The sequence below is a fragment of the Ruditapes philippinarum genome, unplaced genomic scaffold, assembly GCF_026571515.1.
Source record: "Ruditapes philippinarum isolate M1 unplaced genomic scaffold, ASM2657151v2 ctg640_1_1_1_1, whole genome shotgun sequence".
NCBI lineage: Eukaryota > Metazoa > Mollusca > Bivalvia > Venerida > Veneridae > Ruditapes > Ruditapes philippinarum.
This window is the reverse complement of record NW_026864289.1, coordinates 118,271-190,359: the sequence shown is the minus strand read 5'-3', so window position 1 is coordinate 190,359 and position 72,089 is coordinate 118,271. Positions and strand designations below refer to the sequence as shown.

Genomic DNA, 72,089 nt, shown 5'->3' with positions numbered 1-72,089 from the left:
TGTTATCTTCATAACTACTGAAGAGTTTGTGCCTTTTTGGGGACATTTTTATGCATTCATAATAATAAAGCAGTGATTTACTTGATAAAACATCTTAATAACAAGCCTTTGTACCTTTTCGGTCAATTTTATGTATTCATAGGTAATTAGCATTATTATAATCAATAAAACACCCTTGTGACAATTTTTGAATAGTCGAGCCAATACTGTCCCTCCGACAGTTCTTGTTGTATAGTAACACTTGTGCTAGTGATACACCATTAATCACGTATTTTAGTGCTATAGTTTCTTTATGAGAATATGAAATGTCACTGCTTTGTCTATAAGAAAATGAAAGGCTACGTAGGAATTTATTACGGAGCCCCTAAGGTGACATTAAAGTATTAATTCGTAATAACAAAATATTTATTCGATAATACGAAATATTAATTTGTAAAAACGAAATGTTATTTCGTAAAAACGAAATATTATTGCGTAAGAACGAAATAATAATTCATAAATACAAAATGATATTTATATTTTTTGAGGGTTTTCAATGTTTTTAGAAATATTTATAAAGAAGGCTTTGAAACTAAGTTCCTGATTAGGTATAAGGCATGTTAACACAATATAAATAGTGTTTGTTTTCTCCTTAAGTCTTCTACCTTAACGCGAAGGTATAACAGTTGTTTTTTTAATTTACTTCCTGGGCTTCAAATCCAGACAGGGATATTTTTTCTGTTTTGTTTTGTCGTTTTTATTGAGTTTTGAAATACGAGGGAAGTTCGATATATATTGCCTATTTCTATCTGGGGACTTCAAATTTCAAATCAGCTCATGCCCTCATGCCCTCGAAGTACTCCCCGTGGCTAGAAATATAAAGATTTAGCCGATGTATCCAGTTCTTGAAGGCGTCACGGTACGTTGATTTGGGCACAGTAATAAGGTCCTGATGAATGGCATATCCAAGTGCCTGTTGCATTGGCCTTTTTTAATAATAGACTTGCCATTGCTTCACCGGAGAGAAACTGACCAAGTATTGCACCTAGACATTTGACATTAGAAGTTGACTGTATTTCAGTCCCTTTACAACTGACATGAAAAGATGAACTTGTTTTTAACCTATGTTTAGAACCAAATAATATTGTCTCTGTTTTGCCTAAGTGAATGGAAAGTTTATTGTCAATTAACCATTGACTGACAGAATGTAGTTTTTTCAATAGATGACCTTTTTTACCTGCAACAAGAATAGCAGAATCATCTGCATAAAGAAGAAGTTTATTTTTAACAACAGCCTGCATATCATTTACATAAATTAAAAATATATAAGTATAAATGTTGTATTTAGTTTCTCCGTCATGCAAATGTTTTTTTTTTTAAGAACAATGCATCTATTTAACTTACTAGTACATGTTATCATTATATTGTAGCAAATCAACCAATAAAAGCAAAACTGGAACTCTGAAATAATGCAAGGAGGAGCACCTAAGGTCTTCCTCCACTAGTAAAACGGAAACGTCGCCATATGACCTATACTGTGTCAAACAAACAAACAAACAAACAAACAATTTAAGTGGTTTCTTCTGATTAAGAAAGCATTTCCACATCGGTTGCTTATTCGTTATTGTAAATGGTTTCTTGTCATCAGCACACTTGGTTTATTTTTTATATATACATTGTAGGCTGTCCAACCATGATATTTTCTTATAAATTACTGCCTTAGCAGGTGATTCGTTGATTAACACATAAATGAGTATTACTGGCGCAAACACCACTTCAACGAAAGGGAATTCTTTGCTTGTGGTATGCCTTTTCCACTATAGGCACTAGTCCATGCATATTTTTCATATTATTTGAAAATGAGCACTACTCAAGAAGTTTATATACGTAGAATGCTACAAATAGGCGTTATGAATGAGACATTGAGGTTTCATATGCATGCGAGTAAAAGGTAACATTAAGGTAGATACATACAAGTCTAATTGATCTTAAAATTTATACACTTGTATTTATATTACCTGTACCTAAATCACGTGTCATTTTACATAAACTGAGATTTTTGTACAAAATTTGATGTAACATTTAAAAAAGGGCTAAGAATAGAATTATTAGATCTGATCTGGTTAATTCCCTAATTTATTCATTAAACTATAAAAAGTACCATTCCTCAGTGGTCAATTATATTACTAGAAATCTATTCATATGAAAAACATATAAAATGTTGTTAACTCAGAACTGCAGACTCCGAAAATATCTTATATATGAACATTTAAGAGTTTATTGTTTATTGTTATGTTTACAAGTAGTTTTATTTTCTTCTGTGATTTACTTTAATTTTATATTATGAAGAAAATGATGATATTGTAAAATATGAAGGTATAAATGGTTCTTAACGAGTAATAAGCTATATGTGATAAAATACTTTATAAAATAAAAAAACATGAGGAAATGGTTCTGTAATCACATATTGATAGAAAGAGTTGTCGCCACCCGTATATTGTTAGCAAACAGAATAAAATTTTCCGAAACAAAATATTATGCTGAGGAATTCGTCGCATATAAGTGAGATAAATTCTAAAATAATTTTTGTCTGGTTAATTAGGTTTATACTCGTATGTACGGATTGTCTTATTTTTTAAAAAAAGAAAGATATTTTACGCACTAACATTTACAATTTATGAAAATCAGTCACGTGACCAAGTTAACTGTCATGCTATGTAAGAGCTGTTCTAAATGTACTCTGAATATTTTTTTTATTTATAGATGCATAATAGGAAATAAGTTTGTAGCATTTTACATTACGGATATTTATCATGTTTTTTATTGATAGAAAAAAATTTCCCGCACTTTCGCTTCCGTGGACAAAACCGTTTGGGGGTGAAAGGGGATTTTAAACCTGAATGCGAAGGGGCAATTTTTATTTCAAGTCTTGGAAAAAAACCCGGATTCCGGTTTAGTTTTATGGGGTCCGTTTTCCCCCTTTTTTCCGGGCCCCGGGGGGGGTTGGGTTTTTAACAAAAGGGGTTTAAAAAAAGGGGTATTTGGGCTGAAGTGTGCCCAGCGTTTGTCAGTCAAGACAGTCATATAGGTGCACTGTTATAAAAGCTAAATGCTGATATAAAGTAACACACATGTGCCTTCTGATCGTGGTCTGCAATATTTGTAATATTTTTTTTTCATGCAGTATATAGTCTGAACATTTCCCGTAAAAACGGTGAATGGTTTTGTCCAAATTAAAGGTATATAGTGTAGACAAATATTATAAGTAACTGTAGACAAATTTCACTTCTCTATTCTCTTTTACAAACATGAATACCAGTATTATCATCTTATAAACAACAATTTTCAAAACATAATTTCAGTCCAGTTATCGACAAGGAGATACAACTTTTCACATTTTAAAATTTATCTTGCAAAGTAAATAACGGAAAAAAATACAATAGTATTTTGTGATTATCAACAACACTTTTGATAGGTTGAGGGATGGGAGTGGGGAGAGTTATTTCTTTATTGTCATCAGCTGGTGTCTGATTGCCATGGTTTCAACGCTTTTAATTTATAACAGGCACTAAAGAATCACTGTCCGCGGCTCGTCATCTTCTGTTCTTAACATTAAGTCTGGTGTTGCTCAAGGTTCTATTCTCGGACCTCAACATTATCTTATCAATATCAACGACATCGTAATTGACATCGACTCCAATAGTCGAAGGTTAACACCTGATATTGCAAGCAACATTATAAACCTTGATTTATAAAAGATATGTAAATGATTTGGAAAATGGCTAGTTTTGTTCCATCTCTCAAAAACAACTTGTTTGGGGATTTCCCATAAAATAATCAAGACAAAACATTTCCTTTTACTTATGCAAAACCTGGTCATCTAAGAATTTTTTTCTTACAAACCCTTAGGTGTAGTTATATCAGTCGACTTATCATGCTCAAACCATCTTCAGCTAGCTTACGGAACGTTAGTGGTTCTACTCAAGTGCCCAATCGTGCCTGAATAATGCACGAAAAATCATCTGAGGTCTTCCTCCACCAGTAAAACTGGAACGTCGCCATATGACCTATACTGTGTCGGTGTGACGTAAACCCAAACAAACAAACAAACAAAACAAAAAAAAAAACCATCTCATCATCATAACCATCATAAAAACAAAGCTTGGACAAGGATCATCATACTACGAAACCTAACATTCATTCTCGACAGTGATTCAATAGAAACATTATATTTAAGAAATAAAATATCCCAAACAGTGATTTTATCGCTCAATAACATCACTGTTTGGAGTTCGGAAGGGAGGAATTATATCACGAGGGCGTAGCCTGAGTGATATAATGATGAGCATCCGAACGACAAATAGTGATGTTTGAAAGCGATAAAATCACAGATTTGGATATATTGTTTCGATTCAAACACGACATCATCAAATAATTGCTGCCGTACTTGATATTAAGCTTAATTGGGCCTGATTTGTTTCCGTATTTTTTTTGAGCGCGTCACATTTTTAGTGGTTACGTCAAGTGTATAATGATTATGTCACATGTCTACATATATATAGAACATCAAACAGTGATTTTATTGCATAGCAAGTAACACACACTTTCGGTTGTTTCTTTGCTCAATAGGGAAAATGCGGGTCGTGTTAGAATGGACATTTACACGCCCATTGTAAGAATATGCCGATATACTTTTTGATAATTGTTCAGTTGGTGACAAGCAGGAATTGGATAGGCTACGATGAAAAAACGAGCCAGGCGAGTCACCTGTTGAACTAATGGAATAACACAACACTTGTTTCTCTTGAAAAGCTCTATGATGACCTAGGAATCGAACCTATGTCAACATGACGTTGCAATCCCAAACTAGTCTTTATTGATAAAATAAGTAATCGTTTTTGTCACCCTTCCCTTCACTCTATACTCCCAACACGACAAAATGAACGATACATCATTCTATCATTCTTTCTAGTATGCAATCTTGGAATACACTGCCGCAAAACACCAAATCATCAGACACAGACCTGTACAACAATTTATGCGACTTCTTTCTTTCTAATGCCATTTTCTTTTAAACTTGTCACTTGTATCAGAGTCAAATTAAGTTTCACGTTTATCCTTCTCATATCTGATTCACACAAAACTTTTATTTTCATACGATTGCTTTTATAAGTGTGTGCTTTCAGTCAATAATATTCCTGTTTACTGTACAATTTCAGTGTTTTGATGACATTTGTATCAGACGAGATTGATATACATTTGATGGGGTAATGCTTAAACACTAAACATTATATCAGAATAGCTCTACATAGCAGTTACTTAGAGGTCAATAAATTAAGCTGTACAGTACAGTACACATATTGTACACACAAGTTATCTTAGTATAGATCTATGTGTTATAAAGTTTAAACTCATTACAAGAGAACACTTGATATGTAAAACTTTTATTATTACGTAAATTAATATTACACAAACAAAATTTTAAAAAGCAAAAATCAATTTTGATGTGTTGACATTATGTTTAGATCTAGTTTTTCTAAATTATTGAATTTAAAAATGAACATTTTCATCAACAAAACGATAAATCTTATTAGAGATAAAGATATTAGTCTGATATAAAGATATAAACAGAATTTTAATAAAATGGTCATACAATCATACATACATGTGAGTACATTCATTTTAAAATTGAAATTTAATCGGCCCACTGAACATAAGTACGTGCACAAACTGAAACTATGACGTCATATTTTACGTCATTAAAAACATCTAGCTGTAAAAGTGAAAGTAGGTTTTTAGCACGAATAGCTAGATTTTATGTAAGAACTGAAGCGTATTTTGCACTAACAAAGTCTTATTTAAATAAAAAAAAATCAAATACGACAAATACATACTGAGAAAATGAAAATAAAACTTGCTTCTTGATTCTATTCTACTTTGTATACACACAAGGGAAGCAACTGTACAGAAGAAATCTGCTTAAGACAGGAATTTCTACGAAACAAATATGTTTATATCAAAGTAGATCTAATTAAAAAAATGCTCTACTATTAGACCTATCAAGTGTATAAAAGACACTAATACACGTCAAAGACGAGCCAAAAAGGGATAATCGGCCCTGTAATGAATAATGTCCTTGGGCTGAAGTCCTCGGGGCCATTATTAACTTAGCGGGCCGATTATCACATTCCGGTCCTACTCTGTCGTGTATTAATCTCTTATTATATAGTGTTACGTCTCCTTCATAAATACTTATTTTGATATTTTATAACTGCTTTCCGGATTTTTGTTTTATCGCTTTGAGCCGGTTCATCTATCTGATTTTCTTCCGTCCTTGGTTTACAGTAGAAACGGACGATAACTTCCTCGAATGTCTTGGGTAAGAGGTAAGATACCTAAATATATAAAATAAACAGCATTGCATGTGATAACGAAATATTATACAGTTCGCATTAAAAGTGGACATATGACAAGGGAAAACAAGTTAAATGTTGATGCTGCATATCAAAGATGCCAGTAATTGGTAATGTGCAAAATCAGCCCTGACTATTGTTCATTATAACAATTGATTATCCGAAGCACTAATCAATTTTCTTCATATTCATGGTATGTGCTTGTTGTTTAATAATTAAGTTGCATATTTTTGTGAAAAAGTAGAACCTATTGCATAAATTCACAAAGTAATGTCATGTCTGAAATTCTGTAATGTTCGTCTGTTGCGACAAAGATTGAAAGGTCTGGTGGAAGCAAAATAAATTGAATAAGAAGTAAAAATTAAATGATTTGTAAACTTAAAATAAATTCAAGACATAGATAGAGATTAATAGAATCTATCATTGGGTTAGATAAAGGACAAGGGAATCCCAACCCGAGGGTGATCTGTTCAATCGGGAACGAGCCTTGGCGAGTTCTCCATGGAACCGATTGCCAGAAGGTTGGGATTTCCATTGTCCTCTATCTTACCCAATGATTGACTATTTTTTATGTCTGTAACATTAAATAATAATTAAGAATAAATTGTAAAATATAATCAATTCTTTGTTACGTATTGTTTACTTATTTATAAAAGATTAAACTACTTGAGTAAACACAAGATTGCATATTTGCTTTAAATTTAGAACCGTTAAATGTAATAAAAAATCTAGGCAAAAGAGAACATTCGTCACAGAATCCTTCCAAATAACCTTTTGCAAATATGTGTGATACATTTTAAAACAAACTTATTTTGTCACTCAGTTAATCTGTTTAAAAATTAAATGTTAATTCTTTTTCATGAATAAGCAAACATTTTGCCTGTTTTGCAAAAAGTATTTCCCTTGCAACCGTAGCGCCAAAAAATCTCCGTTGCATATTTCAGTCCCTGTCCAAATTTTGTTCCCGTTATTAGAATATAGAATAACTCATTGACACGGTATTCAATAGGTAAATAAAATTAGATAATAAAAAAAGAATATGATATTCAAACATGGCACTATCACTTCAGTTAAACGTTTATTTAAATTCCTTAAAGCTCGGTGGGTGACATGTTGTAAAAGCTATTTTTATTAAAAAAATAAATTTCGAAAACATTGTGATTTTGTTAAAAAAATGCACAAGAGCAAGACTAAAATCTCCCTCATTGCTGAATAGACGAACGAAAGCGGCGTCAAACAATTTTATACCAACATCGTTTAACCTTCAACACGCTTAACACTTAAAATGGACTTGTCCATCTTTCTATCTGTTCATCAATTTTAGGCAAAATTTAAAAATAAGACTGACTGAATGGCGACCAGTGCAGACAATGATCAGACAGCACGTGTATGTCAGCTAATCTTGGTCTGCACTGGTTGCGTCATCACCAGCAGGATAAGGTTATAAATTTCTCTATATGTTTATTGTTAGAAAACTACTTGGACATTCAAATTGAAATTAATATATTTTTTTATCAAAATCAGTCAGTTATTTACACTTATAATGAGTCATTTATAAGTAATCACTCAGAAAGAAATGTTATTTTTGTGTACTTGAGTTTATTATTTGCCTCGTTTCTTAAAAAATAAGAATTCTACAAGTCCATTCTTCTGTCGATGCAGCATAAGAATATGAATGATTGAATTGAGTACATACTTGTTTCCGCTCAAACTGTATTCCTTTATTCGGCTCATCCTTAGTGTAAAATTGTATTTTTTCCAAAGGATCCTGCTCTTTCATTCCGTAGTCTAATCTTACAACCTTCAATTATTCACAAAAGTGCACAATTTTGTTGTTGAATATTTGCCGAAATCAATGAAAAAATGCCATACAATACACGAATGTTGCATACTCGGTCCGATTGCGGTTGTTTACTATGAACAATTGCAACATCATTCAAAACTTCAAACATCAGCGCTTTAGCAGTATTCAATTTTAGATAATAAATGTTCCCGTAGGGGAAGAAATATCTAACACTATTAAAATGAAATTGGGAGCAATTGTTACAGCTATTCAAAAGCACAAAAGACATTATAAAGATATCTTGCAGAGCCAAGTAAGGTTTTCGTCAATTTAAAGCTTATTAAATCATTTATAATGAATTAACACGAATAAAATCACCAAAGCAACAAAGAATATAAACATTTTACGGCTGAAAGCCTGCCTAAAAGATGTACCTTTTTAATGAAATTATATTCATGTATCACTTTATTCAGTAAAGGCTTCTGAGGATGTTTCAAATTTCCAAATTATACCAATACGTGTTAAATGTTGAATACTGCTTAAGCAGGTGCTAGGTTGGCGGTAACTTGCACTTTCCATTACCGTCCATAAACAGGCTCAATCAAACCGAGCCTGCAACATTTTCAATTTTGTCGATTTGAGCGTCTTTAGGGATTCTTTATTTCTCTCTATTCAGTTAATGCGATTTCTTTTCCAAGCACAGCCATAGTGTCATTATGCTCATATTTTTGCTGTCCAGTTTAGCGGAAGAAATAACTTTGAGTTATTATTTTAAAAGATTGTTTTTTATAATCCTGATCAAGATTTTAATGATAAATGTTTAGGATAGAAAATAAGAAAAAGGTTTTCCCACTCTTTATAAAAATCAAACGCTACCACTGCATTCTGAACGATATTTATATAAATTAAGATATATAACTGAAGACAATAAAGACCAAACATGAAGTTATTACATGAAGTTATTTTAAGTTTTACGTGGTCATTCACCATTTTAATTTAAATGGGCATATTGTCACGTACGCTTTGATGATGTCGACCAAACAAGATTTTGTTTATAAAAAATTTTTGAGTAATGAAGGTTTCACTCACATCATATTCTATCAGGTCTTTAACAGAGTCATTATCTGGTCGTAGAAACTTGTCTATGCGTTTCTTAACCTTGTTTAAATCATACTTCTTTGTCTAAATAATGAATAAAAATTATACATCTTAACGTCTTAATTAAAATAAATAATGAATAAGATTGACAATTGTTCATTGTCAAAGATGATTATTTTAGACACAACTTTAATGATGATTAAGCATTATATATAAAATCATGCATTTTATTTTCTTCAGATAATTTTCTTAAATACAAATTTAAATCTATTTATGCATAATAGAGAGTAGGCTTTCAGAATAAACTATATTTCTTTAATTAATAAACTAGGATAAAAAATATTGATAACTACGTTGTTTACCGGAATGTGCAATTCTGTAACAAACTTGTAAAGATTCCTCTTGTAAATGTTGTCGAGTATTTTCTTAGCCTTAGTAGGATCCCCGCTTCCAGGCTTTTTGAATGGTGTAACACTTAATAGAGGATTTAAAATGGTAAGGATCATGTCATCTGTCAAAAGTGTAAACGCTTTCGTGTCGTCAACTGCATCTGAAATGCTACAAATTCGCTACATTCACTATGTTCTAAATTAGAGTGAAGATTTATACTAGTTAGCTAAATATCGATGTTTTTGTTCGTATGAAATTTGTCAAAAATGTACCATATCTTGATATTGTATCACTAAACTGTCTTTGCTAGTCTTTTGGGAACAAAGTATATCACAGATATTCGAATTCTAAATTTGTTCGTGATTCCGTCAAAATTGAAAATCAGTAGAATCTTGTAATCTTTCATTAAATATATCCTTAAACTTTATATTTTACCTCTTTCCAGCAATTTCAATTTTGTCATTTGCATCCTTAAGGGCGTCATAAATCCTAAAAATTAAATGCAATTTTGCATTATATAATCCTGAAAATTAAATGTAATTTTGACTTATATTACTAATTTATAACACTGACTTCGCAAATCTCGCTTAACATAACGATGTTTACACCATAGCTGTATAAATAGGGACACTATTATGCATTGATTGAATATTTTGTGGTTATTTTCCTTCCACAAATTCATGAAGTATTAACATTTTCATTACATCTATATGTTATTAATTTCTACCCCGATGTCTTAAATAATTCATTTTTATTTAGCGCAACAAAATCGTTTTGTTTTTATATCTTCAATCATAAGATAATTGTCGTATATTTTATAGGGGAAGAAAAGGAAAAAAACTAACATGAATACAACAAATAGATGAACTTTGTGTAGCAATTCTTCAAAAAAGGTAGACATGAAAATGATATATATTGCTAAAGTAGACATTTACCTTTCCTTGACTTAAATGTATAAAGCAAAAAACCAGTAAATATCTTATGTTATAGATTTTGTAGTTCACTTGAATTTGAGAAGTTACATTAAATCATGTTAAACACATTAACTGAAACACACTTCTAATGTAACACTTTTCAAGAATTCATTCTTACGCTAAAAATGGTTTTATCATTTTCTAATATCATTTATCCATGACAGATGAGCAGTTCAACATGTGGAATAACATGTATAAAGATAACCCTTATATCCAAAGAACATAAAAAAGGCAGGTAATGCTATAGAAATGTCTTTCAGTGTTTTAACATATGTAATCATGTATACGAACATCATGCCGATAGCAGAGTGTGTCTTATGTTGATATGCCTGTCTGTATAGAGTCATCCTGGTGTAAAACATGCTGATCAAACCATGTGCTTCCTTCAAAGATAAAATTAAGTTTGCTATGTAAAAAACATATACATCCTTATCATTATCTGTCATTGTTTGCTTATTGACCGTTCAAGAAAGAAACAATTACGTGACCTGTTGAGACACATAATAAATGCTTTCTGATAAACATGAGTAAAATAAAAATTTCATAAGATTGCTTTTTATCCAGAAGGCATTTTATTTGTTGATGATGAGAGAGTTTGTCCATTTCATCATCTTGACTTGAATGTATGTGTATCAGAAGACTTTTGTTCTACACTCGCGAAATCTATAAGTAATCTGTATCACTGTGATCTTATTAGTGTTAAACATAACAAATTTTAGAGAGTATATATTTATTTACTTATCAATTCAATTTATCTCGGCTTACAATGCAATCACACAATATTAACCCTTTTCCTTTAACAAATCTTTTTCTTATTTTTCATTTATCATAAGTTTAGGCGATTGAATCTAAGGACTTATCATCAGTTGCTGTTTTTGCGCTAATTAAGTACAAACAAAACAAAATTATCACCTTTTCCCTGTAACATATTTGTTTCCTCTCTAAACCGTCGCATTTCAAAACCCGTGCAGTAGCGAAACATCTATTGTAGTCGAAATTTATCTTTAGTCCCAACATGTAGCTATCACGTGCTAGATAGTCCCACCTATCTACATCAATTCCGTTTCTTCCGTTAGCTACAATCTAATAATTCAAAACAATTTCATTTCTGCTTTTTATTAATGGTCTTCCTTTAATAAGTCATTTAAAATGATGCAAAAATACAAATATAGATATTGTGAAATATAATCATTTTCTATAGTAAATCGGCTGTTACATTTCCCCCATTTATATTTCAATTCCCTGACAATCCGAGTCTTTTTTACAAATAAATTTCAATGTAATGACATATCCATTTGGATTTTACTATGGGGACAATACTTTAGATGCTTATTCTATTTGTGGTCGATAACCATTGGTTCTGATAAAATACAAAACTTTATATATTCTGAATCATTTGATTTGGTCTTAGGGTTTAGACATTGATTGTTTATAGCTATTGCATAACTATGTGTCCGCCAGTAACATTAACAATAACAAAATATTAAAATCACATATCATCCCATATATATGAAAAGATATACATTACCTCATACATATAGCTTTTGTTTTCCTCTCTACCCTTGTATGGCCACGACTGAAACATATTTTCTTTAAAATAACATGAACAGCAAAAGCTGACATATGTTATTAATTTTGAAGCTGTTATAAATCATTATGCAACATAAGATTATATATTATTCACACAATCGTGAAAGAGTTCCATGAAACCACAATAAAAATAGTACTCATTCTCAGATATTTTCTAAATAAGAACTTTATTTGCAAACATAGAGACGAGTACAAATACAAATTTAAGATGCGTTTCATATATTTAACCGAAATATTCAAGCATCTTCATGGTGTTTTTGTTCAATAGATCTTAACAGGAATAAGCATGAATTTCAAAGAACAGAATTTATATACGCCTTGTTGCTCCAATTGTCTGGGTACATCGATCATTTCTTTGATAAATGTAAAATCATCTTCTGTGAACTCTCTTAAGCCTTGTATGTTACATTCTCCTAAAATCCTCTGAATATCCTCTTTAAGTACGGTACTCTCCAACATATCATCAAACATTTTTCTTGCCATGGCTTGATGCTGTTAAATGGAACATATTTTTTTTCTGTTTGTTACTTGATGCTTGGGGATATTTTGGGGATTTTATCTCGTATTATGATAATTATTTACATTCATGACTTTTTAATTTTTAAGACCAAATGCTTAAATTAAAATAATATTACGAAAATATAGCAATTAAAACACACATCAAATAGTAGCTATTGAAGAAAACAGTATTCTTCCACATAACAATAATGAGCATATCAGATATGATTATGGTTTTGTTGTGGTGATTAAAAATATTGTTAATAAGTGTTTCTAAAAATGGAAGCAGGCATTTATCCCACTTGGCACCATTGTTGTGGTGTTGAAAATTAAAAGCCTTATGTTTTTTTATAAATAGAATTAGTTACTTATTACCTAATGTTTTTAGTTTGCTTAGGAGTACTTTTTAATGGGATAAATTTAATTGTTAGTATGACACCACCCTTTGAATGCAAAGGGAAATAAAACACAAATTTGAATAAATTTAAATTAACCAAATTTTTAATGAACTTAGTTTTTATTTACACTTAACTAAAAGTTACTTAAAACAAAACAAGTTGAAAAAATGTACTTTAATATGAACTGTTTGTAATTAACCAAAAATATGATGATTAAAATTAACTAGTAAATAAAAGATTTAAACCAGTTGAAAGTTGTTTAAACTGTTATAAATGAAATATGAAAAGTAACCGTAATGATTTTGTGCTGTTGAATAGTAGCAAGCCTTGTTTTAATATGTATTAACAAAAATAAAGATTTAATAATTTCAGATGGCTGCCACTTAAACAAAGAAAAGATATTAATTAATTTTAATTAATTTTGTGAAAAGAACTTACAAAAATTACTTACAAATTAATTAAAATATTTTAGAGAATTTAGATAATTTTTAAGATTTATTTAAATGCCAAAGTGCCTAAAATAAATTAAATAATTAATTAATTAACCTTAGAGAGCTTTAAGAGATGTTACATTTCCAAAAAAATAGCAGCAGAATGTCAATTTTTATTATAATTATTATTTTTAATGCGTTTTATTAAGGTAGCCGCCGGAAAATCCATATGGGCGACCGTACACTCAAGTCGGACCATCCTAGAGTGTCCCGCCGAGATTTTTTCGTCGATTTTTTCCCAGCTTATTTTGGTGGAAAGACCCCAGTTGCCCCTCCGGGCATTATTTCAGACACGAGCGGGCACCCGGGTAGAACCACCGACCTTCCGTAAGCCAGCTGGATGGTTCCTCACATGAAAGATTTCGACCCAAGTGAAGATCGAACCTACAGCGGTGAGGGACCAGTGATCTCAAGTCAGCGACCTTAACCACTCGGCCCCGGAGGCCCTCTAATGACAAATTTGTGTAAAGTGCCTATATTTATGCACACTACTGGGAACCAGAACTTTGTGTGGAACCAGTAAAATGCAGACCTGCTCTGATTGGTCAATGAATTTTAGCCAATCAGAGCTTATTGGGGCTTTACATAACTATTCTAAAAATAAATAATGATTCATGGAAAATTTTGCAACAGTATCAATTAACCATAATTATAAAAATAATAAAATTTTGCAAAATATTTGTAACAATAATACTAGTAACTATAATCAACTAAACATATTTACAAACATATATAAATTATGCAAATGCTAAATTAACAATATGTATTTTACTAAGTTTAAAGTCCAGTATAAGTAAAAGTAGAAACATTCTATGTATATTTTATGTAAAGAGTCTTAGGCCATGCTAAGTTACTGTTAAAGAATGTATCAATAAGTTCTACAAACTATAATTAACATTAAACTAATAAATAATAAGAATAAAGTGTCTATGAAACAATACATGTTTATTATAATTAAACTTTAAAATAAACTTAAATCTAAGTTAAAGTCTTTAATATTTCTTAAAAATATTCTTTAAAATTATACATGTTATACTTTTTAAGTAATATTATACAACATTATGTAATGATTATGTAAGCTGTTGTAAGTGGAATCCATCTTTACAACAGTTTATTACCTTAAACTCCTTTTCTACCGAAGGCATAAACCTTTTTTCAAATACATGCGAGAACGGTCCTTGGCCTGTATGCAAATAAAACAGTATATTAAGGAAATACATGGAATACTTGCATTTCTTGCTTAATCTTATATAAATTCAAAATGTTTAAATGAGCAACAGTATAAAGCTATATTGAAAAGTTATATTAACGACCTATTACGATAATGACTTTGGAAAGGTTCACTTATATAGCACAGTCATTTCACATCACAATGATTGTCAATAGTGTCCTATTCAAGTTGTTAAACAGAAGTAAAAAAACAAACAACAAAACAGTAAAAAAACCTGGAGAATATTCGCTCGTTTTTGTAGTATCAAATGAGAGAAGGGCAATTTAAAGTATACTTTGATGTTACAAAAGCTTATTTACAACGTATAAACGAAAAGAAGACCTACCTAGATCATGACAAAGTCCTGCTATTTCCACACACAGAATGTCCCTCTCTGAAATGTTTTCTTCTGGTTGCTGTTCTTTGATAGTTTTTAAAAGTTTCCCTGCCAGATAACTTACCCTGAAACACGATTTTATCCATAGTTATAGAAATTAATGGAATATTTTATATACTTCAAATTTTTAACGAGGTATTTTAATTTCTTTACTTGTTAAACATTATAACATGTTTAAAAGGTTTCATGTGGAGAAAAGCTTTGATAATTTAAACAGATATATAATTCATGTATGTGGGGATCATTTTGTATACAAAAGGCAGGTAATCCAGAATTGCACGCAATTTCAAATTTGTCTTTTATTTTATTTTAACTTTTTATTCAACACAGTTCCATTTATTTATTTTATTTCAAAATTGTTCTAAAACATCTATATTAAGAATATAGTTTACAATAATCGATCAATAGCCGAAGGTAGTCTCTATCATCTATATGTGACTCCCTTAATATACCAATTTGAAACTACCATGTTTTTATCAATAAAATTACTATACAACTTTGATTTACCAATCATGTACGGTTTTTACAGATCACGTGCTTCTTCATACTTTAAACAATCAAAATAATTGTAATATATATGCGGGCTGTGAAGACTGTCATTGAATGTACAGGATAAGACTTAACATCTAAAGGTTCTTTTGACTTTTATTAATTTTATTTTCAAAAGTGGTATTATTTTGTGATTACGTTCACTGGTAAACGATTATATTTAACATTATACATGTATGTATCAGTCTAAAAATCCTTCCGAAAATATACTTACCCTATAGAGTGTTCAAACCTATTATGACTTGCTCCAGGATATACCATGTAGCATGCGTCTAGCTGTTTGATGTGTCTCAGCCGCTGAAACTGAGGCGTATCCATTATGCGGACGCAAACAGGGTGTATTTCCATTGTCCCATGAATTGGATCGTTGAATATCTAGCGAAAGAAAAATAAGTTTGCATCCTTTTATTGTATCTGATCTAATTTTTGTCAAAATTTTGCGTAACCGCTTTAGGAACAGCAATCCTTTTTATTATTTTTGAATAAACTATAAATTGCATCTTCTAAACTAATGTTTGGGAATTGGCTGGCATTGACTTATTGCCATTGACTTGAAAACAAAAAATGCATTCAGGTTGCTAATATGTTTACCGTTATAAATAGAGTACGCACAGAAAATTGGTGAATTAATATTTTCTCCGAAAATTCGTAGACACTAGTTGTAGACCTTATCAAGCATTAAAGAAAAAGGAACCGAAAGTAATTGATGGTGTGCCTATCACTTAAGATATTTAAAATTACCTTATTTACGAATATGAATAGAAAACCATAAGAAATTCGCTTATAAATGAGCATTATATCAATAAGATAGCATATATTTTCTCCCAGCAATCATACACTAGGATTTATAAAACACCTTCCAGTATTTAATTGAATCGACACAGCGTGAAATTTGTGGGGCTTTAAATAGCACCAGCAAACGTTAAGACATACATTACACATCCACTGAGAAAGTAACATATGAATCGATCTTTTTGGACGAAAACCATTACAGAAGTGTTCATTGGTACTAATTTAAAGATTGTCTGAAATAATATTTACGCATGCTTGTTGGATTAGATTGTTAAATTTCTTTCCTTCAGTTAGAAGTTTATTATAAAAACATGTGCGGCTACTTTGCATCAAAATAAATATCTGGAAAAAAAAGTAATCGCTCGGAAGTTTATCAGCAAAATTACATGAAAATTGAAGACTCTGTTCGATTGAGTCTGTACATAATGTTTAATGACAAAATTCAACACCCCTTACGCCGCCCCCAAAGACTTGTTCACATTTCCAGCATTCTATATACAGCGCATTGTATAAATGAAAAATAATTGCGACACCTTCAGCAATATTTTTGTGCAAGTTATCCAATCGCTAATGTACCTTTCTCTTCATGAATATGTTATTTGCCGAATCAGTTTGATGTTGCTGTTCACCATTGGACGAACCTGTTTCACCTCCTTCATCTGCCATAGTTTTATCTGTAATTATAGGAAATAACATAAACATTAAGGGCAAATGATGCATTGGTTTAAGAACTTGTTATATTCTTACTACCTGAAGAAAGTATTAATATTGTAATTTTAAAATGAATTAAGTGGTAATTATTATCATAAAATAATCGAAATTGACTTATAGTATCATATCATATTCAATGTTGCGTTCTTGAGTGAGATGCTTTACATTTCAACCAGATATCTTATTTGGTGTCTTTTACCTACTTTTGCATACGCTTCCATTAGCAATAAAAGGTTATGCAACATTTATAAGTATGATATCTATAAGAATACCGGTATTACAAAGCTTGTTTTTTAAATCATCAATACTATTAAAAGTTAAATACCTGTTCATATTTCGTTTGCTGACTTTTTGGTAGTTTTATTACTTTATTCTGTTTTCATTTATTATTATTATTGACTATGTATTAATCAATCTCTTTTCGTTATATCCTATCAGAACTTTAAACTACATGTACTCTAAAGTATGTAAATCTCTCACTATAATTACAAATAAAGAACAAACCGATGTGTTTATATTATAGATAAAATTTTGTTCAAATACAAACATAAAGCATGATATATTTTGCATTGACTAATACAATGGTGGGTGCACATAATTGTACGTAGCTACATGATTACCCGGTATACTTGTCGATGCTATTGTTATTTTTTCAATCATTCTTTATAGCTACAACTGACAGTAATCCACAGATATTTTTTTTTTAATTTTTGACATGCATGTATTTGTAAACATTAAGTTTTGAGTTTTGTAAAAATTCTGTAATGATATGAAATAACATAAACATTAAAGGCACATAATGCCTTGGATTAACAACTTGTTTGACTCTTACCACCTGAAGGAAATAGTGCTGAATGTGAGAAAAAACTTGTAAAAAAGTAGCAAAATTTTAACAAAGTAGTATTTTTACTTCCATACCAAATACTAAATCAGTATAACTGTTCTAATTGCCAAACAGTAAGAGAAGGAACAGATTATTCAAGTTATTGGCCAGTGAGTAACTTGTTGGAAACTATAATGGAAAATCCGTTATAAAAATCTTTTGAAAAATTAATATAAAAGTATATCGGGACATAATGGGTCTTTAATACGTTTTATTTTATGTTTTATTTTAGATCACTAAAACACAATAGAAGTTAAATTCTAGTTTTGCTTTTAATAATTTAATTTGTTATAATATAAGAAAAATAGGCAGGGTAAATAGATACCTTGCGATATTTATTTGAAAAAAATATGGTATTGAAAAACATTCCATGTTTGCAATTTTATGCACTTTTTACTCTTAAATAAAACTATATGCATGACGAAGAAACTACAACAACAGTCCAACAATACCATATGTGTTTGCCTTAACTGTTCAAAATGGCAATACATATTGATTTCTAATGGCCAGAGTACAATGTCTAGGCTTAGTTTTATTGCATATATTTAATGTAAGATCATAGCTTATAAGTTACATTAACTTTCTGTTTAAATAACATCGGTGGAATAGTTGAATAGACTCATGCCGAAGGCAATACAAACGTGACACTAAAGGAAATGATTGAGGCTCTGATACAGAAATGGGTGAAGATTTCATTTTTACGATTTGTACGAAACTATATAAATTATGTCATTTGGGAATGAATTTAGTGATAATTATATCATAAAATAATCGTACGTGTCTGATAAAAAATTGACTTATATTATCATATCATATTCAATGTTGCGTGCTTGAGTGAGATGTTTTACATTTCAACCAGCGATCTTGTTTGGAGTCTGTTATTTTCGCATACGCTGGGGTTTGCTCGTGGATTAATTCAGTATTTGTAAATATTTGCCCTTTACTTAGTAAAAGATTTTTATTTTTCAAAAAATATTTGACCTAGAGTCATAAGATTGACAGAACAGTGGCGCGGTGGGGGCGTCCGTGTCCTATGAACATATTTCTAGTTTTAATATTAAGTTTTGTTCAATTCATACATGAAACATACGCTTCCATAGACAATAAAAGATTATACAAAATTGGTTAGTATGATATATATTTGAATACTGGTATTGCAAAATTGTTTTTTAAATCAACAATACTATTAAAATTTAAATACCTGTTTCGTAAGCTGATGTCTTTTTGACAGTTTTATTCCTTTATTCGGTTTTTATTTATTTTTATTGACTATGTATTAATGTCTCTCCGTTATATCCTATCAGAACTTTAAACTGCTTTAAAGTCTGAAATATCTCTTTATAACGACAAATCAAGTAAAATCGATAGATTTATGTAAAAGATAAAGTTTTGTTCAATTCATACATGAAACATAATATATTTTGCATTGATTGATAAAATTATAGTGGATGCACATGTTTGTACGCAGCTATATAATTACCTGATATACTTGTCCTTGATATTGTTAACTAGTATTGAGATTATTCTATATTGAATAAAACAAATTTGGTAATAAAACGTAACCGTCTTAAATAAAACAGATATTGGTGGTACACACATTACATATTTACAGTTGCTGAAGTTATTCATAGATGATTTTCTGTTTGTTTTATTTTTGACATATTTGTAAATATTAAGTATTGAGTATTGCTTAATTTTCAATAATTAGTGCTTACATCATAATAAACATACCTTAGCATGATGTATTCAAAGACAAGTGTTCACTTAGGAAAGAGTAATATTCATTGAAAAATGACTTCTCACCGTCACATAAATCGCTATTCCTTTCCAGAACCTCATCTGTGACTTCTAGCCCTAGAACACCTGAATCCGTGCAACCGAAATCACTAAGGACATGATGAACCATGTCCTGCTGGGATACTGCACTTTCCCATCAGTCAAATAATGGAGTAAGATAACACTCCGTCACATAATCTATAAAATGATTTTTTTAGGGAATAAAGGCATAAAGGAAAGTGACATAGAAATCATTTTACCCTGAAATATCCAAGATAGCTTAGATTTGCACTGACTGCTCAATGGCTAGCTTATTTGAATTAGAATTGAATCAAACTTACACAGTGTTGGTCAAGTTTCATCTTGCTGTTGTTTTCAGAACCTTCAAAGTTGAAACCCTCAAGGATATTAATTTCATAAGTAGGGAAATATTTGTCGGTAGTGAGTCACCTGACAGCCAACTTTTATACTCTTGTTTTTTATTTTGTTTTTGTGATCTAAACTATAAAACATCATATTCAGAACTCTGTTATACGTGTATGTAAACTCTATAAAATTATGTAGTACATATTGTAAAGTACATTTTTTCATTGTTCTGAAAATCAAGACTTAGTGGAATGAAATAAATTGACAATGGACATTGCAGTTATTTCCTTTTAGATCGACTTTTTCGAAGAATCGTGAGCTTCACTTTCACACCTGGATGTCGGCGTCAGAGTAACACTTTTAGTTAATGTTTTAATTGAAGTAATGGCTTGCCCCTAACCGTTGTGGGTTTCAGTGTATTTTTATTTTACACTCCGATAACAAGTAACAAGAACGGAAATATAAATTATATTTTGTCGATATCAAAGAAACAAACGTTGAATTTTATCTAGAAGACCCAGCGATTTGATGTTTATCGCCATATAAATTTTTATTTACCGCACATTGTCTTTAAACCCTTGGTCACGGAAGTTTTAGTTTACAGAAGTATCGGTTATACACGACATATCACCTTGAATCAAATAAACTTAAAAGAAATTTTAACAATCATATCAAAACCTTCAAACGTAATATTATTTTGACATGCCGGTCATTTCAATAATGTAATTGTATTGTTTTGAACGTTAAAACTAGTTTTGCAGTCATAAAAATTATTAAACTATGTATGTTTTAGAGTATATAAAAAATAATGTCTAAAAAAAAGATGGGTGGTGATTTGACCAAAGTAAAATATACGCGTAAATCTGTTAGCGACACAGAAACTAATTGATTTTAGTGTATTTTGGCTGGTAGCCTTGTTTTACATTGACACAACAATTTTATGAGCCATACACCGCTGTGGGTTCAAAATCACGACAGGGACTTTGGTTTTTTTTTTTGGTTTTTTTTTGAGAAAGCTAATTCAGCTAGCTTACGGATCATCAGTGGTTCTACTCAGTTGCCCGTTAGTTTAATAATGCAAAAATAATGCACGGAAGGGCAAGGGCACGCGAGGTCTTACTCCACCAGTTAAGCTTGAAAGCCCCCATTTGATCTAAAATGTGTTGATGCGACGTAAAACCCTACCAAATATGAACTATTAAATGACTGGTGCATCAAGTAATTTTAACAGAGCAAAAACGACAAGATGTTTACAGCCATATGAATAAATTGTTAGGCAACAAACGCCTAAATAGGACAAAATCAGTCTTCTACTTTATGCGTAATTATTTCACTTCATTAACCAAACTGCCTATATGTTCCAGCAAATATATCTAAATTTCAATTCAGGCACACTTTTACATAAAATTTCTTAAACTTCAAGGAACACATTGCTAGTTTTATTGAATCATACGAGTTATTTCAACAAACATGTATATTAAACAAATACGCAAAACATTTATGAAATGCATTACCATTATTCATTTAAAGATAACATTAGACGACAAGTCTGTTTACCTTCTTTAAAATCTACGTTCTATATGTTATACATTCTTTTCGTTATCAGTTAATATTTATGTAAGTCCAGACTGCCCTTGTAAAAGTAAATTATTGACAAAAAAACAACAACAACAACAAAAACCAATATAAAAATATAGCATTCTCCATTTTAATGATATAATAATATGAGCAAATGATCTTTATCAAAATGTTTGAAGAAAACCCTTTAAGAATGTGCAAATAATTCAAATTCTAAGTTTTTGGATATAAATATAAACAAACTCTGCACCTAAAGTATTTAAACTATTATCATTTACTTGCTGTACTTAATCAATTTTAATTAAAATTTTATTACAGTAAGGTAATTCATGCTAGTATAGTATATAGAATCGAATCAGTCACCTCCGGATAATGTTTTTCCGTGTTGCGTTTGTTGAAACATAAATAAGTTTGGGAAAGTGTGCACTTGTTAGATCCCGCATTTGCTTATGACCAGAGAAGGGAGAGGGTTGACTAGGTTCAAAGTTTGAGGCCCTAGACGCCTGAGAGAAATTCTCACAGGGGGTGAAAACGTGGCTTTATTTTTTGAGCCCGACAATAAGCTCAGTAACAAAATGTGGGTAGATTGTAACAGCGATCGCCCAATAGTTGATGCGCTGGATCAAATTACTCAATGATAATCCACCTGCGCATCAACGGTCGGCGTTGGTTCAAGCTTAATCAGAGGGTCAGAGAATTGAGGTTTCGCTCCATCCCGCTTATAGTCCTGACCTATCTTGTGACTTTTAGTTGAATCCATACACATATCTTGCTTTCGTGGTCGCTGTTTCGAAATCCGCAGTGCCGTCGGAAGCACTCTCTTCCAGTGTATAAACAGTATACCAAAGAACAGTTCAAAAATGCTTTTCGGAATCGATTCTAGGGCGAAAAATATGTAAAGGTCTATTATTTAAAGGACTCCACTAATTATTTGTCACACGTATGCCTTATTAAAAAAACGCACTACCTTTGCCACTTATTAAATAATGCCCCTCGTAAAAGTTGTGTATTTCACGAGAAGAGAGATAAGAATAAAATGTGTTTGATTTGAAGAGATTTCATTTGAATTTGATTTTACATCTATTCATAAGATAGAAAAAACATATTCGATGATAGTTACAGACAATAAATAATTGTTAACAGATGTCTTTACATTCGAGAAGAGGCTTGGAATTTGGAAAGCATTATAAAGTTTTGAAATTATTGTTATTTATCAATCCAATCCAAAAAGCATAAAATAAAAATATTTATTTTATGCTTTTCAGTGGATTACTGATTTATCCGTGAAAATTATATTTGATAATTTCACAGTGAAAATTATCAAAATATAATTTCACACTTTTCAATGACGAAACTACTTTTTTAAGATTTTCCCCATGTGGTACCTCAATTTTACTTTTGCTGACTATTCCGTCAATGTAATGCTGTTTAAAGAAAAGCAAAGCTGAAATTGATAAATTACTTATATGTCAAAAGTAATAAAAAGAAGAAAACTTACAGTAAGTTACTTCTATTCATTCAAATAACCAATCACCAAATATCGTCTCTTTAATTTTTTGTTTCATTTTTACAGTCTGAAAAATACATTCCTTCCTCTTGCAAAACTGCTCTTCGATGACATTTGTGGAATATTTAGTATCCTACGAGCAAAAACTGACGTATGCTTTATGAAAACTTGAAAAGCAATGCCGCAGCTTTCAGTCGAAGAATATGTAAACAACCCCAGGCGTTCGTAAGGCTTCAAGTTTTCCAATTTCCTATCCACTATTTTGAATGTTTACACATCTGTCAACACTTATTTATTGTCTGTTACAATCCTGAAATAAGTTTTCTTTCTTTTTAAAAAGGTGTATGACTAACAAATTCAAATGATATCCCTCTGAATCAAACACAATTATTTTCCTCCAGTGAAATACACAACTTTAAAAATGGCGGCCGCTTACATTTGACATAGCCAGGTCTAATATAAATTCGCGTCAGTAACAGAAATATGGATGGATGGTTGGACTTTTTCTCTTACTAGAATTGTTTGTTTTTATTATTTAAACATGTGATCAGACATATTTTTTTAATAAAATGAATACTATCACCACCATATAACGTTGATTGTGGAACTTATTTCTCAGCCCATGACTTCTTGTATTTAATGAGAAATTCGACTTTTCTGAGGCTCTAAATGGGGAAACAGATTTTAATAATAACGTAAATATTAAGGAAATTTCGTTTTAACTTGTTTTTAAGCATAAAATAAAAAGAAAATTTGTTTGTTTGTTGTGTAAGATGTAATTTTATTTCATCTCGTGAACTTAAAAAAACAGTATTCTCACTCGTGGCTTCGCCACTCGTGAGAATACTGTTTATAAAGCCCACTCGATGAAATAAAATTTCATCTTACACACAAACAAACAAATATACTCTATATAATATGAAAATGTTAATTTGAAAATGTGTAAGCCACTGTGTAGCTGTATAGAAAGGGATATCCCGTCAGTTTTCTTTGTCAATTTGGAATGAGGGGAACAGTTCATTCTTAACATTACGTTACACAATTAACACAAAGCAATGAGTAAACAGTTGTCAACTGAAGTTAACGAAACAAAGTACAACACTTCAATCAAACCACGGTCCTCTTATACAGTATATGACAAGACTTGGGCAGATTTGCTTGATATATAGCATGCTGAATCATAGAGGAGATACTACAAAGATTGAAGTATTGATGAAGGATACCTTATTTAGTTTGCGAATAAGATAATATACAACTAAATATAATTTGTTCAATTCAAGTAGGTCCTTCAAAACCTTGTAATTCTAAAGTAATTCCAAGAAAAAGCACCGGGAGATTACAACGGGAGGTCGTCTTTTTTTCTTTTAGAAACTTTCAAAGTGTTCTTATAAAAAGTAATCCAAGTATAAACAAATATTAAAGTGTTCTTATAAAAAGTAATCCCAGTATAAACAAATAGTTTTATGGCCTATTTCAGTGACAGTCTGTCATTCTACCTATAACACAATAAGTTTATTAACTGTGATTTAAAATGCAGTTTTACGTCATAATTATAGTTCAAGTACTTGATAAAGCTTGTTTTTACATACTTAGTGTAATAAAATTGGTAAAAAGTAAAAACAAAACATTTACTTTTATATAAAATTTATATGATCCTTTGTATTATATAAAGCCTTCGTCCCGTAAAAAGCTCCAAAAGAAAAAACAGATATTTCATCTAAAGGTAAGTGCTGTTTTGTTATTTTCAGATTGTTTAGACTTATTTCATTGCTTTTATGATATATTTCTTGAGTATCATTGTTTAAAATTATTATTACTTTGGTTTCAATTTTGATTCAAACATCTCAACTACCACTGTTTTAATTATAAATATTTTTATACTCTGGCACACGTTTATCGTGATATTAATTTTTGACACATAATTCTTGTGTTATATTATAACTATGCAATGATATAAATTCTGTGTTTGTTTTGGTTGACTTAAATTAACCAACTTTTTTAATTTACCAGCAGTATTCATAATTATAATAAATATTCTTAATGATAAATACATCTTAATGTCAAATTGTGATTCTGTCTGTGTTCAGGGCAATCACAAAGTATTTAGATAAGCATAATTTAATATAAGAAATAAATTCTATTAACAGCTGAAATAACAATTTTCTTGACATCATCAAAATGTTGCATAATAAACCTAATGTAATACACGTTTTGAAAGTTGTTACCAAAGTGTGAACATTAGAATTTTGTTAATTTATAATTAACTGTGAAACAATTGTGATATTTTACAAACTTTAAGAATAGATGACAATGTGGCTTAAACCAAATACCATTAATATCCAATAAATTACCATCAATATTTAATGGAAATGTTATTGTGCTAGGTCTTTGTGGCATTTTTGTGTATTACAAAAATATATTTGAAAAGTTTCTTAAACCATGTAACTCATACATGTATATTAAATTGATTACCACCGATATTTATTGGAATTTTTGTTCGGTGAATTTCTTTTATGAAATGCCTAGTACATTTGTGTCCCCTTTTTGCTATATTATAATCGGCCAAGAAAGGACACGGCATGTGTCAAGATCGTCAGGATTTGATGATAATGGCAGATTCTGGTGATAGTAGCATGTTCAAAGTCTAGATTATAGTGAAAATAGCATATGGATTCTTCTTTTATCTTTGACTAAGCCAATTTAAATCTTTGATTGACATACATTTAGCAATACATGTATAATACTGCTATAGACTTTGAAGAAAGCCCATGCATTATACGAATATCTACAAAGAATGTGAAGTTTACGACCCATTGCCCAGAATTACATAACTTTAACCTATTCTGAGGTACATTGTGTGGAGAAAAACTTATATAGCTATTTGATCTTTTATCGTTTCCTTTTCTGTTGGTAATGCCAAAGCAAGATGGATAATCGCTGGCTTCAGTGAAAATAATAACTGGCAACTGGCTAAATTTTAAATTTTATGGATAATGACTACGTCAGTTTTTATCGTCATGTTGATTAATTTTAAGTCGACATTTTATCTCCCTTTGAGGATATACCTAGGGAAAGTGTCCTTTCTATACGTTCGTTAGTTAGTTAGTTGGAACAATCTGGCCACAATTTTACTTAGCCCGGAAGTTCTTGCTGTTCAGGTTCGCAGGAATCGAACTGCGGTTGAATCCGCTTGCCAGAGATGATAGAGAAAAACTGTGTAAAAGATCATCAGTTTATTTCATAATGTAATTTCATAAATGTCAATTTTGAAAAGTAAGAAAAAAATTGTGATATTTACCTCAAAGTTTTCATTACCGGTTATTAGTACAATAACTATTTACACATTAATTGTTCTGGGAATCACATACTCCCACTTAGTAGTTATTGTTAATGGAAACATTAACTGCCAATTCCTCATTAGTAAATCATCCTGCGTCGCTGTAACCCGCAGTGATATTGTTGAATAAAAAATCTTCTTTTTTTTCCTTTTTTTTAAAGTTTATTTCCCTCGTCATGGGTATGTGGGGGTCGAGGGCACCCCCCTCCATACCTTACAAAGATTTTATTTATCATATATAGATCTATATATACATGTATAAAATATTTGTTGATTAATTAACAATTATTGTCATTGAGTATTTATCACAACTTCACATTTCTACAATAATATATACATATATACACAACATAATATAACAAAATCACAAGGGAAATAAAAGCAGAGAAAAAAGGAAAGGTAGCTCATACATTGAACAGAGAAAACATTACGTAGTTGTTTCTTATACTCAAACTTTTAACAAAAAGCAATGGCTGTATATTAATTAATTATAAATTTCCTTTACTTTAAAAAGAATTAAATGATTTTTTGAACAATTGTCCAATTCATTATGTTATCTTTTGTATTTGTTGCACATGCATCAATAATTGAAGAGGCTAATTTAAAACTTCTAACTAATCAATCTATATTTGGTAAAATATTTTTTCTCCTACATAAATAAACATATCTCTTTATCTCTAGACAAAGGATATTGTATTTTGACTGGCTCTTTTTTTGTATTACCTTATATAAAAGTTTGACAATCAATATCAAATAAAGCATCATTAAACTTAACAATTTTAATAATTTCTGTAATCAATATTTTGACGAATGAGCATTCCTAAAATAGGTGTAACAATGTTTCATATTCTGATTTATAAAAAGTACACAAACTTGTAACTGATAAATTCATTTTCAAAAGAAGATAACTAGTAGCTAATATTCTATGTGTTAGTCTTGTCTGAAACCATTGCAAGTAAGAATCATTGGTAATGTCAAAAACCCAACTATGTATTTTATTCCAGTCAGATTGAATAAAAAATCTTGTTTTTCTGTCGAGATTCGGAATCAAGTATTGACTTGCTGTATTGATCCATAATGCTTGAACAGGCTCAATCAAACCGAGCCTGCAACATTTTCAATTTTGTCGCGTTGGATTTTCTTTAGGGATTCTGTTTTTCTCTATTTTCGGTGTCACTTCCGGAATCGGCGCCTGATAATGTTTCTGATAACGCTGTGAACTTGTTAATCGCAAACATGTGATGTTTTAGACCTTGTGCATGCAATGCACTCTGGTGCGTTGTAATTGTTTCTACTTTTGCGAAATTTGCACAACATAACGCCATTGTTGGCTTTGTTTATTAGATTAAGATCCTATATCAATACATTTTGAATTGATACTGGACCGTCCTTCCTCGTAATTAGACCAGATGCGTGACATTGCTTGGATAATTTCGTTGGGATAATCTCTGTTTGTGTAAAATTTAGATTTGCCTTTTTGTCCTATAAATGTACTCTACAATTCAGTAATTTTTGAAACATGCTGTACTTGATCGTTTCTGGTTATCAAAACATGCTTAAGATATATATCTGACCTATGATATAAATTTTTCAGTTCCTTATAGTGCCCGTTAGGGTGATAATACCAGTTGATATAATTATCCATACAATATCCAGGACAAGAAAAAACATGTAAGTTTATGTAAGCTAAATGAGCCAACATTTTCAATAAAATACAAAGAATATATTTAACTTTCATAGAATAAAGCTTTAAGATTTATTTCTGACAGACTCTAAATGCATGGTAAATCGCCATTATGTTAATTTTAGTTTAGTTTTACAGTTCTGACAGAAGAATATAGTCGGAAACTACAATTTACAAAGATGTTAGTTAATCGTAAAATTGTTTCTTATTATTATTTTGTTCATAGAAAGAGTCACAGCAAGGACGAACATGTCTGGATGTAGGGGAAACATAAGTGAAACGTTTAATTGAAAAAGGGCATTTTATATAAATTGCCATAAAATTTTATTAAATTCCATAGAGCATAAGCATAAAGTTTCCTGTAAAACATATCTGGATGGTAAACCTCCCTTCAAATACATGTACATATATTATAATCATCAGATCAATGATAAGACTATCACACAATTGTAGTAAATTGTAGTGTTTATGGGCATAATTCATTGTTAATACATTAAAAACGTCGTCACATTCAATAGCAACAGTTCTATTTTAAGCAGTTCCATTGAGTAATACTATACCGTAAACGTATAATATTCTTAATATTTAAAAATGGAAAATATTAATGAAATAATGGTGCATGATTCTGGCAGAAATTGGGAGAAACAACATTCAATATTCACCATTTATGCATTGTGCAATATCTCACAATTTGAAAGTGAATTTCAAAGTTTTTCAAAAAGCTATTTATCAAAAATTATAAAAAGTATAATAAAGATGCATACTTCGTGTGTTCTCACTTTTCATTCAAAAGTGTTTTGGAAATAAATTAAAATATTTAACAATACGATTATGTCAACCTCTTATTAAACGATAAATAAAAAAATATAAAAAATAATCAAGACAACAATGTGAAATATATATTTCAAAGAACTTTAATAATTCATTGAATATCGATCTTTTTAATATTTACAATTTACAAAAGTCGCATTTGCATATGTTGAAAAATAAACATGCACTTTGAGCGCTATTTCATATCAAATAATAAAGCACATTTACTCTTTTATTGAACACTTTTTATTGAAATATGAAATTCAAATATTATTCAGGTACACATTAAAATACAATTTCTATGTTTCGTTTGAACATTGGCTTCCTTTGTGTAAGGGAAACATTCAGATTGGAAATCGATATTGTAAAATGCATTCTATACCTTTAGATAATTGCTTCTAATTTGCAGGTGCGATCGTTCAAAAATTAAAAATAAAAATGTATATAAAATCTCTTTACTTTTCATTATTTTTTCTTCACTGTTTCAGACACGTAAGAAATAATCAGTTAAACTGTGGAGAGTCTCAATTAAAGCAAAAACTCATTAAGAAAGATTGAGTTTTGCTTTAAAAAAAATCAAGTACTTGTCATAATGCTTTATTTTGGTGCATTGTGACCATATCACCTGACAAATTTGATCAACAACGCTAATACAATGCTGGAATAATTTTATCTAGGTATCTTTGCTTTAATATTAAACTGTTACACCCACAAAGTCTTTTTTTAATTATTGGCGTCACTATCACTGTAAAAATGGAGCTTATTATCCTTTCTTTTTGTGACAATACCGTGACATACCTTGGTTCTCATTAGGTCATAGTCATTTGCCAATGAATATTACTCTTTCCTAAGTAAACATTTGTCAGTGAACACCAATCGTAAAGATATGTTTATTATATTGTAAACATTACTCATTTAAAAGTGACTTATACTCAGTAATGTTTACAAATATGTGAAAAAAACAAATAAACAGAAGAGGATTACTCAAACAAATATGTTGTGTTGGTAGCATCAATATCTGGTTTTTTATTAATTGAGAAAATGAGAGTTTTTTTTGTTTTTGTTTTATTTTTGTTTGTTTTATGCTTTTGTTTGTTTGTTTGGATTTTTACGGCACGCCAACACATAACTGGCCATATCGTGTCGAATGTTATAATAGGCTTAAAATGTTATGTTAAACTTTGTAAATGACAATGAAAATGAGCCAATTAGATCCGAGAATACAAGTTTATCTCATCAAATAATCAATGATTTTTTTATGGAATTGTATTGAAGAGTTCTTTTAGTGAATTTACACAATAAAATCTATTACGGGCTTGTGAAAAATCATGACATTCAAGAAGAAAATACTTGACAGTAAAATTTTAATTACAAGCTACACAGAAAAGGGCATTGTCATTCGTGACGAGATAAGAGTGGGTAATTTTAGTGTGTCCAATTCGGCATCGAAGAAGAACTGTTTGATCATGGCGGTTTGTCAGAGATAGAGATGGTGACACATCAAAAGATGGGTTTATATCGTGAAGTTTATTGAAAACGGCATTGTCCCAATTAGCTTTCCATTCAGATGATACGAGTTTATTTATAGCCGGTCTAAAATCACAAGCAGGTAACAATAAGTCAGTTTTTTTTTAATTTAATAATTGTTTAGCTAAAGCATCTACTTTTTCATTTCCTCGTATACCTACATGACTTGGAATCCAATATAATTAAACAGATTTTGTTTAAAGTATATCATGAAATCGTAAAAGAACTTTCTTTATCATGATATTGTCAGACTTTTTATTTTTAATGGATATTAAAACACAAAGCGGGTCAGAAAATATCACAAATTTATCATGGGTAAGCTTTATTATCACTACTATGTATGACAATGCTAATTCTGTAGCTTTTGCTTCAGCAGTAAAATTTGACGCATTATCTAGTAACCTCATACTAGATGTAAAATTATTTTCAAACACAGCCGCACCTAATATGCAACCTTCTTTTGAACCGTCCGTATAAATATGTGTAAAATCTTCATGTTCTTCCTTAATTGCTGGAAACTTCTCTTTGAAATGTTCAGGTGAATTTGATGACTTTTTTATATTTGAAAAGTTAATATTTATTTTATGGGAATTATATCGTAAGTCCATGGTGGAAAAATCCTCATCGTCATTTTGAAGGATACTGTCTGGATTAATTTTAAGTTTATCTAAATCGTCTTTTAAACGAAGGCCTAATGGTTTAATTTCCTTTGGTTTGTTAACAAATTTTTCAGTACAACTTGGTTTTAAAATTATTGCTATTAGATGGAATTCTAGTTGCATATTGAAGTGATATCTTTTTTCGACATAGATGAAGCGATGGTTCCCCAGCTTCCGCATAAAGACTTTATACAGGTGTGGCGCGAAAAGCACCTAAAGCTAAACGTAAACCCTGGTGATGTACAGTATCTAGCATTTGAAGAAATAATTTTCTTGCAACCCATATACTACAGAACCATAATCTAACTTTGATCGGATAAGACTTCTGTATAATTTCAGTAATGTGGAAGAATTTGATCCCAAATTTGTACTTGATAAAACCTTAAGTAAATTTAAAGCTTTCAGGCATTTAGTTTTCAAATGTTTAATATGTGGATAAAAAAAAAAGTTTTTTATCAAATATAATTCCTAACAACTTAGCTTCATCAACTACTGGAATTTTAGAACCAGATATGTTTTATGCCTGTCATTTGTAGGTAGAATAATCTCAAAATCTCAATTAGCAGCAAATGCATGTTAGGTAATCATTATCTACGTCCGAACCTGTGCATTCACTATTGTATTAGTCAAGGTAAAGTATATCATGTTTCATGATTGTATTTTAACATGTATATATTTATAATGAGAGATTTCATAATTTAGAATGCAGTTTAACAAAGAGAGATTTATACATAATCATTTGTTACATGAAAAATAAAAATAAATGAAAACAGAATAACGGAATTAAACTACCAAAGCGACATCACCTAACAAAATTTTAACAGGTATTTAACTTTCAGTAGTACTGATGAATTAAAAAAAATATGTCAGTATACTAATTGAACATAACACGCAAGATAAAATAAGTTTTGATATGATAATATAAGTTAATGCTATCACACACGTACGAATATTTCTTCACAGTAATTAATACTAAATACATTCTTAATTTTGCAAGTTACCTTTTCCTTATGCACTTATTCCTTTTACTGTTTAATTTGAGGTTTTCAAGCAAATTCGGGGGAGTTACATTTTTCAATTTCAATTCAATTCAAAACTATATTGTCAGAGTCACAGTTTACAATATGTAAAAAACATGTGAACATATACAATCATCAAGTTAGAAGCAGTAGTACACGTAACAAAAAAGAATCTTGTCAAAAACATTTTACATATTAATGATCAAGGTATGGAGGGGAAGTGATTGCACTACATTTTTTTACTATTTAAAAGCTTCGTAATTAAATGTAACGTGCTCCTTGAAGCTATAACGGTAAAAGTTTGTTGGTACCAGGCGATAAACTTGGAGAACCCCACAATTGCCGAATTCCGGATAACATCTAGATTTATGTTTGATTTGATACGTGTACTTGAACAATCTGATAGAAAAGAAAAACGATTTTCTGAAGTAAGCTTTTGCGTCTCATGTCACTTCTTTTAATTAAAATCATTTCTTTACCTACTTTTTAATCAATGTAATTATAAGTTACAATACCTACAACTGAATAAGAATGTTTTTGTTTACTATTGGTTAAAAGAGTCGTAATAATGAAATTAAAGGACAGGATTCTCTAAGAATAAAATTGTCACAAAATTGTGTTTACTGTAAAGAATATGACATTATATGTCAAACCAGCACAAACAGGCATACAGTGCGTTAATGGAAAAAAGGTTTTCGAATATCAATTTATCGCACGGTAACTATTCCGTGCGGGGTAATAAAAAGAACCACATTACTAAATTAATGTGTTTGATATTCAATTAACACCATTATGATACAAATGAACTTGTAAAAAATGTTAGAATTAGTATAACAAGGGGTCTGTTTGGGAGAAGTTAATTATTCGCTTATATGACTGACTAAAGCCCAATAAAAAGAACATTTTAAAACTCCGAATTATTGACAATTTTATGCATTAACATTGCAATATTAACAAAAATACAACACAATTTTTATTTAATAAAGTTAGTACTTTAAAATCCTTCATCCTATTGAAGGTCGTTTACAATACAATGGGTACAATAGGCAGCAAAGTTAATGTAATAGCTACGACAATCAATCAATAAATAGCAAAGAAAAATATGGCGAAATATGAAATATATGAAATATATCGGACGTGAATGATTTTTGATGTAATCAACATTAGCCCTTCTCTGAATGGTTTTCTTTCTGGCTGTGGGTTTGAGGACAATTCCATGTGAAATATACTTAAGTAAGCCCTAAACAATGTGAAAGGAGGAGTGAAACTTTAACAACTGTGTGCATTAATAGACAAATGTTTAAATGACAATCATTAATATCTGTCAGTTCAAAATGACCAAAATGTTCGGGTTTGTATTCATTTTCTCCATGGGATTAAAAACAAAACGACTCCTCCACAAGAAAGCGGTAATTAATTTTATGAAGAAGAAACGTTGACCTAGTTCTTGCTTTGAATTTAACAATGTCATGTCGGAATAGTTACGCAGGGCTACTACATTCATTCTACACATGCGCACTTCGTAGCAAACTCTTAATTACCGTTATTAAGTGTTCGGCTAAATAAATAAGTGTTCATACGATTAAGAAAGTCATTTTTTTGAAAATCGGAGTAATTGGTCGGCATATGATGTTGAACACTTACGGTCGTTTCTTTTGGGGTTTCATAACTGTTTAAAACTTCATCACTGAATAGATATTATTATATACAGAGCAACTAAAGCAAAAGTTTACTTACGTGGCATTCACAGCATTAAATAAGAAACTAATTAATAAACAAATCAGTAATGTAGCTATCATATCAATAAGCAAAAGGTTACCTATGACAAATTATATTAACTCCAATCGATCTAATGCTTAATATTAAATGGCCAAAACATTTTTTTCAAATGATGAAATAATGATAAAAAGAAATTTGAGACTAATGATTGATAAGAAAAATAAATAAGATATACTACTTTTGCATTTTTCGCAATCGATAGCATTGTGCACGAAGGGCACCAAAGAGTTATTATAAATAATTAGAAATAAAAAAAAAACATTTGAGAAATATAATTACAAAACTGAACGTAACAATGTAATTGTGCATAAATAATCTTCTAAACAAAGCATATATTTTGTGACTTGTCAATCGCACAGCGATCACATTGAAAGGAAGTATAATTAATAGGTGTAATTAATAGGTGAACTCTACAAAAGGTTATCATTAAGTTATTTGGAAGGCACATTATGCTTATAAACCTGACAGCTACGGTACAATTAAACAAAGAAATACCTTATCGAAGTTAATCTTACCGCTTTATGTTTTTTTCTGCGCTTTTATTCAAAAGGTATATCAGTATAATAACTTACGTAGAAGTGGTAATTTAATCATTCTGCAGAAGTTAATTTTTTATTCATGTTTAATCTAGCCACATTCAGTCCAGGAAGTTGAAATTTATTTTACTGGTTTGTAGCTTCTTTTTTTAAAATCTGTTATAGGTACAGTAACATTTTATTTTATTTCAATCTGATGCGTAAGTATGTCACAAAAGCTAAAAATAGACTATGAAAATAAAATCTTTGAAAGTCAGCTTCTCCGAAACTACAATATGTTTGGCTTGTATCATTGCCACGTGATCTTCCACTAAGCACATGGAGTCACTTAATTAATATAAATTTATGTAAGAAAACACATTTGAATCTTCTTTTGGATAAACATATCTTAGATATTTAGAATAAAGCATTGCAAAATGAATTTCTGAAGCAGTCCTTATCGAAATCGTAGAACGCTAAAAAGATGTTTTAATACTTTATTTAGGAAATAGATATCAATTCTGAGTGCATTGTTGTAGAATAATGCACGGTTTGAGTTCAAATGCGTAGTAATATAATCACGAAGGCTGATAGGCCTGAGTGATTAATTACAAAGCATTTTAACGAAAACCGTGCATTATTATACAATAATGCACGAAGAATTAATATCTATTTCCATTCTAACACGTCAAGAAAAAATATAATTATTATTTCAAAGTTGGACTTTATGTTTGGTGGTTTAATTTGTTTTTCGTCTCAGAGTTTCCAATAGAAACGTTCTTTAAAGGGGCTGTTCCAGTGGGTTGAAAAAAACTGTCGTTAAATCTACCGTGTGTAGAAACATTTTGAGAAAAACGAATTTTGAAAACGTTGATAAAACTTTGTTTGTTTATTTTTTTTCACTCTATAATTTTTCAAGCGAAAATACAAATTATTAAAAGGGAATAAATGTAAAACTTAACTCGTTTGTGACATTAAAATAGCGTACTTGATTTGATTGTTTTGCACGTGCTGTTTGGCGCTACATTGTGACGTCACGTAAAACAAACACTTTAAACGCTTGTACAACGTTAACGACTGAATTAAAGAGATATTGGTGTTCGGATTAATTTTCTTAGTTAGACCATTTTCTTTCATTCTAGATAGTTTTCAGAACAAAATTCGACAAAAATTTGTTTTTATTTATCAGATTTTTTTTAAACAAAATGGCGCCCTCAATGTGAAAATACACAGGGAGATAATAAGAACGGCGATTGCATTGTTGTAGAATAATGCACGCTTCCGGCCTTCTTTGTCTATATAGGAAAATTTCCGATAGTGTTAGAATTGTTTTTACTTCAGTTTGGTGATTTTTAACCAGAGCTAAATCATCTGAAGAACGACAAAACGAACAATGGATCAAAATCAAGCCCAACACGATACAGGTGTCAATGCAGAAAAAGAATCTACAAAGGGAAAGGTATATATATGCTAATTAGCTAGCCAATCTGGTTTTACCTCCACTGAGGTTTTTTCACATGACTGAATTGGGTGCTATTTAACTTAATTTGATGTGGGTCCTGATCAATAACTTTTGACCAAAATTTCAGATAATTCGCTTAGTTCGTTTTCAATCATTTAAATAGTAAAACAATATCACAAAAATGAGACGCATTTAACTTAAACTCAAATCGGATTAAGAATAGCACAAGTAAATGATTTTCACTTTTATTCTGAGTATCAATCGTTATTTTTTCAATTTTTTTTCCATTCTAAGTGACCCAGTCGGTCCTTGGAACAGATTCAAATTTTTTTAAACTTTAAGCTTCTTGACCTCAGTTGTGTATCGTTTCTGAACAGTTTTCGATATGAAATTATTTGTAGGAATTCTAAGGAATATGTATATTATATACATGTATATGCAAATTAACATTTAAAAATGAAGGATATTGTGAACGAAATGCAACATCCTAAACGTTTACACTTTACTTGTTGTGTGCCCGAGTGATTGTATGTATGTATCGATCTGTTTTTTGAAAGAGTGGAGTTAGTGTGTGTGTGTGTGTGTGTGCGTGTGTGCGTGTGTGTGTGCGTGCGTGTGCGTGCGTGTATGCGTGCGTGCGCGCGTGCGTGCGCGTATGCATGCGTGCGTGTGCGTTTAAATTATGTACTGACTGCATGATAGATTCAATTTATTTTGCACAAGAATGTTGTTACCTTTATAACTTGTTGCTTTCATTCAATTATCAACTGCTTTCGCATAGATATTCAACGATCCTATTCATGGAACCATAGAAATGCATCCGGCATGTATAAGTATCATAGACACGCCTCAGTTTCAGCGCCTAAGACACATTAAACAACTAGACACCTGTTACCTGGTTTATCCAGGTGCCAGTCATAATAGGTTTGAGCACTCTATAGGGTAGGTAAACTCATCAACATATTTTATAAAACATTTATTAATTCGTTTTATTGATTAGTCAAATAAGTTAAGTTTAAACATATTTAATTGCATCAAATACATTTAAAATAGTATACAAATGATAAGTGTATAATACAAAGCCAATAGGTCGGGCAACACGTTATAGCAACATTTGGTTCAGCCCTTCCCGGGTCAAATATGTATAACCCTTAACACAAATTGAAAAAAAACTTATATACTCTATATTCGTATCTTCATTTGGAAAATATCGTAACCATTCTTTGAGCGAATAGGCAATAATACTTTTAGTTTAGACACGCAATTGTAAATTATGACGACATCGATAAAAATAATTGAACAAATAAATAGAGATCAAAGACAAACAAAGAAGTTCTATGTAAAATATCTATATCTTTAAATAATATAATCTGATGAGCTTAGAATATTATTGTTTAACGATACAATTCTGAACATAAAAATGTTTGAAAAAATAAAATCAAATAACTCGTATGTAACTAATATATACAAATGTATGTTTGTTACAGAGTCAGCTATCTGGCAGGAAAATTATTGAGATCTATCCGTCAACACCAGCCAAATGAACCGATTACAGATAGGGATATTCTATGTGTGGAAATAGCTGGACTCTGTCATGATTTGGGTAGGGCTAAGATATTGTTTTTAAAGTTAACGTAAAGCATTGAAGCAAAGCGTACTTTTCGATGTCGCCATTGAGCGACCCAATGAACCCGAGCTTTCTCCTATTGTATTATACTTTAAAAGGAAATAAGGAGATCTGTCTGTCTGTCTGCCAAGAATCTGCTGAATTGTATACTCACATCAGTTAATTTTCAAACTGTTTGGCAGCTGTTAAATATAACCATGTTATCATAATGTAATTATCTCTTTCCTTTTTGCCGGTCTTTTAGAGTCATTGGCGCCAATGCTTATAATGTATGTTTTAATTTTAAATCCTTGAGAAAGAAACTTAACAATTATTGCTTTACTGGTTGGTTCCAGAAACAGATTTTAGAGTGTTTCAATAATTTATAGCTTTCAACACAACCGAAATAAAATAAATTATTAATAAACTAAACTAAGCTAATGCTTACTTTCCTTATAGTGTCGGTCCACTTTGATTTTCACTCTATATACCCTAAAGCATCAGTCATATTTGGACTACATTCTGTATTTCACAATCCTTGATAGGAAACCTTCTGTCTAAACTTTTTTATACGACCGGCGACTAAAATACATAAAGTCAGGTTTCTTTTTTTATATATCTTATGTTGTTTTGTTTTGGGTTTTAACGGTCAACATCGTTCACAGTAAAGTCATATGATCGCGACGTTCCGTTTACGGTACTGGTGGTGGAGGAAGAACGATCATCGGATGCCTTCCTCAAATTATTTTAGGCACAAACGGGCACCTGAGTAGAACCACCGGCGTTCCGTCAGCTAGCTGGACTTTTTATATGTTTTGCCACTGTTGAAATTGTCCAGTTCAAACAGTCTTCTCTGTTAGCGCAAAGTTCAGCCATTATTTACAAAGGAACTCTTCAATTAGCTCCACTCAAGTCCAAAAGCCTACAAACAAAAAATGAAATTTTTGCATAAAACGAACAAAAAAAATATATATAAATTATATTAAAAGAAATACTGAACTACAGAATTGAACCTTGAAAAAACATACGATTTTATTGCGGTTCTTAGCCTGCTTCGAGTAACCGCTTTTCATTTATTTGGTACTTGCACGTAAAACAATATGCGATGAAATCTGAAATTACAATTACCCCATCATGGTACAACAAAATTAGAAAAAATTTAAGTCAAAAAAAAAATATTGGAGTCACTTTTTATCCATCAAGTAACACAAACAACACAAACTAGTTCTTGAAAATTGAAGATGAAAAATCTTAGTCTTCAACGGGAACATTATTTCGTTTTATTTCGTCAACTTTTACGCAATTAAAATATTATTATCTTAGAAATTCAAATTGAATTATTATTATTATTAGTATTATTATTTTAGGCAGAGGACCATTTTCCTACGTGTTTGAAAAAATGTTTATGAAAGAGAAAAGGGCAAATTATAAGGTACTGAACTATATTTTTTTACATTTTTCCTCTTATTTTTGAAAAGGTAAAATAAGTCCTCATTGCATTAATTTCCAAACGCTTCTGTTTTGGACATTTCCTTGTTTTTATTTATTTATTTGTTATTTATTTATTCTTTTTTTGCTTGGTTTATTGTTGTTTTAAATCTGAAGAAAAATAATTTAGCAATTTCTTATAGATCTTACACGATCATGACCTTTTGTTAACCAACATAACATCAAGTTGATGATTTGGATTACTCATATTAACTTTGGGAAAGCAGACAAGGATTTCCAAAAGCATATTTAAGTAATCTGTTAGATTTGTATATAAAATAATTCTTCTAATACAAAACTAAAAAAGAAAAATAATTAAACCCATGTTTTTCATCAAAGCATCGGAATACAGCAAAGAAAATGTTTGAATACATGTTGTCTGCTGATGATTTTGCATTGAAAAAGAAAATTCAGGAGGATATTGCTAGCTGTAATACACCAGAATTCACACATTTCGATGAAAAAGATTTTATTTTCATCACAGAAATGATTGATCAACCCAAAGACATCGTGAGACAGGTATAAAGGACGTACAGTTGAATGTTTATAATATCAATTTGAACTTTCTTTCTGATTAAAACTTCTATAAATTCAAAACACATTTTTCCGTTGGTGTTGTATTTATTTTTTGCTCGCTTTAATTGTTTAGTTAATAAGCTTTTCAAAAGCTGTCCAACACATTTCATAAAAAATTTGGTGTTGGCACACAGTCAGAGTTACGATCATAATTTTTTGTTGGTTTTTGTTTTGTTGTTGTTTTTTTTTTTGTTGTTGTTTTTGTTTTTTTTTGTGTTTTTTTTTAATTTAAGGAATTGTTCAAAACTCTTATATTATTTCTGAAATGCCATTGTTCAATTTCAGCCTTGGCCACACAAAGGAAGAGATGAAAGTAAAAGTTACATGTACGAGGTATATAGTATTATAATCGAGATCAAGAAATCAATGAATTACGTTATTCAATCCAAGAAATAAATAAAGTTGCAAAAACATTCATAGTGTAATAATTTAGAAACAATTTATTGAATAACATAACAGTTCAGTTCAATTTATATGCAATCAGCAATAAGTTTGCGTTTGGCCATTTTACAATATTTTTCTGTTGTCACATATGAAACATGTACTAAATACAAAATGCAATCAACGTAATAATGCTTGGTATAACATACACTTCCAAGTATGGACTAATTGACGTTCAAAGCATTTCATCATTGTTCTTTAACGATTTAATGCGCATGTTTTGAATACGGCAATCAGCTTACTTCACTTAACCTATAGTCGCGTTGCGCGACTTTTAAGGTTCCATTTTGTTTGGCTATTTTAGACCATGTCAGAATACACATGCAAAAATTCATTTCTATGTAGATTGTTGCCAATAAAAGGAACGGAATTGATGTAGACAAGTGGGACTATCTGGCACGTGATAGCTACATGCTGGGAGTCAAAACAAATTTTGATTACAATCGATGTTTCGCTACTGCACGAGTTCTGGTAAGCAACGGTTTAAACGGAGATGACGAAACTGGAGACAATGAAAGTCGTGAAGGTAGCAACGCGTCACAAAGAGGTGAAGTTTTACCCATTGTACCAAGAAAACAGATATGTTACAGGGAAAAGGTGAGGCACCTGTTTTGTTTTTTGGTACCATATATGTAATACAAGCCAAATGAAATATTAAAAAGCCTTTACTATTTACAAAACTGTTAATTAACAAGTTTTTTTAAGATGCAAAATCTCAATTGTTACATTGTTACAGATAATAGGAGACAGCTGTACAGCAAACCTAAGATATGTCTGCTGAACCTTTTTGTATCTGAAATGTTGCACCTATGTGCTACATGTATCGGCAGCAAGAGGTTGCGTCTATATTCTCATTCCACTATTTAATCATTTAAAAACATAAATTATGACATTAACATGATAAGAAATAACTTGCTTCTTTTCAGGAAGCACAGGGTCTGTACGATATGTTTTACACAAAGATGGTGTTGACAAGACAAGCATACCAACATAAAACACATACAGTCATAAGAACGATGTACGTATATGTCACAGGGCGAGAACATTGTGCAGCCTTACAGGGACTCTGACCCAGGGCCCTCGGAATACCGCTCTACCAAATGAGCTATCCGGACGCTTACACATCTTCACCCCTAAATATTGAAGAGTTCTGAACCTTGACGTACTCCCCCCGCAAATTGACATTCGTCCTCGAATTTCTCAGGGTAACAGAGAAATGTAAATTAAACACTGATACGAACACCTCATTGGGCGCAAAATATCACGGTGGAGATAGTGTGTAAGCGGCAGGAAAACTCAGTCATTAGAGCCGCAGTACGCTATTCCGAGGGCCCGGGTTCTAGTCTCGGTCAGGCTGCACATTTTTCTCACCCTGAAACATATATATACGGAATTATTTCATTATTTTTAAAACACTTTTCAGGATTTCGTAAAAGTACTGTATGTATTACTGTAACAAGATACAAGAAACTTTATTTAACAGTCGTTCTTAAAAGAATATTATTATTTTGGTTGATAACATTAGCTTCAATGCATAAAAATATATAACATATAGAAGTAATTCATTGATATGAAAGGTTTTTACCTCTCTATCTTGAAAAAATTCTAGATGAGCACATGATGTTCTAAAAGCCTTCCTTTTGTTTACATTTTACATTTACGAAATAAATGTATAAATACGTTTCCGAATTAATGAAAGAATGGTTTATATAAGAGTATATGTAGATTAAATGAAAGATTTTCGGTTTTGAACTACTTTTGTACTTCTTGGCATCTATATAGTTTTGAGCATCATGTCATTAATTTCTACACAATAACCTGCAGTTCGTTTACAGGATACTCGATGTTTTGAAAAAGGCAGACGAAAGTATTAAATTTAATGGCAAAAGGTAAGTGAATTATTATGAAAGTGCATCGTTCATTGCAGGTTAGGTACGTACTGTGGTACTTATTCTTCCAATTCCAAAATAACATGTGATGTTCCTCAGGGCTCAATCCTTGGACCCCTTCTCTTTTTAATTTATGTAAATGATATGTCAGCTGTGGTCAGTAATAAATTGCTTTTGTATGCTGATGATTCTGGTATCCTTGTATCTGGTAATGTGTCTGTGTCTGGTGTCATGTGTTTATCTGTTGTTGAAAAGGCATTGACAGATGATATGGAATTGGTCAGCCAATGGTTAGTGGACAATAAGTTGTCATTTCACTTGGGTAAAACCGAGTCAATTTTATTTCGGTTTAGGCAAAAGCTTAGGTCACAATCTAACCTGCATATAACCTGTTCTGGTATATCCATTGAATCAACTTCATCTATCAAGTATCTTGGGATTACTATAGACCAAAATCTGTCATTTTGCTCCATTGCCGAGTCTGTTCTTAGCATACCAAGAAACTTCTGGTTATGTCTCTTATTCAGTGTCACTATGATTACGCATGCTCTGTTTGGTATAATAGCTTGACACAGTCTTTAAAAAATAAGTTACAAACTTGTCAAGATTTGTACTTGACTTGGATTCCAGAGCCCATAAGTCCCTTAACTGGTTACCGGTCCACAGAAGAGTTGAACAGATATGTTGTGTCATGTTTTTAAGATAAAAAAATGGCCTGTCTCCGGATTACATGTCTGAACACTTTATTTCGCAAGATTCCGTACATATTTATAGTACAAGACTTAGTCAAAAGGGTGGGTATTGTCTACCTTAGGTCAAAGGTCAGGGTTCTAAATCCTTTGCTTTCTCTGGTATTAAATTATTGAATGATTTACCTGTAGAGTTAACGGAGATCAACAGGTTACAAAGTTTTAATGTTGCCATCAAATGTCATCTTATGAACAGTATTTAATTTTTTTACTTTGTTTTTACATATTTCGGCTCAGGATTTTAAATTGTCTGCTAATTATGTTTTTACAATTTTAGTAATGTTTTTTAAATTCTAGCTGTAAACAGGTGTATCATTAACTCAAGATTTGACTGTGATATACATTTTTATGATTTATTAGTATTTTTAAACATGATTATATTTAGGTCTGCCTCTCTATGTCATGCCGCCAATACAAAGGGCCACAATGGAAATAAGAGCTTTTTTGCCCTTTTTTGTGTTATCCTTGGTTTTGGTGAGCATGTCATAGTTTTCTCGTATGTGATATAGTATTTAATAATGCTCATTATTTTATCCTATGTTATGTTGTCAACTATGTATATGCTTCCTTTGCCGAAATAAATCTATCTATCTAAGTCTGTCCAGTTTGATTTTTGCTATTAATAAAATATGTAGAATGTTAATACGTCTTATCTGTAAGACAAACTTTATTTATAGTGGTTATGGTTAGCATTACAAAACATAAGCTTTAATCTTGTATTCGACATGAACAAATAATAAAACTAATAATAAGAAACAAACAAAAAACAAACAAACAACTGTTCAGATAATAATACATTTAATCAATTCATATTGCCATTGTACCAAATGTCTGTGTTTGTGGAACTTAATCCAAATAATGTCATTACGGTTTTTGAAAAAGCGATTTCTTAGTTGCTTTATTTTATAGATTAATTTTCTCAATTTACCATCTTGTGATCTTAATTTATGTTCTTTTTTGAGCATGTTCATCTACAACTTCTTTGTCTTTGAAAGGTGTTTCAAACGCCCATTATGAATCGTTCAGTGTTGAAAGCAGATTCATTAAAACGTTTTTATGATCTAAATTCAACAAATTTCGGTTTTGTTTGACATTTTGTTTGCATTTTTATTGTAGTAGCTACTAAATTGTGACAGTCAGTAATATCAACATCTAAATTTTCTTTGTTGCAAATTAAATTTGATCTGTTAGTTCGTATCGATTTATTCAGGGAATAGACATAAACACATACAATGTTATCACATATATCAACTTGCGTATATATAAAAACACACACATAAATGCAACAAAAATAATTATAAGATTAATCAATGAGTATGTTCTATGTTACCCTAGGAATTGCCCATTAAGCTAAAAGCTTATTTCCAATTGGGTCCATTTACTGTAAAATTATTACACTAACTTACATAATAATAAATGAATTATAAAGAAGTTAAAATAAATGACAATTTTCAACAATCAAGACACATTTTTCAATATAATAAGACAAGTACACAAACAAAATGAAATAAATTTCGTTTAAACTAAAAAATATCAAGTACAACATAAACATGTTACAAAACCTTATCATAAGTTACACATCAATTTAATAATAAATAAACATAACATTCACTTGTTTATCATTTTCATTACTTAAAAAAGTTTTACTTTCGTTTTAGATGTTTGGATATTGTCAATTGATCTAATGTTGTCTGGTAAAGAATTCCAGTCTTTTATGGCATTGTAGAAAATGTGTTTTTAACATGAGAATCATTTTGAGGCAAAACAAAATTAAAATTACTAGATCTTAAATGTTAGAATAACATCTGTAGTAGATGCAAAACGTAACAAAATATAAGCATATCTTCAATAACTATATTAAGTGCGTTGTTGTTAATAGTTTATTAATAAACAAGAAATAGCAATTAGCACATGTAAGTTTATTTTGTTTTATTTTCTATTAGATCTATTTTTAATTAAAAAAGAAGCATGATTATAGAACCCAAAAGTTCACGTGTTTTATACATATTATGGCGAACAAAGTCGATTTACTGCCGTATTTCAGATAAATAGGAAAAGTAGATTGACATATTATTATTTCAAAACTTTCAATGGTAAGTGATACTGTTAAAACAGTTATCCATTACACACGATTTATTATTGTGTAAAGTATAGCGAGGTCACATGTGTGTTTTTTTATTAAGGTTATATTTGGTAACGGAAACTGGGGTCTAATGCATTCAATGTCTTATTGAAGATTATTAAAAGCGGCTATTAAAGATCCTTAAGCAATAACGTCCGCACAACACTATCCCAATTATTTCAAAAAATACAAAACCTTAAAAAAGTTATTTGATTTTTTTCATAACGAGCTTGTTTTAAAGTTTCTAAAGGTTAATAATATATGGATAGACAGAACAAATCAAATGTTAATGACAATGCAATACAAGAGCCAGTCCTTACACCGACGTGTTTTGTATATTGCAAAACAGAGGCCCGTTAGAATGAGACAACGTGCTTTAGCCTGGTTTGTTCTATGAATTAAGTATCGGTAAACTTCCATCATTATATGAAATCAGATAGTTGTGAAGGGGCATGACGTGACGTGGTTGCTCATTTGTTTCAAGCGAGCGAAATGGTTGCAGGCTACCGAGTTCTATAAATTTATAACGACCGCCCATTATTTCTTCAGGTAAGTTGGTTTGTAGGGTTTTTTGATATGCCTATATATTAAGACAATCTTGTTTATACTTCTTAGAATTTCAGAAACAGTTGATGATCCTGAAGCATTTACACAACTGACGGACGATATAATTTTGCTCATTTTATATCCACCAACTGGCTTTGTAATGAGGAGTCCATACCAGACTGAGTGGGCTGATGAACATGGTGTTGTAGCCAGGGTGGAAGAAATTCGTGCAGAAGAGAGGATTAAAAAAGATCTGCAAGAAGCAAAGAAAGTTATGACTGATATACTGAAAAGAAAGCTATATAAATTTGTTGGCCAAACTCAGATAAAGGTAGAAATATCTTGTTCAATCATAGAAATCTTAAAATATACAAGCTGATTCAGTAAATACGAGAGGTGTTCATTTAATTATGAAACAGTTCTAAAACCTACTTCACTATTTACTTGCATGTGTTTTATTGCAACAGATGCTCAATCTATGATCGATCCATGACATTAGTAAATCATTCAACACCTTTTAAGCCAGCTTTCTAAAGTACCGTTTATGCCTTTTTAAGACCGGACATGATATAAATCTTGCGTTCCTGTAACCTACTTTCAAGTCGATGGGAGCATTTGGGCTTTTTGACATCCATCTGCAGGTGTTATGTTATTCATTTTCATTTATTTATTCATTTTGCGTTTGTTGAGAAAGTTGATGATCATTTTAGTGTTATGGCTAGAGGCCGAGTCTTGATGGAATACCATGTCATTCTCTCTTCCAGGGGAAATCTTTTTTGAGAAATGACTTTAGAACTTTGTATGTGAAATATTTTGCATTGACTTCTACCCTTTTTTTGATAAAAATTAGAGATGTCTTGCCTTAGTAACTAACCCCGGCATAAACCAAGCCCGGCCTAAACCATTAACCTAGATGCAAATGCATCTCGTTTTTCAAACTTAGGTTAGTTCAGGTCTGTCTCATTAGTTCGAACGCAGCAAACAAGACGTCGACCGTAACTACCGCCCATGTAAAACAGTGTTTTTCCATTTTCCACAGTTCAGACGGACTATGACCGCACAGTTTCGCTTCTAGAATTCAGCTATAACTCTGTTGACAGTGCTTAGAGACACCCAACACTAAGCTGCCATTTTTCTTTGTGTTGGAGGATTCACCAACGTGATTATATTACTGATTTTGTGTACGACGTCAGCAGAAAATAAAGCGCGGCGCCCTTATGGAATGAAATCAGATTTTGTGAATGGGCGACAGCAACTTCTCGAGCCTTTTAGTCGGTCATAATAAAAGCCGATCATTCCGATCGGTATGAGGGTGCTTGATTAAAAAAAATGTCTCGATATGTACAATGAATAGCGAACTGGAGAATTTCGCAGTGCATGAAAAAACCTTTTCCGTCTCTTCGGTTTTTTTTTGTTTATCATTTTGTAGTACACAGTGGGTTATTATGGTATGTTAAAATAGAATGATGAGTTGGTGTCCTAAACATTCCGAAAATCTATTTATAGAGGGATGTACTGCTATCGGTAATTGGTCTATTTTGACCGGGATTTACTAGTGACCGGCGAATAGTATCACGGTCTCTCCCGGTTTTGGAGTAGATGTTTGATATCGTTACAGAACAGAACAAATATTTTACAGATAAATAAGCTTTTTTCCAAAATGAATGTTTGTCACTCAGTTTGTTTACAATAATTAATAAACACAGATCAACTCTCAAATTTAGTGATTATTATTATACCTAAACATACAATTTGAAGAAAAAAAACCAACAACAATAGCATGTTTCATTTTATCTATATGAGATAAAAACAATAAATATGTGCAATAATTGAGAAAAAGGTACATTTTTATGGTATTTATATGACACTATCAACTTTGAAACATTTTATTTAATTTGTTATTCGTGTTTAGTAAAGATGCCGAGGAAATATTCAGTTATGTTACAAATTAGATTTTATGAATTATTCAATTGATTGATAATTTAAAAAAAATGATAAAGAAAAATACAAATGTACATGTACATTGTTTAAGAATAAATAATATTATATATTGAAAGATTAAACATAATTTACTGACTTTTTCCAGTTAAGTCATATAATATTATATTCGTCGGTCAATATGACAATTGTATTCTTAAAATTTGTTTTACAATTTTGATAAAAAAAGAGTAGTAAACGTAAAAACTCAGTATCAAAATAGCACATAAAACACAAAAAAGAGAGGAAAACAATATTCATAAAATCTGTATTTTTTATATTAAAATAGATATTACAATTATTGTATAATAAACAATTATGCTCAACATGATCAACATGGTAATATAACCAGTGTCATATTTTTACTAAATGTGAACAGATACCTTAAAGAGGGGGTCTTCTCTAATAGCGATAACATAATAAGAGACAATTCCACAAGTGTGGTGTTGATCATGCGTTACACATATGGATTATAAATGATGGTATATATGTATATCCGTTGCTATTAATAAGCACGATCATAAAGAAATAACAAGTAATATTATAATCTCTAGCATGCCAATCAAAGTTCATAATGAACAATGTCTTTCGTCCGTTGATTCTGGTAAAAACAAATTAACCATTGAAAAGTTTATAAGAATATCTTGTCATCATATGTCTACTAGTTCATCTTCACTGTCTACATTTCTTGCTTGGACGCTCTTTGATGCTTTGCATCAATCCTTTTCTTGTATGTTATTTCAAATAGCTCCTTTACCATGCTGAATGCGATGCACAGTAGCAGCAGAAATATTATGTCACACCTGTTTTACTTGTTTCACAACGTTTCTTTCTGTGAGACATTTTTTTGCTTCAAACGTCTTTAAATAATGCCCTCAACTAAATCATATATTTTTGTTCTAACCATATTGAATTTTCAATTTTACATGAATGAATCGCTTTGCGCGAGTTTATGTAAGCTATAAGAAAGATCTTATAACGTATTTTGATAGTGTTTTACAATAAGTTGAACACCTCTCATATGTGATTATTGCATCATTCATTGTTTGTACGAAAGCCAAATGATCTCCTTCTATTCTTAATTTCCTAATGCAAATACGTTGTGTGTGCACGCGTGCATGTTCATGTGTGTGTGCGCGCGCGCGCGTGCGCGCGTGTGTGTGTGTGTGTGTGTGTGTGTGTGTGTGTTTTACCTTTCCTGAGAATACTTGTTTAATAATGAGAAGAACAATGTGTCGCGTATGTTGGTCAACTCAGAACTGATGATTTATTCTAGACAACTCCTTAACAAAGCTTCCAGAGCATATCCATTGTGATTGGTTGTTATAATTATAAAATTCTGGGTGTTAGTTAATCATGTGAAATTAGATACTATTTATAAACATTAATACATGACTATGAATAAAGGTTGAACACAACTACATTACAGCTAATACGAAACAATACTTATCATTTCATTGATGAAACACTGGCATTAAAATGTATTCACTTTTATTCTTACCTGCATTGTGACACACACTTAATATATTATTGTTTCTCATAAAAAATGATAAATAATAAAATATGTGTCTATGCAACTGTTAATGGGATATTGTAATAATTACCTGTGAGTAATTAAAATATAGTCATCAAGTATAATATATATATATTTTTAAAAAAGGTTTCTTTCATCCATTTTCCTTATACCCTTATACTTATCCATAATTTCCTGTACCATTATACTTATCAATGACTTCTAGTTCCTTTATAATTATCCCTGACTTCTAATTACCTTAAACTTATCCATGACTTAGTAATTTTATACTTATCCATGACTTATAAATAACTTTTGAACGTGAAGCATTGATTTTACTTTAATTAATATCAGACATCTAGGAATGTGTGAGATAGAAAATAAGACCGTTTCTTAAAGTTCAAAATATCAATTTTTCTGGAAATGTTTGTTCATCATGTTCATCATGTTCCACAAACACATATTATCTTATGTATACGATAATTATTATCTTCTAGAGAGGAAAGGTGGATGAAAAAGATTTCAAGGAACAACTCCTGACTATAATGACTCAGCACAGGAATGAACCTGTTGAAGTTGATCTATTTCACTGCTATGTAAGTATTGAATTCCTTAGATTCTCTTCACATGTTATTACCTTCTTAATTATATGTTATAACTTGTTCTGCTTTGAACTTAGAACCTTCCATTGCCAATTGAATGAACTCATAAAAAAACATTAACTTTGAATAGCGATAAGAATCGGGCATCCTGCTTGATTTAAAATGGCTACAGAACGATTGGCATATTGGTTTGTGTGCAAATATCATGGCAAAGGTCTGGCAATAAGTGAATGACACAGGCGAATAAAATCCACTTTAAAAAGACGTTTGCCAATTGTATGCTGTTTGTTGTTGTTGTTTTTAATTTTAGTTTATGAATCTACATTACGGAGAAAACAGCAAGGACCCATTGAGAAAAATTCGCTTCTATGGAAAGGCAGACATAAATCATGCTATTTCGTTAGAAAAAAATCAGGTTTGTTTTATTAAATAATTGAAAAATTAATCGAGTAGCATAATTGTAGCGCAAATATACTTTTATCATAACAACTAATTGTAACTGTACTGAGTAATTGTAACAAATACTTGAGAAATAACATAACTTAACGTGTTGCTATACATTTAAATTGCTTTGCCATTGTCTTAAATATGTGTTAAATGTTACCGCTATTGAATCCTAAAATTAAAACATATATGAAAATGATATGAAACAAATTTTAACATAATTTAAGGTATCATTTGTCCTTCCTGCAACGTTTGCGGAGCAAATTATTCGCATTTACAGCAAAGTCCCAGACACTGATCCTCGGTTCAAGCAAATTGGACAAGCGTTTACCAAGTGGTGTAGGGATAACAACTGTCCAGAACCCAAGGTATGAATATTGTTATAATATCTATAACTAGCCTATATATGTAGCCTGTACTTTACTATCTTGTAAGGTTGAAAGATCGTGAAGTCATTGTTTTCGTTTACAAAAAGTTTCGAGGTTCGAATACTTTATAAAATATTACCTAACCTTGAACAACGATTAATTAAGACTATAAACATTGCGGAAGTCTTGGTTATTTTGAATATTTATTTTATACTTATATCTTTACAGTATTCATATGAACAGAGTAGAGATGAAGTCAATCAACAAGATCAAGTTTTATATGAGCGACCGCAAGAGTAAACAATTAACTAGATAACCCACAGTGAGGCCTCGAGTCTAGCTTTTCTACAGATCTATCCCTTAATTGTTACATTTTTTATTTGTCATTAAATTTATATTTGATGGAGAGATACGAGTGGAGATAGGTACAAACGGAATTAGGTATGCCAAGTTCCAATTCCTGTTATAAGACGAGTGTGAAAGTGTTCTGGACTGACACACTTGACTTGACTTTACTCATTTCTGACGATCTTGCATGTTCAGGTTTCTAGATACCAACCTGGCAGATACTTTTGACTAAATAAATACATTTTCATCGATTAAAGTGTAAATACTTCCATTAGATAAACCGCATTCTTTAGCAAGTTAGGCAACTTTGATTCGACAATTATTAAGCACAAGTTTTTTTTCAACACGGCCGATCATCTCCTGGCTTATGTCATCAGCAGGGCGACCTGGTCTCGAGTCATCTTCTAAGAAGTCTCGCTCACATTTAATCTCTGCTGACCACTTTGCCACTGTATAATACTTTCAAAATTGGTCTAGTTTCACCATACATATTATTTAAAAGGCCTCTTGAAAAAATATTTAAAAAGGTACTGATATTAATGAACTTTTAGAGAAAAACAACTGAGTGGAAACGTATTTCAAAGCACTTGGACAGTTTTTATTTATTTATTTTTTACAAGATTCCATGTTTATCATTGAAATATACCAAAAATGTTGCTAAATGTACGTTATCTTTATGTCATTGTTAATAATCAATTATTATTATCATTCTTATCTCCCTGCAAAATGAAATGATTGTATATAATATATATGATTAGAGTACTCAAATATGAAAACAGACTTGTATGTATATATTCTTTGAAATAAAATCTAGTCTTAGATCCTAAACGGACTTGAGATATTGCCTGACATTTGTGAAATAGGGCTCTGTAGTGACACGTCTACTTCAGAATGTATCAAAATAACGTTATGTATTTCATTTTAAATAGTAAACCGAATACAATGTGTGTTATATTACTGCATTTTTGTAAACGACGATTTTCATTGCATAACCGTGACGTTTATATGAACTTTATACACTGCTTCTGTCAATTTATGAAGAAACTTGTTTTCTCTAATAAAAGAAGTTTTCTGTATTATAAATTCGTTGACTTGTGAAGACCCTTGACAGGTCCTAAATAAAATGTTGTTTGCAATATAACCCTCGATAGGCGGCTTGATACCCTCGCTATTATAAATATACTGTGTTTGAATTACGAAACAGACGACGAGAAAGTTTTTCTGGTAGAACATCACTGGTCTTCGAGTGTCAGGATTATTTCTGATATAATAATAATAGTAGTGGAAGTAGTAATAATAAAAATTCAGTTTGAATCTCCGATAAAATAAATAATTAAAGAACATGTTCCCGTTGAAGTCTAAGATTTTTAAGCGTCAATTTTGAAGCACTGGTTTGTACTGTTTGTGTTACAAGATGGGTTAAAAAGTGACTCTACTAAGTGCGTGTTTGAGTATGATCAATGTTAGATGTCCTTTTTAGTCCAAGAAACAAGTATTATTTTTTGTCCAGTTCTAAATGTGCAAACTCCTGCTGTCTAAAGAATAAATGCCTATATATGTCAAGGTGGCTCAAAACTTCAAGTCGCTGTTGTCGAGTTCTTTGTTGGTAACCGCCGTCTGTGGCTTAATCAAAATATAGCTTAAAATATCCACTCCGTGCTGCACATGTACCTTAAAACCCCGTTTGACACGACTTTGTGCGTGTACTTATAATACTATGAATATCTTCACACCGTACAATCAAATGGACAGACAGCCGTTCGACCGTCGACAGCCGTACCGAATAAATGTCGACACAGAAAACACTTGACGGACAGTAAGTGTTATGGATTCATAGTCAACATCCAAAGGCGCATACAAATGTCTGGCCCTGTGCAAGCTTTACTTCACGTGAATTTTGACTGAAAATAACCACACTTTCCGACGAGATGCGGCATTTTTTTAGTCACAAAAACTTACATTTTCTAATGATAATAAATCCTTTTATCATACGATTCGTAAACGTCAACATTTCGTCATTAAATATTCCAAACCATACCTTCAAAAATGTTTTTTCTGTTAAAATTTAAATAACGTCACCAGCCGTTCGCCTTTTATACGAATCTAAATATTTGTTTCGCTGTTTCTACCTTCACAGAGTTCCAAAAGTCTGAAATGGTCTCCACTGTTGTTTTTTTACCATGACGGGTCTGAAAATATTTTTTTCGGGATTTATGTTCAATTTGATATAGATCTAGACCAGTAACTTATGCGCAAATTTTTAGATCTTTCGCTCAGTCCTTTTTTCCTAAATAATTTAAATAATTGTGTAAAATGACCCAAATTGAAAAGCGTTGCATATCTTTCTGTTAAAGTGCTCCAGCTCATCTATGTAAGAAATTCAAATTTTATGTTTTAAGGCTTTTGGATCTCAATGAAGTTCCTTTATAATGAATTTCTTACAGAGAACACCTGGGGCACTTCAAACGGTAAAATGTAAAATATTGTAAGAAATATAACCAAAATTATATTGAAAATTGTATTTTCTGCGATTACTTTGTAAAAAACGGAGCGAGCGCCTGGTCTGACACTTTGCATTAAAGTGCTTAGTCAAGACCTCCATCAAATGGTACCTAAAACTAAAAAAAAAATCAAATCCAATCATGTCAAAAAATCCCTTTGACACTTACAGGGTATTTAATTACAATTTTCGTTCATTCAAACATGTCAAAAATAGATGGGGATTTCAACGCTTTAAGATTTTAAGCAAATTTATTAAGCACATATTTCATTATCAAACAAGTGTACTTTATAAAGCACATACATAATTATCAAACACTATTCTTTACATAGCATATATTTCATTATCACACACGTGTACTTTATAAAGTACATATTTCATTATCGAACACATGTACTTTATAAAACATATATATTTCATTATCACACACGTGTACTTTATAAAGCATATATTTCATTATCACACACGTGTACATTATTATATTGCATACCTATAAAGCACATATTTCATTATCAAACAAGCGTACTTTATAAAGCAAATTTATAAAGCACATATTTCATTATTAAACAAGTGTACTTTATAAAGCACATACATAATTATCAAACACGTGTTCTTTATATAGCATATATTTCATAATCAAACACATGTACTTTATAAGGCACATATAAAATTATCAAACAGTGCACTTTTATACAGTACATATACAAATATTAAATATGTGCACTTTTATATATTTAATGTATTATTTATATCAGTATTATTTCATGTTTAATGCAAATAATATTGAATTGAATTTAATTATATAGCATTTATTTGTATATATAATTATTGAACACGTGCACTTTTACACAGCACATAATTCATTATCAAACAGGTACACTTTTGTGTAGCACATACTTGTATATAATTATCAAACACAGCACTTTTATACAACACATATATAATTATCAAACACTGTTACACAGAATTTACATGTATATTATCAGATCTATTCTATCACGGGTCTCCTATTGTGTTCTATATTGTGTATAACCAGTACACATTCCTGTCTATCAAAATTACACCCTCTATCAGATCCTACATAGATTTCACGAATCAAATTACTCTAAAATTACAAAAAAACACAGACTTTTACAATGCAATAAAACATGTTCGTAAAAATTCGAAATGTATAAAAAATAAATGAAAAGAAAATAATTTAATAAGTAAAAATAATGTTTTTACAACATAATATAGCTTTTCCAACAAAATGAAATGAAATGCACACAATATGAATACAAAATAAAAACTTTCTATACTTGCAACAGATTGGAATCAAGTGACATAAAGTCAACAATAACCAATAAAACTGGTGAAGTTGTAAAACCAACGAAAAATCAGTCTTAATATAGTGAGAACACAAGAAAGAATAGAATGATTTCACATTTTCATTATTTCCGCAAAATCGTTTTCCTTTAAAACATTTCGGTCACGTGATTCTAAGCGGTTATCGGCAATGTGTGCGCCAAATACGGTTGAGAAGCTTTCAACTATACCAATAACCATTTCCGGCGCTAAATTACAATTTTATTAGTTTTTCTCTACGTTGGTTAACATGTTTTGTTTTTTTTAACTATTATAAAATTGTCATATGAATGAATATATATGTATCAGTATTACATACTCAATAATTGAGATAAGAAACTTGATAACAGAAATAATGAAACATTTGTCTGCCCGAGGATATAAATTGTGAACACATTGAAAATTAATGTACTTGCCTTCACATTACAAAAAAATATCATGAATAGTCATAAGAGACAAAAATGACAAATATAAAATTTTAATAGTCTATATGTGTTTTATTTATTTCGTAGACTGTGCCATCATATCTATGTATTCAATACCGAGGTTTAATACATGTAGACTTTGGTAAATAATTTGAAAAAAAAAGATAAGCACCTGAAAATTTCAAAAATATATACTCAACACAAAAAGTTTAGCCAGTACACAAAGATGATAGGACTGATGTATCGAAGCTGTAAAGAAATAAACAAGAAAACATTTTTCGAAATCAGTAAAGTATCTTCTTTAATTTCATCCACATCAAAACAAAATTCAATCAATTGCAAGAAGTTAATCGTCATTCGCGTCATCTAGGGGTCGAAAGCGAAATTCTAGAGGATGTCAGTAGCGGGTGTGTCCTCCTGCTTTGTTGATGACTGCCAAACAGCGCCTCCTCATGCTGTTGATCAGCCGTCTGATGACTTGGAGTGGAATGTTCAACCATTCCTCATGTAACGCTCGTTCCAGATCCCTCAGGTTGTTGACGTCATTACGTTGACGTACCTTGCGGCCAAGATGGTCCCAGAGGTGCTCTATTGGAGATAAATCCGGGGATCTGGCCGGCCAGTCGAGCACCCGGACGTTGTTTTGCCTCAAGAAGTCCCGTGTTACCCGAGCGGTGTGTGGCCTGGCGTTATCATGCTGCAGGACGTCAGCGTTGCCCTGACGTAGATATGGCAAAACCACTGGCCCAATGATATTGTCACGGTATCCAATAGCATTAAGGTTACCGTTGATTGTTACCAGCTGTGTAGTCCCCGAGTATGATATACCGGTAACACCCCATACCATCACGCTACCGCCTCCATACCGATCTCGCTGTACAATGTTTGAGACGTCAAAACGTTCGCCTTTTCGCCTCCATATCCGAAGTCTTCCGTCAGCTGCCTGCAGATTGAATCTCGATTCATCGGTGAACACCACCCTTGCCCATTGCTGTCTTGTCCAAGCGAGGTATTGCCGGGCCCAGTTTAAACGCGCGCGGCGATGACGTTGCGTTAACGGTACTCCAACCAACGGACGTCTGGACCGTAATGCTGCAGCTCTGAGACGGTTACGAACGGTACCCAACGAAATTCTAGTTCCTGTTGCAGTATGTAAGCGGTTAAACAGTTCAGTGCTAGTCAAAAAACGATTACGTCGCGACGACGTCACCAGGTACCTGTCTTCACGTTGCGTTGTTTTCTTTGGTCTTCCAGAACGCGGTCTATCTTTAACATTGTTTGTTTGTCTGTACCTGGACTGGAGACGGTAAATTATCCGCTCATGCACATGAAAATGGAGTGCGACGTGGTTAACGGTTGATCCACCGTTGAGCATACCGATAGCTATAAGCCTATTGTTTAACGTCATGCCAAGGCGACGTCCCATGACAAAGTTTTAATTTTTTTCTTTAAGAATTCAGGTTTGTATACGAAAACACGTGTTGTACCACTAGTAAAATTAAACTTAGTGACACGGGACTGTGCAAACATGTGGTGCACGTGCATTTTGACGTCTTCGTGAAAAGCGTGCACATTTCAAGAGTACACGATAAAATCAACAAATATTGAATAGCTCAGGCGTTCAGCATGATTACACATGCTAGTATAAATTGCTACTTAATAGCGTGTAGTACATATCACATTATCAAAATACTGACTAAACTTTTTGTTTTGAGTATATATAACAAATGAAATATTCATCTTTCAACAATTTAGCTAGAAAATTACCATAACAGTGTCAGAGTGTCCATGTGACTTGAAATTCACTAGAACAGGAATGTAAAATAACTGAAGCAAAATGGTCCCTTGTAACAATTAAAGTGACAAATCCAGCGCTATGCTTTCTTATAGTTATACTTTGATACATCTTTTTTAAAAAGCCAAATAAAACTTCATTTCACTAAGTAAAAAGTTCTAAAGATTAAGAATATATAAAACAACATCATTATCAAATATCGCATACATGTCTCATAACTTGAAGTGTTAAAGAAAAAATATGAACGTAAAATGCATCACTGTCCATGTATAAAGCATCAATCATAACTAAAATTATGATTTTTTTTATATATATCAATTGACATATCAGTTCTTTTAATGATGTTACATATTATCACCGGCATTGGAGTACGTTGTATCTGTCGCATGCCTATAGAAATAAGATGCCGCGCAGGTAGACTAGATAATGAACTAGCCGTCTTTAAAGAGTTTTTGAGTGATAAGAATGTTATAATGCAATGTCATGACCAGATGCACTTTAAATAATCTAGATAATAAATAACATTTAATTTCATTAAACTATCACAATTCTGTATAAAAAAGTATGAGCAATCAGTTATTTTAGATCACTAACCAGATCATATTAAATTTGTATTGTTGAAACCAAATGTATAAGAACACGACTAAAATGGACGCTAAGAAAGCTTAAAATTAAGCTTCTGGTCACGTGCATGGATATTTCTGTTGGAATAAAGTATACACGTTCACCACTACAAACATTATAGCGGCTCCAATTGCTGAACCCAGTTGAGTGATAGCGCCGCACCATAGTAAACCTTTCCTTCCTTCAAACCTGAATAGTGTTGCTATGGAAACTTTAGTAAAGGTCAAGGTTAGGTACACTACGACGTAAGCAAATACCTGAAAATATAGGTCATAGAAAAAGTTAAGCACTGGTTAGAAAATATATTGTAAAATTATTTAATATACTAATAAAACTGGAGAAGCGATATCAAGCAGTCTCAAATAGTGCTCGATTGAGTGTATTAGGAGTGATAATTTGTTACTTTTTGACTTGGGTTTCGCACCAACACAGTATAGGTCAGGTGGTGATTTTCAAGCTTTACAGATGCCCCTCTGTTGCGCTATTTCAGGCACAAATGGGCCCCGGAGTAGAGCCACAGACTTTCTGTACGCTAAATAGTCGCTAAAGATAGAATCCGAAGACGCTAACGTGGCTCGAACCTACAGCAGTTACAAGCAAGTCGTTTGACGACCTTACCCACTCGACCAAAGACGTCCTTTACTTTTTGACTCTATAGATTTCTGTTCTGAAAACAATATAACATGTAAATTTATCGGTACATAATTGTAATCAAGTATACACATAAACTTCTGTAAGAATGTAAAGTACCTACCACTAAAATGCCACCAGCGCTAGATTCAACAAGTACCGGGGTCGGGCTGCCAGCAGCTAGTACCATAATGTATGCAGACACCAAAGTGCCGACGAGAGAGATCAATCCTATAATTCCGGCAGATCCGACGGGGAGGAAGAATGCAACGAAACACGCTACTGGATTGGCTATGTTTGACAGTGTTACAGCTAGATGATAGGGTTCAGAACCATATGGTAGACATGCGTACGACTGGACGGACGGTAAAATACCATTAGTTAAAGCATTCACCCATGCTATCAAAAATAGAAAGTATAAATAGTCTATGAAAGACATTTTCTTTGTTAAATTTCCATCAACTCCATGTTTTCCTTTAAAATCAATATCTTCTTCACCTGTAGAATCAACAAATTTCTGGGTGCTTGATGCGGTCGTGCTTACGTCAAGCTCATAGGAATTCTTCTTGTTGCTGTCGACGTGTTCAGTTTTGCAATATTGCAAATAATTAAGCATTAGAAATGCTATACCACATGTCAGCATCATTGCAAATATAAACAGAAAGAAATCTTTCACGGGAAATTTGGAGGGCAAGTAAACGGCTTGCACGGAAAACTCGGTAGTGTTGGACGTTGTGTTGACTGAACTAATATTGTGGCATTCAACCTGCCCTACTCCTTGGCCAAGAGCAACTAAACTTGGCACAAGACCGCTAAATCCTTCTCCGATGTAATATGAAGTCATATACCCTGCTTTGAACGTGTTCATGAATGGTAGAAAAACCACAGAAGATGTACAGTCAACCAGTGACAAGAAAAACATGAGAATAAGTAAAGCTGTACTGTGCTCCGTACCACCTACCACCGACGTTTCCATCCAAAAGAACGCAAGAAGCAACGATGCTGTTGCTCCTACGAACACCATTAAAAACACAACGGGTTTCTCATACGACTTCCCAGGTTTCAGGACACTCAAAACTGTGTAAGCTATAGGTCCGATATTAGCGATCTGTATCACCACTGTCATATACGAGGGTAGATTCCAGCCCTCAGGCAGACGATCTACAAGGATAGGTAACTCCACCCATATTCCGTTGATAGCGATCCACGATCCCATTCCAAATAGAACGATTATGATACAGACTAAAAGCTTCACTTCGGAACAACATTTTGCCTCCATATCTGTCACTGCGTTGCTCAAAATGAATTCTCAATAGTGTCTACACAGCGTCTGAGTTACCCAGTTACGTTGGTCGCTAAGCTGTAAAGCAACTAAATATAAAGAAAAGAAACATTTATTAACACTAGCATTAAAAAGCAAAACGTGTGAATGTATGTAGAAATGTAGTAATAAAGATGTTAATTTACTACTATAACCTACAAGATTTAGAAAGGTTACCGATGCAATAAGCATGTTGCAATATGTATCGTTATTATACGGTTAATAAAAAATGATGAAATAAAACATAGCTTCAAAGATCGTGAGATTGGTTTTATGAGCGTGCAGTTAAATTATAATAAATAAATATTGCTTATATAACACTGCAATGCAATAGCCTTAAAGTACCTTATACTTTCTAGACAAAAAAAACAAACATCTGTATTATGTAAATGTCACGTGCACCTAGTATAACTATAGGTATATTTCTTATAAATGATAAACAAAATCAGAAGCAGAGTCTTTAGATGGCCACCACTTTATCAATCCTGCTCTGAACAACAGAATGACATTGATAGAGTGCGCCTTTCATAAATTATATCCATATAGATACCGGTTTAAACCAGACAAAGGCGTAATATCAAACGTTTGGACACCAAATGAATATGATACAGTTTAAAAATCGCATGTAACAAATGCAGCACTTAATACTCGATATTTTATTATTAGATAGCGCTCTAGCTAATGTTGACTATACGAACATTTTTATTAGCACATGAAAGGTTTTATGATTGTAAATTTTACAGTCAATGTTTTCAATGTAAGTGTTTTGCAAAATTTGATTTAAAGTATTAATGTAGTTTTCTGTCAACAAATTTTGTCTAAAAATTCGAACTTATGGAACGTAAGCAGCGACAATAATTTGCCCGAGTCCAAAGTATGGACACAGGCACGAGTATCTGACCTGGGAAGAAAAAAATATGACCAAATTGATAAAAAACACAACCTGTGTTCATCTTAAATGTGTCAAAAACCAAAAATTAATTGTAAAATATGAGCCCCCTTAAAAATATACTATAAGTTACTCACGGTAAGGGGTTGTGAGTGGTTCCACTTAATGTACTAAGTATCATTATTTAGTAAATTCATCAGATTTTGACCCGTACTCGGCTGACGAACATGTGTTAGTTTATGTTTACGTACCGCAATTTTGCCTACCAGGGATTTTTAGCACGAATCAGGAGTTTCCGGCCTTCTCTTAACTTATAGTATATTTTTAAGGGGGCTCATATTTCACATTTTTTTGGTTTTTGACATATTTAAGATAAACACAGGGTTTTTTTACCAATCTGGCCATATTTGTTTCTTCCCAGGTCCGATACTCGTGCCTGTGAGTATGGAGTGCTAGGATGACCAGATTATGAACTTCTATCTGATTAATTTTAGCATGTTGATACAAAACCTCTGACATAATTAATGGGCAGTTCCTAGCTTAAAGCTTATACGTCTTTTTATGCCCCCCAGGGAGGCATAATATGATCGCACCGTCTGTGCGTCCGTCCGTCTGTGCGTCCCCACTTAATTCGTGTCCGGACTGTAACTTTGTCATACATTGAGGGATTTTGAAATAACTTGGCACAAATGTCTACCACATCAAGACGATGTGTCGCGTCCAAGAACCACGTCCCTACCTCAAAGGTCAAGGTCAAACTATCATTTTGAAGTTACACATTGTCGCATTAGAGTAAATAGGTACACTCATTCGTGTCCGACCTGTAACTTTGTCATGCATTGGATGATTTTAAAATAACTAGGCATAAATGTCTACCACATTAATACGATGTGTCGCGTCCAAGAATTACGTCTCTACCTCAAAGGTCAAGGTCACACTATCATTTTGAAGTTTCTCATTATGGCAATTAGAGGAAATAGGTACACACATTTGTGTCCGGACTGTAACTTTGTCATGCATTGAATGATTTTAAAATAACTAAGCATAAATGTCTACCACGTCAAGGAAATGTGTCGCGGCTAAGGCTCATGTCCGTCTGTCCGTGTGTCCCCACTTACACAACAATCATGTCCAGACTGTCACGCATTGAGGGATTTTGAAATAACTTGGCACAAATTTCTATATCATAACAACCTTTTGTCGCGTCCAGGAACCACGTCCCTTCTTCAAATGTCAATGTCACGCTTATATTTTGAAGGTTCGTGCTATCAAGAGCAATATTCAGCAATTAGTTACTTTCATTCTCTTTTCTTTTCATAATACCTGCATGCTTAAGAAACCTTTTCAGAGGCATTCGTCACTTGGATGACAGCTCTTGTTTCAAATCAGCTTTAAAGTGATAATGTATAAATGTATGTGCTGGCAGAGACTTTTAATTATAACAGAATGTAATAACATAAAGCTCCATGGTGCTGGGATTAACAAATATTCAATTAATTTTGATTTAAGGCATTTAGAGAACCCTCTCCCTGCAGCTAAGCAACTCCTGTTTCAAAAACTGTGTCAATTATTATAATTTTAAATTCACAAATTCAATGTCTCAGACTCTGTAATGGAGAATCCTATTTTCCAATTAACATAACTTTACAGAAAAAAACAACTTAGCGGACCCGGGCCGGTTCCAAAATGGTAATGCTAAGTAATACCAGATGAAAAGCAACAGACCTACATGTATATATATACAGTATGCTACAAATGAATTCAATTCAATTTCAATAAAATAGTTTTAATTTGAAAGTTTAAGGTAAAAACAAATAACTTACAGTATGAATAACTTCTTTTAAGATATATCTAAGACTACTTCAATATCTCAAATCTATTGAAAAGTAACTCCACAAGTACACGTACATTATGTATATAAAGTAATTGTGAAGGTTAAACACGTGAACTATGGGTATGAGGTTATGTAAGAATCGCTGTTTTTTTTCTCTGTATCTCCGTAAAATGAGACGTAACGCAATCAGCAAAAACAATATATTTGAATCGAATGGTAAACTTGGAGATCATGAACTTGCAATATGATTCGAAGTTAACTTTAACTTCCTATTAACTATCGATAGGATTAAACTGCTGTGACTTTGTTTACGTGAACACCGCATAGAAAACTACAAGGTCGCTTCTATCAAGGGAAATATTGCATCATACATTAATTCTCATTGAAACGCATTGACAACACTTATAAGGAAGCTTAATTACTTCAAATGAACTTTTTATTTGAAATTTAACAGTAGGAAATCAATGAATTGGCAATCTGACAAATGTCTTTAAAAAAATTGCAAACGTCACAACACATTATTATTACGTTACCGTGAAGCAACTTCCGTATAAACAAGGTGACTGAATTTCGGACAAAATTTACACACATATTCTTTATTTCCTTCAATGTCTTTGCATAAAAAGTCTCCCTTTAAGAATATATTTTAGAACTAAAATGTATTTATTCGTCAAAATATTTCAAAGTAATTCAACGCACTTTCGAGGCAAAAAAAACGTCGAATTCTCTAATATCAGCATGTACATTTTTGCACTCGGCACAAACGGAATCTTTCCATCTGTTTGAAAATCTGTGCTAAATTATTCATTATCATTTTAACTTGTCAGGTTTCTTATAGTTACATTATGTTGTTTGACTTTAATGAGAAGTAAAGTAAGTGCATCTGGGTAAAGGACCAACTTGACCCTTTAACAGTTTAAGCTTAACAATCACTTAATATGAAATTAGGCAAAGCCTATGAACGGGGAAGTCGTTAAAAATTCCTTTCATTCTTTCCGTTTTAAAGGTGTCATTCGGTATTACATGCACCGCTTCCGTTTTCACTCGGAATACTCGACGATTATCTTTTATCCGAAAAGTTGAGATTTGTTCCGTTATCGGAATACCCCGCCTTTTATCATTGAGTTACATTGTAAATGGCGGCGCCCGACTAGAACTGACACTGAAAATTTCATTGATAGGTATAGAATTCTATATATTTTTTAATTGTTTTTTATTTGATTTTCTTTTAAATATACACGTGTAGTCTATAGCCGGGCAAGCCAAAGCCCGGACCCGCTTCGCGGGCCCGGTCTTTGACTTCCCCGTATTATTTCTGATCTCGCGACCCTACAAAAGTAAAAGTGAAGTAGACTTGTCAAAGAGGCATCTACATCTTTACATTTACATCATACTGCTTCAAAATCGTAAACGATTACACTAAGCTGGCACGTTGTCTGGGAATAGCTGTCAAAAACAAATGTGTTAAGTGCAAATTTATAGGTATAAAATAATAAGTTTAAAAAGAACTACAAGACTGCGGTAAAAGCAAAGCTGAATTAGAACAGGTAAAAAGGATACAGCTGACATTGAGATAATTTTGGACGGGTGATGTCTTTGTCCAACAGTTTGACAGTATGAAAAAAAGTTTGTAAAATGGGTCAAACTGTTCACGTTGAATTAATTAGTATATATACGGTTCACTTCCTTTTCGTTAGTACATTATATACAAGTTTTACTTCTGAAATAATACATACTCATAGGTGTCTAATCCTGTAGATTGCCCATCTTAGTCCTACTCCTAGGGTCATCTTGGCTAGGGGTTCAACACAGTAATATTTAATGTGTCATGGTGATATTGAAAGAGTGGCAATATGTTTTGAAATGAGTATTAAATAAATGACTGCTCTTTTTTTATAGTCATGTAGAAAATATTTGGTCTGTTTATAGGAAATGCACTGAGGTCTACAAGCCCAAAAACCATAAACAGTGATAAAATTTGTTGTTGTTTTTCCACAGATCAGCTGGGTCTCTTCAAAGCAGAAAAAATGCAAAGACAATTGATGATTATACCTCAGAAATAAATCCAAAATCATATTTTTATTCTTAGCCCGATTTGCATGAAAAGCGTTGCAACGCCTTTCAATTTTAAGTCTTATGTTACAATTGACAGATGAATGATTTTGGAAAAACGGAATGATAGAATGAGTTGTAATTTGCACACAAGGTATAAGTCTAGAATCATCAAATGAAGTGCTAATCTCAAAAATTATTTCCAGTCTTGTCTTGTCAAGAAAACCTCAGTGGAGTCCCTTTAATCTGTATTGCCATTTAAAAATACTGTGTACAAAAAAGAGATATGAAACATAGATAACTTTAGTAATACCTACAGATTGTAAATTTTTCATTTACAAAAAAAAAAACACATGATTCTTATAAACTTGTAATTGGTAATACAATGTATGAAGGTTGCAAATCCTTTGGAGAAGGCAAGTCATTTAAACAAAATCCAGGGATTGACTTGGAAAAAAAATGTGGTTTTAAACTATTGTCTGTTAGTTAAGTACTGTAGATTTTAAATGTGTCACAATTGACAATGATCAAGTCTGTCTTATCTAGATGATTGTATTTTACTCCCACATATATCTAGATTATACAGACTACAATCTAATGATGACAGTTTACAACTTTACTTCTTATGTCATACTTCCAGTCAAATATTTGAGACAATAAAAAATCATTGTAAGCTTCAATGCCAAGTTAGTTTAAGGACTGAGCTGACCCTGATTCTTGTATCTGTACTACAAAGACAATTAGCCACTTAGATATGCAATGGACAGCTTACTTCAGAGGCAAAGGTGGCATTATTGGAGAATTTTTTTCAATTGAATGATAAGCCTTTTAAGCTACAAGTATATGCAATCCACAAAGGGGAGCATAGACAATTTGATGAAAAAATAGAGCTTAGCCTAATGTTTTGTAGATAAAGGTGAAAAGACCCTAAGGAGATAAAATGTCTGAAACCCATTCTAAGATCTGTTAATTTAGAAAAAAGCACAGTTACTAGATTAATCATGATTTTATTGTTTATTTGTACAGAATGATTGTTTCAGTTAATAGATTATCATGATTTTATTGTTTATTTGTATAGAATGGTTGTGTGATAGTTGGGACTGCAAAATGGCTACTGACTACCTTACCTGCGGTCAGTGTCTGAGAGAGTTTCCTCTGCAATGTATCACTTTGTTTATACAGCATAAGAAACTGGACTGTGATGATGACACTGATATACAAAACCAAGATCCAGGTATGTGCTGTCCTGTTTCGGCGCCTTGTGACCTAAATTGTGTTGGTGCACCATAAAAAAACAACAAAACAACAACAACAAAAATATAAATATATATGACAAGGTTGATTCACAGTAATCATCAGCATGCCACAATAATTTTAATGATCAATACTTAACATATTAAATGTCTTTATTTCTTAAAATTTAATGAATGAACCGCCTTTCTGTCAATAGTTTCAGAGAATTTAATGATTTTCTTTGTCTAAAAACAATTTATGTCTATCACATATACTTTAAAATAATGAAGCCATTAACTGAATACTGTTTTAAAGATGATTTTTAAATAATATTATAAAACTGCAGAATATATTTTATGGTACAGTTCACACAATTTTTATTTTGCAGAACTGAAGTGTAATTATTGCCCGCAGGGTTTTATGACGGCATGGGCTTTACTTGTGCACGCTCAACTCACACACAATCTCAAAATCTTCCTGGAAAAGGCTTCAAAATCTCTACTCAGTCAAGTAAAATTATCATCAATTTCAAATCAAGGTGACTTTAGTCCAAATACTCTGTCTGCTTCAAGTGTCTCCACAAGTGTTGTAGATAACATTGATAGTACCACAATATCTCCTGTAAAGTATATAGAAAACTCAGGGACCAGTCTTTCACCAGAAAAGAATAAAACAGAGGGCCAGTCTACAGTGAGAAATGTTTCACAGCCTGTACTCCCATATTCTAGTCCTGCACAAGGTAAAATGGGCTCAAATATCATAGTGACAAGAAATATTGTAACTGGCTCAAAAGTTGTAGGAGAAAAATCTGAACTTAACCTTGGTGAAGTGAACTCTGAAAAGGTCAACCCTAGTGTTCCTGTAGTTGCAAACACTCAAATAAGCTCAGGGCAGAAGTTTAGTCTTTATCCACTGAACCAGTCCAGTGTCTCTTTACTACCAAAATTAGGTGTTGTACCAGTCAGTGTAACATCTGGTCAGATACAGAGTGGAAACTTTAAAATGTTGCCAGCAGTAATTGGTAGAACGCTAAATCAGACATCATCCGAATCTTTAGTCCACACAACACCAAGTACATTTATGACAATTTTAAAACAAGAGGTATCACCAAGAAATAGTGTAGTTGCTGTTAAGAAACCAGTTTCAGATTGTCAGCAGATGAACTGTAATGAAAGCGCCACTATCTTACTACCAGCTTTGCCTACTGTAGCGTCTGCTTCTCCGCCATCATCAACCAGAATATCTAAACTAGTGACTGACTCAAGCCCAGTTGATATTTGTAAGCCAGTAAAACCAGCTAATAACCAACCACTGGAAAATCAAATGAATGCCAAAGTCAATCTGATTTCTCAGTTTGATTCAGTAAGTGACCGTCCTCAAAATATAAATGAAAAAGAAAGCAGAGACAGTACCTATATGGAAACTGTAGAGGAGGAAACTTCTGCCCCGGAGTGCTGTAACAGCCAGGGATGTGGCGTGACTGTCATACCAGGTTCTCATGAGAATTTACAGGAGTGCTGTAATGCTGTGTTGCCAAAGAAACGAAAGAGGCACATGGAGCAGAAACACATGCCTTTCTCATGGAGTTCTAGTCGCTATGCAAGGAGAAAAATGCTATTCAGGTCAATGTCTTCCAGTGCAGCGAGATCAACAGCATCTCAATCAGTGCCACAATCTACTGCTGGGACTATTTTCATAGATTTAGAGCCAGATTCCTCCAATAGTGGAGAAAAACAAGCAGATGGTCAAGAAGGTACTGCTTTTAAAGTGACACAGTCTGCCAGTCCAGGTGTAAGAATTCTTGGGTCAAATAATGCGACAATTCCAACCACTGGGGTACCAGTCAGCCAGAATAAACCTCATTCATTGATACTCAAACCTGGTGCTGTGTATTCTATACCATTCACATACACTATTCCAACTTCAAAGTCTGCTTCATCAACTATCTTTCCTTTTTCAAAAGGAGCAATGTCATTGGCTAAGCCTTTGACACAGGCTGGATCCAGTGCTACAGCAGCTGATGCACCAGGCTTGTCAATTATCACAACTGAGGATGAGAACCAGTCACATACTACAGGTACTCATGTAGTGGTTTCCGGCCTAGACAGAAGAGTGGAAGGTCAGACAATTCAGAATATCGGAGGTAAGAGGGGATCAAGCTCTAAACCATTCCAGTGTGACAAGTGTACCATGGCATTTAACCAGAGAATACATTTGAAGAAGCATATGAGTAAACACACAGGTATGTCATTATTCCTTACACAAAACAGACATGCTAGAATGGTTCTATTTTTACCAGCGGCAAGGTCAAATTTCTCTGTGACCATTGATATTGAGTCCATTGGTCATTTGTCTGTCACAGCTGATTTTTGTGGAATAAGTACTGTAGTCGTTTTATCGGGGAAAAATTGGAAATAGCTGATTAGTTATCCAAAAAAGCCTGTTAGGAGGTTGACTGCTCCTCAAAAACTACTGGTGCAATTTCATCCAAACTTTACAGGAATGATCCAAGTCTAGTTGTGCATATCATTGGCATATCATGGTTCAATGATATTTTCTTTTATTTTTGAATCAATTTCTGCACTCTGGCCTTTGTATCTTAACAATTTAGACACATCTGCACATTGTCATTCATTTGAAATGCTGAAATATGACCTTGACCCCAAAATTCACTAGACAGTTCTGCATTATGACAAAGCTCAATTGTACAGAACAAAAAAAAAATCTACTGTTAAATTAATGCGGTGGCATAGCATTTGTTATCTTGTTTTGGTTCTTTGATTTTGTCAGAGTTATGGCCCTTTAATGAATTTATTTTTAAAATTTGTCCGGACTACTCCTCTAATGCAATTTCAATGAAACTACAGAATTGATCTGTAGCTCAAATACTTATGCATAATACACAGGTTTTCATGTTACCGTATAAGTGGTTTTTTCTGCGGTGACTTTATTTCTGCGTTTTCTGCGGTCAGTTTCGGCACCGTAGAAATAAAAACCGCAGAATATTTCTCTTACCCTCTACGATATGTATCCTACATTATGGCCTGCTACGTCTAAAGTAATAACGACTAACCGATTATAACGGTTAGCGGGTTTTCAAGTTGTCGGCTGAGTATGTATTTTGTGTTTGTAAGGATGTACTTATTGTCAATGATGCTAATTTAAGAGTAAAGATATTTCAAAACATCCCAACCCTTATACTGCTACATAATCGTTATATAATTTAATTGTAATCTGATTTACGGTAAATTTCTATCAATTTTATTAAATTCAAGATACTAACGGGGTATATTTTTCACACGTCATTTCACGCTGATCAAAGATGTATACCTTTCTATTGTTGTGCATTATGTTTGTTTGCAAGCAAACAATATAATTGCTTTTAATTACTATACAGTTTTGCGGTGACGACGATAAACAAATGCGAACGTGTACATGCAAATATAATAGATAGGGTAATGTGACTTAGACTTTGATAAGACGAGTCGCAGAATTTAAATCACGTTTTGTCACGAATGTGCCGCAGAAATAAAGTCCGCAGAAATAAAAACATGCCAAAATTTAGAAAAACCGCAGAATTTGGAGCCCGCAGAAAAAACCACTTATACGGTATATGATTTTTGGCCAAGTTATGGCCCTTAAAATAAATTGCATTTTGCCCTACTCTGTTAATAATTTTTTTGTCGCCTGCTACTAAGTAGTTGCAATATTCAATTGGCTATCATGAGGCGACACATGTGATCACTGATCACTCTTGTTTTTCAAACTTTGATATACTGCTTAATTACTATAAATATAAACAAGTCTATGTTAACATGAAGTATAATGTTAATTGATAAAAATATAATTAATTTTTATGTTCAATGTAAGAATACTATGGGATTTATATGTACAATTATTGAAATTATTATATCTTATGGCAGGTATAAAACCATATAAATGTGGGGAGTGCAATTATTCAACTGTGGAGAGATCTCATCTTAAAGTGCATATCCGTATACACACTGGTAAGTTATGTTACCTTTTAGCATATCTGTATACACACTGGTAAGTTATGTTAACTTTTAGCATATCTGCATACACACTGGTAAGTTATGTTAACTTTTAGCATATCCTTATACACACTGGTAAGTTATGTTAACTTTTAGCATATCCGTATACACACTGGTAAGTTATGTTAACTTTTAGCATATCCATATACACACTGGTAAGTTATGTTACCTTTTAGCATATTCGTTTACACACTGGTAAGTTATGTTAACTTTTAGCATATCTGTATACACACTGGTAAGTTATGTTAACTTTTAGCATATCTGTATACACACTGGTAAGTTATGTTAACTTTTAGCATATTCGTTTACACACTGGTAAGTTATGTTAACTTTTAGCATATCTGTATACACACTGGTAAGTTATGTTAACTTTTAGCATATCTGTATACACACTGGCAACTTAAGTTAGCTTCTATTTTTTGTGATAAAGACCTTTACATTTGACTAATTTACATGCATATTATGATACATTGGTACGTTTTCTTTAAGAACAAGTATTTTTCATACTCCTAACTGCTATGTTTACGTATGATATCCCTCTAGGGACATTATTTTGGTGTGTGTAAAAACAGAACTGTTTTGACCTAAATATAAATTCTGTTTAATTGTATTTTGTCAGGTGAAAAACCATTTAAATGTACCTACTGTGAGTATGCGACTGCTCAGAATAGTACACTTAAAATACACCTGAAACGTCATCATGGCGGCAAAATGTTCCAGTGCCAGTCCTGTGAGAAACAGTTCACTCAAGAGGAGCAACTCAAGGGACATGAGTGGGAACATGCTTCATCAGGAGCAGCTACTTCCCCTGAACAGAAGGTATACAATAAACTTCTAAAAAAATATATATACACCGTGATTATCCTGAGAATTTGGGTGATTTATCTCAACCAAAATAAAAGGTTGCTGTACTGTAAACTCTCTTACACAGGTACAAGTTGGCAGCATTTTCTCTGAATTCATTGTCTATTAAAAAATTATTATGACAACCATGTTTAATACGTAGTATAGTAGTATATTCTGAATTACTGATTTTTTTCTTCATAATTCTGGTTCTGGGTTTTTACAAGTGCTGCACTTTTATTTTGATTTTTGTATGAAGCTAAAAGCTTATAGGCACACTCAATAAACTTGTAGGTACACTCAATAAGATAATAGGCACACTCAATAAGCTTACAGACAAGCTCAATAAGCTTGTAGGCACACTCAATAAGCTTAAAGGCACACTCAATATGCTTATGGTCACACTTTCCAATATTATTTGCCATCTAAGATATCATTGAAAGTATTGCTTGAATTATTTCAGTCCCCGGATGTCAAATCAGAGGTAAAGGGAACTAGTCAGATGTCTGTAGTACCTTCAGCATCCCAGACAATCACTCCAGCATTGTCAGCCCCATCAGAAACTGTGGCAGCAAGCCCAAAGCAATCGACCAACAACTCTCCACCTCAGACAAGCTTACAGTTGTCATCAGTCAAACATACTACATTGGAAAACATTCAACAGCTCCAAAAACAATCTTCGGCACAAACCAACAGTCAAAATCTTCCTAACAAATCAGCAGCTCAGATTGTCAGCCCTATGTTGTCAACAACAGGAAGTGGAGGTACAAGCTCTCCAGAAAAGGAGGTTTTGGTTTCTCAGCCAGCCAATCAGCTTCAAGAATCAAGTCACATGGACAATCATTCTGAAGAATCAGACAATCCAGTGAAAGAAGCTTAATAATGAGAGATTAGAGAAATAAACTATGTTGGATTCAGTCAATATTAATTAGGGAAAACATAATTACAATATCTTGTCAGTGGTAAGCTTGACATTTTTCTTTCAAACTCATGTATACTGTCACCTTAGTGCAGTAATGGGTTAACATCCTACTACCAGTAACTTATATAAGGAGTTAACCTGTTAGTCCACTAAGATAACAATATATTAATAAATATATATGCATTACATTATACATCATTACAAGAACTTATGAAAGCAAATTGGGTCTATCTTGATAATAAAAAAATTAAAATGCCTATTTTGATAATATGTGTGCCAGTATTTGTGTGGTTGGGGTTATCTTAAGCTAAAAGTGCTTGTATTTATTTTGCTCGGATGTTTTTGTTAAGTTGTTAATTGTAATTTATATATTTAATTTCTGTGATAATTTGGCAATGATTATATATAATGAGCCGCATCACAACAAAACCAACATAGATCGTTTGCGACCAGCATGGATCCAGACCAGCCTGGGCATCCGCGCAGTCTGATCAAGATCCATGCTGTTCGCTTACCAACCCTTTTACAAGTAGAGAAACTGATAGCAAACAGCATGGATCCTGATCAGACTGCCTGAATGTGCAGGCTGGTCTCGATCCATGCTGGTCACAAACGCACTATGTTGGTTTTGTCGTGACCTGGCTCAATTATAATTTTAGTGATATGAGATCAGATATATACATGTATATATATATATATATAGTTGATATTATATATTTAACCTTTATTGTACATTTGATGTAGCTTGTTACAAGTTATTGTCAGAATTATTGGCTTGTTT

At 32.0% G+C, this 72,089-nt stretch overlaps 4 protein-coding genes and 1 long non-coding RNA gene across 7 annotated transcripts; 2 read left to right on the top strand and 3 right to left on the bottom strand.

Annotated features, from left to right (window-relative positions):
• Positions 1-5,457: 5,457 nt before the first annotated feature.
• On the bottom strand, positions 5,458-9,363 carry LOC132725074 (uncharacterized). The gene is made up of 3 exons (XR_009625000.1): positions 9,265-9,363; positions 8,089-8,193; positions 5,458-6,374 (listed from the first exon to the last, which is right to left on the bottom strand). It is a non-coding gene; the product is annotated as an uncharacterized LOC132725074 (long non-coding RNA).
• Positions 9,364-9,472: 109 nt separating this feature from the next.
• Positions 9,473-19,499, bottom strand: LOC132725082 (deoxynucleoside triphosphate triphosphohydrolase SAMHD1-like). Of its 2 annotated transcripts, none has more exons than XM_060710084.1 (11): positions 19,358-19,499; positions 17,139-17,236; positions 15,985-16,145; positions 15,171-15,286; positions 14,733-14,797; positions 12,543-12,719; positions 12,166-12,213; positions 11,550-11,720; positions 10,929-11,020; positions 10,099-10,152; positions 9,473-9,831 (listed from the first exon to the last, which is right to left on the bottom strand). In XM_060710084.1, exons 2-11 carry the CDS (start codon positions 17,226-17,228, stop codon positions 9,579-9,581), a joined length of 1,227 nt encoding a protein of 408 aa, XP_060566067.1. In that variant the 5' UTR covers positions 17,229-17,236; positions 19,358-19,499; the 3' UTR covers positions 9,473-9,578. The 2 variants fall into 2 exon arrangements, with proteins under 2 accessions (XP_060566067.1, XP_060566068.1); XM_060710085.1 differs by lacking the exon at positions 19,358-19,499 and adding an exon at positions 17,599-17,710.
• A 12,568-nt stretch (positions 19,500-32,067) lies between these two features.
• LOC132725070 (deoxynucleoside triphosphate triphosphohydrolase SAMHD1-like) lies at positions 32,068-51,894 on the top strand. Its single transcript, XM_060710062.1, has 15 exons — positions 32,068-32,224; positions 36,055-36,172; positions 36,957-37,117; positions 37,663-37,778; positions 39,149-39,213; positions 39,609-39,788; positions 40,131-40,178; positions 40,632-40,883; positions 41,213-41,304; positions 42,122-42,175; positions 45,662-45,923; positions 49,580-49,678; positions 49,995-50,099; positions 50,356-50,496; positions 50,725-51,894. The coding sequence occupies exons 2-15, from the start codon at positions 36,107-36,109 to the stop codon at positions 50,794-50,796; spliced, it is 1,713 nt and encodes a 570-aa protein (XP_060566045.1). The 5' UTR covers positions 32,068-32,224; positions 36,055-36,106; the 3' UTR covers positions 50,797-51,894.
• Positions 51,895-57,308: 5,414 nt separating this feature from the next.
• Positions 57,309-59,517, bottom strand: LOC132725080 (riboflavin transporter 2-like). Its single transcript, XM_060710080.1, has 2 exons — positions 58,287-59,517; positions 57,309-57,789 (listed from the first exon to the last, which is right to left on the bottom strand). Exons 1-2 carry the CDS (start codon positions 59,439-59,441, stop codon positions 57,592-57,594), a joined length of 1,353 nt encoding a protein of 450 aa, XP_060566063.1. The 5' UTR covers positions 59,442-59,517; the 3' UTR covers positions 57,309-57,591.
• A 2,684-nt stretch (positions 59,518-62,201) lies between these two features.
• Positions 62,202-71,852, top strand: LOC132725079 (uncharacterized). 2 transcript variants are annotated; one of them, XM_060710078.1, is made up of 6 exons: positions 62,202-62,765; positions 65,337-65,492; positions 65,880-67,733; positions 69,415-69,498; positions 70,163-70,362; positions 70,850-71,852. In XM_060710078.1, exons 2-6 carry the CDS (start codon positions 65,366-65,368, stop codon positions 71,264-71,266), a joined length of 2,682 nt encoding a protein of 893 aa, XP_060566061.1. In that variant the 5' UTR covers positions 62,202-62,765; positions 65,337-65,365; the 3' UTR covers positions 71,267-71,852. The 2 variants fall into 2 exon arrangements, with proteins under 2 accessions (XP_060566061.1, XP_060566062.1); XM_060710079.1 differs by lacking the exon at positions 62,202-62,765 and adding an exon at positions 62,776-63,079.
• The last annotated feature ends 237 nt before the right edge of the window (positions 71,853-72,089 follow it).

Bases quoted from the DNA above. Each gene is read 5' to 3' on its own strand.
- LOC132725079 (XM_060710078.1), top strand. From the start codon at position 65,366: ATGGCTACTGACTACCTTACCTGCGGTCAGTGTCTGAGAGAGTTTCCT. The intron at 65,493-65,879 runs GTATGTGCTGTC...TTTATTTTGCAG, and splicing joins TATACAAAACCAAGATCCAG to AACTGAAGTGTAATTATTGC. The intron at 70,363-70,849 runs GTATACAATAAA...GAATTATTTCAG, and splicing joins CTACTTCCCCTGAACAGAAG to TCCCCGGATGTCAAATCAGA.
- LOC132725070 (XM_060710062.1), top strand. From the start codon at position 36,107: ATGGATCAAAATCAAGCCCAACACGATACAGGTGTCAATGCAGAAAAA. The intron at 37,779-39,148 runs GTAGGGCTAAGA...TTATTATTTTAG, and splicing joins TGGACTCTGTCATGATTTGG to GCAGAGGACCATTTTCCTAC. The intron at 39,214-39,608 runs GTACTGAACTAT...TTTTCATCAAAG, and splicing joins AGAAAAGGGCAAATTATAAG to CATCGGAATACAGCAAAGAA.
- LOC132725082 (XM_060710084.1), bottom strand. From the start codon at position 17,228: ATGGCAGATGAAGGAGGTGAAACAGGTTCGTCCAATGGTGAACAGCAA. The intron at 12,720-14,732 runs GTAATAAACTGT...TCCATTTAACAG, and splicing joins CGGTAGAAAAGGAGTTTAAG to CATCAAGCCATGGCAAGAAA. The intron at 11,721-12,165 runs GTAATGTATATC...TTGAATTATTAG, and splicing joins ACAAAAGCTATATGTATGAG to ATTGTAGCTAACGGAAGAAA.
- LOC132725080 (XM_060710080.1), bottom strand. From the start codon at position 59,441: ATGGAGGCAAAATGTTGTTCCGAAGTGAAGCTTTTAGTCTGTATCATA. The intron at 57,790-58,286 runs GTAGGTACTTTA...CTATATTTTCAG, and splicing joins GCGCTGGTGGCATTTTAGTG to GTATTTGCTTACGTCGTAGT.